At 42.3% G+C, this 60,948-nt stretch overlaps 1 protein-coding gene across 1 annotated transcript; it reads left to right on the plus strand.

The window, feature by feature from the left end:
* The first annotated feature begins 30,093 nt into the window (after window positions 1-30,093).
* Window positions 30,094-60,510, plus strand: aatkb (apoptosis-associated tyrosine kinase b). The gene is made up of 13 exons (XM_085361652.1): window positions 30,094-30,349; window positions 33,351-33,492; window positions 44,202-44,281; window positions 46,357-46,475; window positions 47,754-47,841; window positions 48,786-48,919; window positions 50,684-50,768; window positions 51,093-51,214; window positions 51,722-51,871; window positions 53,704-57,232; window positions 57,341-57,464; window positions 57,596-57,802; window positions 58,326-60,510. The coding sequence occupies exons 2-13, from the start codon at window positions 33,390-33,392 to the stop codon at window positions 58,352-58,354; spliced, it is 4,770 nt and encodes a 1,589-aa protein (XP_085217778.1). The 5' UTR covers window positions 30,094-30,349; window positions 33,351-33,389; the 3' UTR covers window positions 58,355-60,510.
* The last annotated feature ends 438 nt before the right edge of the window (window positions 60,511-60,948 follow it).

The raw sequence follows: 60,948 nt of genomic DNA on the forward strand, positions 1-60,948 counted from the left end.
TGAGCAACAAAAAAGCCTGCTTTACTCCACGTGTGAGACCTGCTCTAGAACATGGAGGACTTATTTATGTCATTTAGTTCTTCCTGAAGGGTCCACTTTGACACATGGTAGGTCTGCATGGCAGTTGACCTGTGAGGTCAGCGCCACTCACCACCCACACAGCTTTTTAAACCACCATCTGCATCAGTAGCTGTTAGACTGCAGATACTCCATCAAACCATCTCCATGGAAACACATCTTCCTGGCTCAGCACTGCCATTCATCACAGGTTAATTCAGCGTTTTCAGAGCCCTTTTTACCAATCAGCATCTGAGAAAGAATAAAAACTCTCTCTCTCTCTTTTCTCTCTATCTATAAATCTGTATCTGCTTGCTCTCTCACTCACATTTGCTCCTGAGTAGTTTGCACGTGAGCCGACAGCCGCCACACGTGAAGGCGTCGCACTTGGAGGAGTTTGGCTGTTCATGTTATGATAAGGAGTGACAATGAGGAGTGAAGGATGCTAATTTACATATACATTCATTACACATTCAGAAAGCATCCAAGCGGTGGCAGTAAGCTTGTCTGTACACATATAGAGTATTATTTTCAATGTGAATAGAGACTAAAAGAAAAAGAGCATCTGTGTAGTTGCTGCGTGGGTGGATGTGTTAGCGTTCGCATTTTGTGTGACAGCATTTGCTCCAATTCATGGTGTTTTGGCCGTTGCCCCTTCCTCTTCTCAGTCACAGATGAGCTCATCCAATATTTATAACATCAGCGACTTCAGTGTGGATCAGTATTCCCTGATCACAGCCACGCATGGCCGAGTCTGGAGCCAGCAGGCCCTGAGATACACGGCACACCTTTGATTTCATTTTCCTCTTTCACTTTACCCCAGTAGTGGTACGATAAGCTGAAAACAATGCAAAGGAATAAAGAGAAGAAAATGGCAGGTAGAGGAGAGGAAAAAGAAGCGGTTCAGAGAAATGTAAGTAATGAGTGAGGACCGAGTGAGCCATGAATTGGAAAGTGCCTGCATCAGCTACAGATGAGTCATTCCTCAGCAAAAACTGAAGTCTGAGTCTGTTGTCTAGTCTATGTTGAGTTACTATAGAATGAATGGGAGGCTATTTCAATAAATCAATAGGTAACTATAATAAATTTATTCATTTCTGTATTTCATAGTGAAATCATAGTGAAACTTTGTACTTTTGAATGTGATAATATCAAATGCAGCTATAAAAAAGTAACGACCCAGCTCATTTCTTCCCATTCACGGCTCATTAAATAACATCAGGATGTCAGAGGCACTGTTGTCACTGCCCAGACACACTGGGTTACAGCAATAACGAGACGGGTTCCTGACACACAAGGTTAATGTTGTGAGGCCTGATTTATTTGTTCATTTTACTCAGATTCAGTCTTTTCAAAAGACAACAAATTATTTTTCAGCACCTCGACCTACGTCGAGAAGAAAGGCAGAAGGTAAAAGTAAGAAATGATTAAATGTAGTGTTGTATAAACACAATGAGTGAAAAAGAACACATTTCATCCCATAATAAGGACTGATCAAGACAAACATATGTCTTTATCTGACATGAAAGGTTTTTATACCCTGGGATGAGAACACGTTGAATGATCGAGTTGTTTTGAGGCCCCTGCAGGATTTAAATTGAATACTATAAAGTGACATGAATAAAAAGCTTACAATGTGTGTGAAATATGGTTGAAGTGCCATGCAGTTTATACTCAAACCATTAATACCACAAAATGACTGCAATGAAGTTCCAACAAACCACCGAGAGACAAAAATATTCAAAAACAAATCCAAAATGAACAAAAGAAATTTCAAGAGACCACAGAGGCACAATTAAAGGGATGCAAAGGCACCAGAGCCATTGTTGATTAAGGATGTGTGGTTACTAGTTTGTGCTGCTCAGCCCTCAGTGGTGGTTTAGATCAGGAACAAGTTACATGAAGAAAGTCAACTCTGTCTCACAGATATTTATGAACTACCCCTCACCTAATTATTTATTCATAGTTTCGCTCCGTCTCCAAGTAACTCATCATTATCTGCTGTACTTGATTCTGTGTTATTCATGCACTTCTCCTTGGTGATGTGATAATTGGGAACTTTTTATTCTGATCTGCCCCTCAGTAACTCGTCAGTTTTTTTTTTTTTTTTGCAGCATGTAATGATATCTCAAGTAAAAGGAATAAAGTAACCACTGCCTGGCATGTGACAGAACTCGTCCTGATGAGAGACCTGCACGTACGCTATATTATTCACATGCTCTTCACATGTGTCACGGCGGGGTGCGCCGATGTGTGTGGAAACAGGACCCAAAAGCAGATGATGACGAGGAATTGTAATGATTAACAGAAAGGTGAACCTTTAATGCGATGACGGCAGGGAAATGAACCAAGAGACCAAAAACAAACAGGCAAAAACACTAAGAAACAAAATACTAAATGGTACTGAGACCAAAACCTAAACTATGACTGTGGTGGAAAAATAATAAACAAAGACCATGACTAAGACTAATAATACATAACAAACGAAAACTAGAACTATGACTGAGGTGAGGTAAACAGGCTAAGACCATGACTAAAACTGTGACCCTGGTGAGATAAACAGACGAACTGACAATGGCATGAAGAAAACAAAAGGCTTAAATACAGACATGAGGTGATCAGGGGAAGTGGCGACACATGAGGAAACAGCTGACTGACATGAATCTAATGACAGGACCAGGAGGAGTGAAACTAAATACAATGACCAAAGAACACATGACACTGTCAGAATAAAACAGGAAACACTAAAACTAGACATGACAATACAAACTTAACATACCAAATATGTGATGAATAATGCAAGAACTCAAACAGAAAACCCAGGAGCAATAACTGCCTAAACTAAAGGCAAATAGGAAATAACACAAAACTAACAACATCTCAAAAAATAAGAACAATACAAAGAAAACTCAAAGTGCTGGGTCTCCGACCCAGCCTGTGACAACATGGATATGAACTTGAACAACATCCCATTGTTAATCCACAGGGTTTGGCCAACATCCACATGTGATGTTGGACAATTCTTTGTGGCTATAATAGCTTCATCTCCTCTGCTTTCCGTGAGGGTTAGGACTGTTTATGGGATTTTTTGACCATTCTTCCAGAAGCACATTTGTAAAGTCAGACACTGATGTTGGATGAGAAGTTCTGGTGCACAGTATCCGCTCTAATTCATCCGTTCTATCAGATGGAGAACAAGACTTTAACACCAAACCTGCTCATCCATGGCTCATCTTTATGGACCTTGCTCTGCATAGTGGTGCAGTCATGTTGGGAAAAGAAGAGGTCGGCTCCAAACTGTTCCCACAAAGTTGGGAGCATTAAGTTGTCCAAAATGCAGCATTAAGAGTTCCTTACACTGGAACTAAGAGGACGAGACTAACTCCTGAAAACAACTCCACATCGTAATCCCCCCCTTCACTTGGATGCAGCTGGTTGCCATGGAAACCCATTCAATGAACATCTTTATGCACAACTCTTGAGGTAATCTGAAGGCTACATGAAGTTTGGAAATCTGTAGCGACTGATTCTGCAGAAAGTTGGCGATGCATGCTCACTATGCACCTCACTGTCCACTTCCACTTTGCTATAATCTCAATAACAGTTGACTGAGGAATATTTAGTAGTGAGGAGAGTGAACTATTCTTTTACAAACGTTTGTAGAAGCGGTCTGCATACATGGGCACTTGATTGTATATACATGTGGACATGGAAGTGATTGAAACACCTGAATTCAGTGGTTTGGGTAGGTGCCATATGTGTGTCTATTCACACATGCACTCACAAGGATGGACAGAGATAGCGGACTTACCTAAAGCCTTATCATACAAGTTCAGCTGGTCCTTGTTTCATGTAACTGAGTTATATAAAGCTTCCTCTGCTCTCATAAAATTCCATACCTGTTCTTATTCTAGTTCCAAACAGGAAGTTCTAATTCTGGTCCCATCTCTTTGTAAAAGCACTTTAAGAGATAAGATAAGATAGAACTTTATTAATCCCTCGGGTGGGTTCCTCTGGGAAATTCGACTTCCAAAAAGCACAGCAACGACCGAAGTTACAGTTACAGAATTGTTATATATATATATATATATATATATATATATATATATATATACACACACACACACACACACACACACACACACACACACACACACACATATATAAATACAGAGACAAATATAAATAAAATATACAAAGGGGATAAATAGAATAAATAGGAATAAAAAATAAAAATACAAGTGAATTGCACATTTCAAGTATTGAGTCTATTGCACTGTTGACTATTTACAAAAAGTATTGCACAAGGTATTGTACAGTGAGGTGAAGAGGCACTACAGCTTAGTTGTTCCCCCCTCCTTTGTCCTCCTGTTTCCCCTCCCTCTCCCCTCCAGAGAGGAGTTAAACAGTCTGATGGCGTGTGGGACAAAGGAGTTTTTAAGTCTGTTAGTTCTTGTCTTGGGGAGAAGCAACCTGTCACTGAACAGACTCTTCTGATTGTTTATGGCCGTGTGCAGAGGATGCCCAGCATTGTCCATAATGTCCATCAGTTTCTTTAATGTCCTTTTCTCTGCCACTGTCACCAGAGTGTCCAGCTTCATGCCGACCACAGAGCTAGCCTTCCTGATCAGTTTCTCCAGCCTGGATGAGTCCCTCTTTGCTGTGCTGCTCCCCCAGCACACCACAGCATAGAAAAGTACTCCAGCAACCACCGACTGGTAAAACATCCTCAGGAGCTTCCTGCAGATGTTAAAAGACCTCAGCCTCCTGAGGAAGTACAGTCGGCTTTGGGCTTTTTTATACAGGTGCTCTGTGTTGCATGACCAGTCCAGTTTATTGTCCACCCACAGCCCGAGGTACTTGTACTTGTTGACCACCTCCACCTCCTCCCCCTCTATCTGAACCGGCAGTGGACCTTCTCTGGACCTCCCGAAGTCCACAACCAGTTCCTTAGTCTTTGAGGTGTTGAGTTGCAGGTGGTTTGTGTGACTCCATGCGACAAAGTTCCTCACCAGACTTCTGTACTCCTCTTCCTGATCATCCCAGATACACCCCATGATGGCTGTGTCGTCTGCAAACTTCTGAATGTGGCATAATTCAGAGTTGTAGCCGAAGTCAGAGGTGTACAGGGTGAAGAGAAGAGGGGACAGCACAGTTCCCTGTGGTGCTCCTGTGCTGCTGACCACAGTGTCAGACGTGATGTCCTTCAGCCTGACGTACTGTGGTCTGTCGGTGAGGTAGTCGGAGATCCAAGCCACCAGGCAGGGGTCCACCTCCATCCTGTTCAGTTTTTCCTGAAGCATACAGGGCCGGATGGTATTAAAGGCACTGGAAAAGTCAAGAAACAGTATCCTGACCGTGCCTTTTCCCCCATCCAGGTGTGAGTGGGCTCTGTGTAGGAGGTACAGGATGGCATCCTCCACTCCGACACCCGCCTTGTATGCAAACTGTAGTGGGTCCTGGGCATGTTGTACCTGTGGTCGGAGGAAGTTGAGGAAGAGCCGCTCTAGAGTCTTCATAAGATGTGACGTCATAATGTTCCCAGCCATCAACGCACTTCACAAGCTGCAACACACTAAAATGAGGCAGCCTGGTATACTAAAAGCATTTCCATGGCAACCATGCTTGGAAACCTGCGCACAACATGGGGGGGGGGGGGGGGGGGGGCACTTTAGAGCGTGTCCGCTGCCTGTGATCACGCATAATCATGGCAGACGCATATCACAAACCCAGCCTGCATCTGTGAAGAGATGCTCCACAGCCTCTGTGCTCTTTCAAAGTGAGGACACTTGATTAACTAAAAGGTGCTTTAATGCAGATGTCCAAGAGAGAAGGAGAAAAATGCCACCACATTTAAACACTCCTGATGGATCGGAATTTGTAAGTCAGCTTTTTAATGTCTGCAGTAACGAGTGTCATATATTTAACTCTTGGGTTCAAACCGATTGTTCTTTCCTTTTCTAAGAATTGTAGTTTTCCTGACAGGAATTTCCTCATCTCCACTTTGTGTTTTTAGCCATTTGATTTCACTTTTTGTGTGTTTGCTTGTTGGTTTGCTTGTTTGTTTGACTGATTAAAACAAAGGAAATCTATTTAGGAAATCAGAAAGCTTTACAACTCACGAAACTCGTTTGCATCTTATTACATAACCTTATTAGCATTTGGAACCCGTCCATCCATTTTCCTAATAGCTTATTCAGCTTTAGATTTCTGAGGGTGTTGGAGCCTATCCCAGCTGTCATTTGGAGAGTGTCAGGGTACATGTTGCCAGTCCATCACGGGGCGAACACACAGAGAGGCGGTTTAGGATGACCAGTTAACCCAGTGACTCTCAAACTGTGGGGCATACGCCTACTGCAGGTAAACCAGGTTTAAAAAACAAGAAGTGCAATGAAGCTGAATGAAAATGTTTTGAGGGAAAATAACAGTTCACAGTGACCAGCCAGGCTAGCACAAGAAAATAACACACAAAGGCAACGGATGCAGTACAATCTAAACTTGTAAAACCCTAAACTCAAAATTAAAGAAACAAATCAGAAGTGATCAACCTAAACTGAAGTGACATCAGTTCTGTAAATATCACATGTAGTCAAGGCTAAATAGTTTCTATCTATATGGAGGAATTAGCTTCCTGTTGTAAAAGGAAAACATTAAACAGTTAGCGCCATAATAAGTGACAGAAAATGGAAAAATATAATAAAAGAACATGTTGTTATACCGCAAAAGTATTTTTTCCTCATTGAAATAAAAATGCATCCTGCAGCACAAACTGTATCTTCCCCTGCTCTGCTGCTGGGTTTAAATTATTATTATTGCTTTAAAGTTATGAGTCAAATCTTCCAAACGGGCAAAGGGCATTTATAATGAAGTAGCAGCTGTAAAGGGAAGATGACTGTGAAGGAAGTTTGTAACGTACGTCCCATTTAAACATTTAATATAATCCTCTAAAGGAGATACAATTGTGACAGGCAACCCTGTGATGGAGTAGTTCACCGTAGTGTCATCAGGTGGTGCTTCCTTGTGCTGTATTTCCAACAACCACTGGTCTGCAGTATCATACAGTGGCTTCTTTGTGCTTTATTGTTTTTATTTTACTGTCTCAGAGTGGACAGTTACATGGTTATACAAGCTGAAGCACAAATGTATGATAAATATCAATAACGCTTTTTAAACCGCTTAAAAAAGTCACAACACACATCTGGCACACATTAAGCTTCATTTGGCCACTAAAACAAATCCTTGTTACTCTTGTTCGGTCTCCACCAAATCCTAAGATAAAAATATCCTCCACCATGATGCTCACTGTTGCAGCTGTTTGGTGTTGAGTGTGTAGGTCTTGGTTAAGTTTTTCATTTTTATCATTTTAAAAAACTTCTGGTTGCAACATGTCATAAAAACCTAACGGAGCTGAGTGGGCACTGGTGTTATTAAATATTGTCGACATGAATAAGACGTAGGATAAAACTGTAAAATACATTTATATAATAAATTATATGCTGTTTAATACCTGCAGGAATGCACCGCTGTAAACTATGATATTTTTATATCTCACAGTAATATAAAATACCACTTTATAAATTTGAAGTATGTGTGTGTGTTATGTAATAGCCCCCGTGTTGCATCTGAGATGTGATGTCATATCTGAGCACGTGCAACAGCCGAGAGCAAGAAGAGGAGATTCATTCTGCTTCAGTGGCTTCTCATCCACACACAAGAGGAGATGACAGGAGAGAGACAGAGAAGGGAGAGAAACCTGTGAGCGAGTGGGAGACGAAAAAGCAAACAGGGGAGTTTTTGGGAAGTGTAGGAAGGCTCCTGGGAGAGAATAGTGAGGAGGAAGTCGGAAGTCGGAGATTAAAGAAGTAGATGGAGGACCAGAGGAGTAAGTAGGCATAGAGGGATGCCTCAACTCCACAGCCTGTTATGATGGTTTTTATCTTCTCTGCTCCATTAAGTCTCACCAACTGTGATGATTCATCCACATAAGAACCACTAACAGCAGGACATGTTCATGCTCCGCTCACATGCTCACCAGGGTCGCTCAGGTGAACCATCTAATGTTCCAGCACGTTTCCGACATTCCTGCGTACCACGGTTCAATTTACCAGACGTCTTCACTTTTAATGGTGCCTGTGTGTGCATACATAACAGTCATCTACGTGAGGCCTTGTTGTGTTTCCATGCTTCGCTGCACTCGGAGCTCAGCTGCACATGAACTGCACACTCCAAAGACCCATCGTGCCCTTCTTCTGTGCTGCTCTCCAAGCTGCGAGGGCTTGATAAATGTCAGGATTTTACAACGTATCACACCGAATAATCTTCTCAAGTGAACATCTTGACAAATGAACTCACTGAGACTGTGTGCTGAATACTTATAAACAAATTAAATGCAAATCAGGAAAGAGACAGCGGTTTATTTTTTTTACTAAGATTCTCTGCGTCAGTCTTGGAGATCATTCTTCAGCTAATTCTTTTTAATAGTAAAAAATGACTTTAGGGTTAATGTTCACTCTGGATCCATAATTCATCCATTTGCATTATGCTAAATCTAGTCCCTAAACTTGACCTCTCCACTGTGCTTGTGGTTTTGGAGCTTTTTTTTTTTTCTTAGAACATTTTAACTGAATTGTGCATCAGATATGATGAGTGAAGCCCAGTATTTTTTCAGTCTGTTACTTTTCAATAATTAGATAATCGGCTCTGCATTGCACCTGTACGGTTTGTGACTCAGCTAGCATTAGCTGATAATTCACCGCTCCATCCTCTCATCAAATGACGGTCACTTCTAGCTGCAGAAAACAAACCCGGAGGCAGCCGAAAGGATTCCACCGAGGCTTCAAAATGCAGAATCCAGAATCAGAGGGTGCCATAACTCATCCACAGTTTGTGGTAATGGATGGATACTTGTGTGACTACTATGACATTTTTGCAACCCTAGCAACGTTACTGAGGTAGTGACTGACAAACTGCGTTTGGAGGTAACCTTGAGTGTCTCCTCCTGCTGGTGATTTGAAAGAATGCATGTTTTAAGCATTTCTACACTGAGCCTTCAGGTCTGATAGCGTTTGTGTTTACTCGATGGTGTCTTTGACTGTTAGGTTAGGACTATCAGGCCCACAGGTCTAGAGACAGGACGTCGGCGCTCTCCGACAGCCTCTGGTATCAAGGGAAAAATATGTAGCCCTCGGTCAGTTGCCGAGTAGCTGCTGGTTGTTACTGGGTAAAATCAGTCACAAAGAGGGTGTTGCACTAAAAACCTTCATGTGATTGCTTTGGTCGCTAACAGATTACCATGACTTGTCTTCAAAAACCTGCTAACTGACCACTGGGTGGCTCTAAAACCATCCAAGATGGCGATGGTAGAAACACTCATTTTGGGAATTCAGGAATTAGTGGGTGACATCATGATGGCCACGTCTATCTTTACTGTCTATGGGTGAAGTTTTTCTTGGCACCAGTGGTTGGCAGGTGGCTTAGATACGAAAACCACTTAATTAGTTTTCCAGTCATACTCTGATTTAAGTCAAAATAGACCTTTCAGTAATGTTAGAAGTCAAATTTCTCTCCATTTTGTTCCTCACCATGTGCCAGCGCTTTTCTGAAAAGGACATTTTCACGCACTTACTCACACTGCTGCGAGAAATAGCATTTATAACCAGAGACGCTTTTTTGCCCTTCAAAAATCAGCGAGTATTGTCTTTTTCCTGGTGAGGTCGGGCAGCATTATCCACCAGCGTCTGTCTCCTCACTGAAAGCAAAGCTTCCTGTTGAGGGGTAATGCACCGTTAGGCCATGAATGTCAAATGCAGTGATGGCACAGATGTCAAAAACATTTTAACCATTATCTTCAGAGCACATTTCATTAATATTCACATCCATGTGTCACATTATCAGCCGACACAGCCACATTATCTGCCCTTGAGTGTGAGTTTGTTTTTTTTTTACTAACATTCAAATCCTCGCAGCGGGCTGTCTGTTTCTCCTCTCTGTGACAAAGCAAAACCCACAGAGAACAATACAACTGCTGTTTATCCCCACACAGAGTAAAATAACCATGCTCCGGCTGTTTTCAGTGCAAGGCACCCACACATACACGTACAACAATATCCCATCATCCCAAGGGACAGCGATGTGTTATGATGGAGAAAAAAGAGCAGAGAAGACGAAGGCAAACAAAGGAGTGACATTCATGTTTGTCATGATGGGAGGTCAGAGGGAGGGACTGCACTGCTGGTTTTTACACTGCTGTGACCTTTAAAAGATCACAAACACACACAGAGAGCGTACCATGGGGCACACTTTCAGATAAATGCCTCAGCATGTGAGTGTGAGAGCACTTCATTTGAAATGTAAGAAAAGATAATGGAAAGAAAGTCAACGAGTAAGAAATAAATAAAGAAGGAATTGGTAGAAAAGAATGAGGGAAAATAAGACAGAAAAGAATCAAGAGGAGTAAAATGAGACAGAAAGGTCAGGTAGGAGAAAGTGCAGACAAAAGATGGGAAAGAAAGAGGAAAAAGTACCAGACGAAGACAGGAAATCGAAGATATTATGGAAAAAGGGAAAATCTGGTGTTAAAAGGGGAAAAATAGAGAATTTGGTAAAGAAAGAGAAGAAACTGTTGAACAACAGGAAGAGAAAAATGAGGAAAAATGAAGGACAAGGACAGACAAGGAAGAAAGAAGGGAAAGAAAGGAATACACAAAGTCAAGAAAAGGAAAGAAAGGGGAAAACAAGGAAAATAAGAACAAAGAACAAGAGAAACAGGACTTGAAATGGAATAAACAGGAAGAAACGAAAGGCTGGTGAAAATGAAAAAGAAAACAAAACCAAATGAAAGTAAACAAAAGAGAAAAAAAGTGTGAAGGAGAAAGGTGGAGGAAACTATGTACCACTGCTGGACATCCTGCCGATGTTCCCATCCGGCCCTCCAGAGAGCTCTGTGCTGAATAAACCAGACGAGACTGTGGTGTTTCTGGGCAGCGCGTTATCAGGGGAGGGAAACGGGAGCAGAGCCTCAGGTGGAGGCTGTCAGACAGCCGACGACACGTTCAGCATACTGAAGTGTAGTTCTGCCACAGCAGGGCAGGGGAAATCAGGTAGACATCGCATTCATGCACACACTGAAATAAATAAACTCCTGCAGGCAGAAGTGCCGACGCGGGTGATCCGGAGGACTATTCTCCTATTTGTACAGGGTTGCTGAGCAGAGATAATATGGCTGCTCCGGGGAGATGTGTTTTGTGGTTAGCAGCTCCGAATTACAGCTTCTTGTGTAATTAGGTTACAGTACGTGGGCCGCCTGCTTATATGTAGGGAAGGCAGACCCGACTCCCGCGTGATATGAATAGCTAATCCTCCATATCCTATGTGTCCGTACAGTGTAATTGTTCTGTGACTCCACTCGAGGGTCTTAGTTTGAATGACAGTGAAAGGCTTCGGGAGAGGAAATGAAAGTGGGGAGTATTTTTTGAAAGCATCCCATAAATTCTGGAGAGCAGCCTGCATGACTTTGCAAAAAAAAAAAAGAGCATACATTTGGGAATGAGGGCACCCGCTGATGGAGTGTGGCTCTTATCTGTGGAAAGAGGCAGGAAAAAGATTACACTTCCTGAGAAACAGTCGTGATACTGAAGAAGAAGGGGTTAGAGGATGGGTTTTAATCCTGGGAAAGAGGGCTGTGAGTCAGCTGGAGATGGCCACTATCCGTGTGTCTGTGACGTGATGGATCACAGAACCCCCCCACCCCCCACCCCCAGTCCTCTGCAAGAACAGAAAGTGTTGGAGAAAATAGTTTCAGTGGGACTCCATGCATGAATGTGGAGAGCTGAAGAGAAGAACCTGGTGTTTATTCATCATCCACTCATCAAGAACAGTCTTACTTCCAATTCCTCACACGTATGCTTGGCCATATATTACAGCTCTCGCCTGACGAGTCCCCTTCTGATTGGCTGAATCCATGGTGTGGCCCGTTGATGTGCCAGCTGTGTCCGGCCACTGAAAAAAACCCCTGAAAGCCATCATATTCACATCAAAAAGAAACTGCTGAGCAATTCCTGTTTGTTTGGTTTTTTATTTAAACTGATTTCTATTTGTGCATCTTTCCAAATCCTCCTCCATATTATTCCACAAAGTCCCTCCATAGACTGTTGTTCACCCCGGAGTACTTTACATTCAGGTTTTGGTGTCTTGTTCTTGTCTGAGTTTGCATTAATAAATAATACCTTTAACCAATGACGTCTGGTTACATCCTTTTGCACTCCCTTCCACCTAAACAGAAGCGTAACACCAGACCAGAACCCTTGAAGACAGGATTTGTCGTCCTGCACTGTTGTTCATTTTCTTAGCTCTGGAGTTTTCCCTGCTTTTGACAAACTGGCACTGCACTGTACATGGGAATGAGAGGGAGTTGAGTGACAGTGAGAGTTGAAGTGAAAATCGTAACTTCATTAAAGCAGACATGTAGCGAATTTAATGCAACACACTGACTGCTGAACGCTTACAAAAATGTCAAACTTACCAGCAGTGGGGAATTTGCTGGAAGAGCTCATTATTATAGCCAGATGGCGGCGCGTGAACAACGCGAGGCTCAGTGTCTCTCCAGAATCTGCTATTTAGCGGTTTTTTATCTACTTTTAACCGGATTATTCGTCCAGAATTGCTGTGCGTTGGGCTGTGTGATGAGCCCTTTCCTCTACTCCCTCTTCACCCACGACTGCAGACCTGCTGATGGTTCCAACACCATCATTAAGTTTGCAGATGACACCACGGTGATTGGCCTCATCAGTGACAACGATGAGGCCGCCTACAGGGAGGAGGTGGATCGTCTGGCTGAGTGGTGCGACAGAAAACAACCTGCTGCTTAACACCGAGAAGACCAAGGAGCTCATCGTGGACTACAGGAGGAATGCTGACCCACATCCACCCATCCACATTAAGGGGACGGCTGTGGAGCGTGTGAGCAGCTTCAAGTTCCTGGGAGTCCACATCTCCGAGGATCTCACCTGGACGACCAACTGCTCCAAGCTGGTCAAGAAGGCTCACCAGCGCCTCTTCTTCTTGAGGACTCTGAGGAAGAACCACCTGTCCTCAGACATCCTGGTAAATTAAATTACCAACATTAATACAGTTGATTCAGCCAATTCAGAAGGAGCTACATGGTCTCTGCAGTTTGCTGATATCAACTTGTTAATGAGCTAGAAATGCACTGCACTTATTAACAGTGATTTCAATAGGCGGAAATCCAGTGGGCCGGGAGAAGTTGAGTTTAGCTGTGAAAAGTAAGAGTAGGTGGGAGAAACAATAGCACATGAACTTTTTAAAAATCAAAGCAAGGTTTGAGTCCTTCCTGACAAAACGGGTCCTGAGGCTGTGTTACAGTGAGTCACGGCGACAGCTTCCCCTTCTTTGGATAAAGAGTGCCTCAAAATCCTGCAGAGCTTTTCAGAGATGACTTAAAATTTTAGACAGATGATTTTTGGACGGTGGTAGAGTGGCCCCACAGAAAGAAGATTCTAGGCTTGAAACAGCAACTAAACTGACACGTTCTCCCTGTGCCTGCCTACATTTCAGTGGTGATCAATAAGCTGTCGGTCTGGATGTGAGGGTGAATGGTTGTCTGACTCTATGCATTAGCTCTGTAATGGATTCAAAACCTGTCCAGGATGTATCCCACTTGTTTTTCAGTTTGCTCCCAGTGCTAATGTCCAAGTCCTCCTAGAAGCAAATCTTTTTACTTTATTCATTTATACACAACATTAAACAGACTGCATGACAACAATTTACTCCATCCATCCATCCATCCATCCATCCATCTGCTTATACATCTGCTTATTATGGGGGGGTGGGGGGGTGGGGGGGGGGGGGTGGAGCTTGAGTTGTTTGTGTATTGCAAATCATTTAAGCCATTTAAAAATATGAAAAACAATTCAAACATTAGTCAAATAAAAGTTTTTAAAAGTTAAAAACATAAACAGTAAAACAAACAACATCAATAACAATTGGGAATTTTCAGCTGGGATTTGAATATTTGGATGACCTAATTTGGAGGAGGAGGTTGTTCCAAAGTTCCAGAGCTGCAACTGAGAAAGCCGAGGAGCTACAATAGGAACTGCTACAAGCTGCTGATCAACTGACCTGAGCAGGATATACAGCTGTGAACGACAGTATTTTAAAACCCAGCATACACAGGATGTCAAGTTGAAATTCGGATTTCTCACTCTTCATTCAACTGAAACGGCTGTCTGTGTTTTTGTTGAGAGAGTGAAATCTTACTTAGACAAAAGCAGTTATGTTGCGGCTGTTTTTCTTGATTTCAAGCGTGCGTTTGACACTGTGAATCATCTTAAGCTCTTGTCTAGACTGTCAACATTTAACTTTAGTAATCACACCGTTAAATGGATACAGTCTTATCAATCAGATAGAAAACAATGCGTGCAAATAAAGAATAGCAAGTCACCCTATCTTTACTGTGCGCAAGGTGTCCCTCAGGGTTCAATTCTAGGCCCCCTGTTATTTTCACTTTATGTAAATGACTTGCCCAATGTGTGCAAAAATGTGGACACGATTATGTATGCTGATGATACGGTAATTTTTACACAAGCCAAAACTGCTGCTGATGCAGCCCATCGGCTTTCATTGGCATTACATGATTTACAAAAATGGCTGATTGACTCATGCCTGTGCCTTAATGTTAAAAAGACCATATCAATGTTTTTTAGTAAACCTAAAACAACTGCGGCTGCAGTAAAAGTTTGCCTGGGTGCACAAGAACTAATTAATGTTGAGGAATTTGAGTATTTGGGAGTGCTACTAGACTCAAAATTATCCTTTAAAAACACGTTAAAAAAGTAGTGAAAACTGTAAATGTTAATATACAGAACTTTAGACATATCCGCACATCATTAACAGACACAGCAGCGATTACATTCCTGCACTCTATGATACTGGCTCATATTGAATACTGTATTACAAGTTGGTCCTATATGAGCTTTGCTGCTATTGGGCCAATTGAAGTGTGCTACAAAAGAGCATTGAAAATATTAGATAAAAAACCTTTTTCATATCACTGTTGTATATTATATTATTTAAATCTTCCTGTCTAATATACAAAGTTATACATGGTCTGGCGCCTCCACCAATGAGTGATTTTATTAAACAAAAGTTTAGCAGTGTTGCCGGGTCTCGACTGACTCGATCCACTGTTAGAGGTGATTGTGAACTGGCACCTTTTCACAGATGCTCTGTCATATCAGGGAGTGAGCTTCTGGAACAGTCTTCCACTGTCAGTGAGGGAAGTACAAGTCTCCTCATCTTTGAGAGTCACTTAAAAGGGGCAGATGAGGGACACACAAACATGTGATCATGTTTAATAATCATGCTTTATATTGGACGTGAAAAAGAGTTAGTGTAATACAAAAAGGGAAACAACTATTAGTGTAAGACAGCGATTGTTTGGAGACAAATTGCCAGGCAACCTGTGCAAACATCTTGTAATCAGAAAAGGTTTCTCAGAGGCTGAAGGTGCTGCACGCTCAGTCTTTCTTTTTCCCCTCCAAGGTCTCAATGAGGTTGCTGTCCTACTTTGACTCTATAAGTGACGCCATAAGTGAATTTATTCTGTATTCTAGGGGTAAAAGAAAAAAAGCACACTTATTTATATCGATACCATAAAAACAAGTAAAGTCACATGCCTGCTTCCACACACCTGAAACTGTTGTAAAACTCTGCTGTGGTAACAGACCTACTGCCTCATATGTTTCCTACTTCTACTGTTAATTTGCTCTTTTGTTTCTATTGTTTGAGAGCAAATGTGAAGAATGCTTGTCGCCTGCATTGTGTCGAAATGTAAGACGGTTTTAAAGAAGAGAGCGTGAAAGGTTAATTTTCTTTCTGCTGTCAGGGCAAGTTGTTCTGTGTTTTGGCAAGGCATCTGTGAGGATTATGAGGGCATTTGAATAAGTCTGAAAGGGATTTCAGGGGAAGAAGTCACCATGGAAACCATTTGATTTTATTTTTCTGAGCGTGCTCTTGAGTGAGAAATTCCAGCAGCTGTTTGCTAGCATTTGGTCCTGTTTACATTCACGTTGGTGATGAGAAACTAAACCTGCATCACTGTTGTTGTCTTTCTGCCTTTTTCTACATGTCGCTCTGTCAGTATGAAGAATGACCAGAAGCAGAAGTGTGTGCCAGCAGATGTACAGCAGATTGGTTTCGTATTTGTCCCCCAACGCAGATTGTTCATGACCAGATCATCGGCTTCACGCAGTTCACATGTGTTTGCCCCAAATGTTCCTGTTTAACTATCTATAACCCTCCCACCACCCATCTGTTTTGCCTCCTGTCACCATACCTCTCCTCTGTTGTTGTTTTTTCTTTAATAATGACTCTTCCTGGTGCCATCTTGCTCTCGGTAAACATGGATGTACCGAATGATGTCAGCAGGAGTTTTGCAGGGTAGCAGAAGACAGAAGAGGGGTTTCTCTAAGACTTAATTCACTAGCACCAGCATTTTTGATAAAGTGGCCGTGTTGGCTGTAAGAGCAGAAGCTTCGTCTCTGTCACCAGTTTGGCACACAGACACTCATACATTCAGGAGCTTCTACTGACTGTATCCATTCCTTAACTTCTGATCCCCATTCCTGTTGTCTGCAGTGGAGATTGATGTGTTTCTTATGAATTTATTTAGAATTCACAAGACTATTTTAGGTGTGATGTGCATGAAATAAATACAGTATTTTTTATGCAGTAAAGACCCTGAAGGCTGCTTAACCAGACAAAAGTGAAAAGTAATGGTTGCTCGTGCTCCTCAGATTGCTCATAAGATATTAATTAAGGGCTTTTCTGTTTCTGATTACTGCAGACTGTAGGAGATTTAAAACTTATATTAATGAAGCTCATGTGTGTGCAAAATGTGGAATGATTAAAGTGTTTTTATCGATTCTAATAATAATCTAATATCTAAACTTCTATCAATTAATTATATATTTCCATTGTGTATTGTAGGATATGCATAAGAATCATTTGAATCATGAAAACTTAGTGGTGATTTCAATCCATCCAATTCAGTTTTATTTATACGGTGCCAAATCACAGCAACAGTCGCCTCAAGGCAACAAAAAGTCCCTTTTAACATAAAGAAACCTCCTGCAGAGCTCAGGGAGGGGAAGCCATGACCGGTTTAGGTGTTGCAGAGGGAGAAAAATCCATCCATGCATCCATCTCCAGTTTTCTCCCACTCCCATTTTAGACTTAGACTTTAGACTGTTTTTCCCAGAAACATTTTCCAGTTCATCTTAGCGGAGCTTGAGGTACCTCCAGGCCCTATTAGTTATATAATCTCTTCAGGGAGCTCTGGGACTATCCCAAGATCTCCTCCCATGTGGGTGTGGCTGGAAATCTTCCAAAGGTGAGATACGAAGCACCCAGTTTACATTCTTGTACCACCACAGCTGGTGACTTGAATTGAAGAAGGAGCTGCTTTACTCCAAGATTTCTCCAGATACGTGAGTGTTTTATCTTTAAGGATGGGTCCAGCGAAGAAACTCATTCTTTGGGACTCTACACAGTGGTCAGTAGCATAGAATGAGTTTCTTGGAAGCAAGTGTCTGTGCTTTCTGGTGCTGAGTCTTATTCTGGCGAACCCAAAGTCAGTATAAACAAAAAAAGCCAAACCAAAAAAAATATTTAAAATGTCAGGACCTGTTAGCCTTTACAGGACTTTAAGGCAGATGATGTAGAAACATGGCCAACAAAGCTCATGATAGAAGACAAATGAGGTCACACGGTGGGGAAAACATCAATCCTCAACATTTTTAAGCTGATTTGTTGTCTGTTGTGGTTATTTTACTTCTGTGGGTTGCAAACATCACTCATTTGGCATTTTCTCATGTTTGACTGTCACTGTATTTAGCTGGCAGTCATTACGTGCCAAACAGTCCAGCAATACCTCACTGAACTGATGTTGAGATGTGGTGTGAAAGACAGCAAACCATTTTCTTGAAAAGACATTCAGAAAAAGATTTTATTTCCCTTTATTTCTTTATGAAACTAGTGAAAATACACTCCCCTATTACAGCACCTCTAAAAACTCAGTCCAGCATATTCAAACCCCGAGGAGGCAGCAGAGCTGACCACTGCCCCATCACGCCAGCCAAGCATGTGGGAACAATAAGTTTTGGCTGTAAGGAGTCTCGTATAAGTAAGGTCATCATGCAACTTCCAAGAGACATAGTTTATGAAATGGCACATACATTTTTAATTTATATTGTAAAAAATTATTATCTGGTAATACAGCCCCAGTGGCCTAATGGATAAGGCACTGGCCTCCCTAACCAGGGATTGTGGTTTTGAGTACCATCTGGGCTGGGAAGTTATTTTACAAAATATCCTTAGGGATTAATAAAGTATTCTGAATCTGAACAGTCTGTGTAAGTGATGTTTGGCTATCTGATTGTGAAATATAGCTGTTGTAGGTGTGATCCACATCTACCACACTACAGTGATTTTAGCCTTGTCGGGTTCTTTTAGACCTCGGTATGACATGTGGTCGGTATGAAATGCTGACAGTCACAGAGAGGAAAAGTTATTTTTCAGTTGGCATACAATTTACATCCATGCGTGATGTAACATTTTAATAAAGTTCAGTTGTGTCCAGACTGATGTAGTATGTGTAGAACGGTGACCTTTTGAAGATGCTATCGGCCACATTTGCATATAGCTCAGAAAGCTCCTTGAACCTCGATCTGGTTTCCATGTTCTTATCTTAAACATGGAGTTTGCGCGTGACCTTTCATTTCTTTTCATTGAAGGCTCTGTGACCTCAAGTGATTTTCAGATATTTTGTCCTTTGGAAAGCCTGATGATTACTGATTAAAATGTCAAAAAGACCATCCTGCCCGGCTTTCTGGAATGAATATCTTTATTCCTCATCTCTTTTCACTCTCCCTCTATCAGCCTTAATTGGGATTACAGTGCTAAATCTTTGCTCTGGCCTTTTTCCAGCCCTTCAGGTGATCTCACCTTTCTCTCTGCTGAGCTTTAGATAATTTAGCTTTGTCGTGGACAGTAACAGGCCCGATGATGGGTGAAGGGTGTCAGCATTCCCCAGGATATACTTCCTGCTGATCGCTCTCAGATGGATGTGAGCGGCCAGCTCAGGCTGAGAGCCAGAGCAGAGCTGCAACTATTCTGGCTTTACCTCAGGCAGTGAATAGTGTCCCTGTCAGCGACTGCATAAAGTCGGCTATCAAAGAGGGAGTAGGCTTAAAAGGAGTGACACACTGAGAGCTAAATTAGGTCTAGAAAAAAATGCCTGTAATGTAATAATACAAGTGAAATTGTGTTTGATGAAGAGCTTTTGTTTCATGCTCTTAACACCTGCAGAGTTAATGACATAATGGGGTCACCCCATCCAGGCTGATAGCCATGGTATTATGTTGACGAGGCTCGGAGATGAAACTTGACACAGAGGCTGTCCGCTCCGCTCTGATCGAAATGACTGATCTACCCCTGCTTCACTTTAGTGCATCTGACAAGACGAGTCACACCAGCATGGTGACTCAGAGCTGACGGAGCTGAGTTGCTTGTTGGTTGTGGTGTATGGAAAATACCAGCTTTGCTGTGTGTCAGTAAGAATGAAACCCCCAGGCTGCATCCAAAATGATGTCACCCACTGGTTTCTGTTTTGAAACCTGAAATCTTGTGTTTGGGCTCCTGCCATGTGGATTCATTTATTTATATGTTGAAGACAGTTCGAATAGGAGGCAACATTTGAGAGAATTAATCGTGGTTCACTATGACAGAGAAATTAATTAATGTATTTGGTGATTAAACTCCAGTGATGCAAGATGGCAGAATCAAATCCAAGTGGTGATAGGACCCCTCCGGACGCCTCTGGAGTCTAGATGCTGGAGCTGGTAAAGATGAAGATGGACCTCTAACGCAGCAATGAGGGAGGGGGTGGATTGCATGAAGGACAGTCTTAAAGGAAAAATAATCAAAGAGCTCTAAGAGTTAAAGCGCACAGAGTGGAGCCTGCGGAGGCAAGCAAGAAGATGATTAGACTAGAGTAATGATGTCAGTATTGAGTTTGACAGAGTGGGAAAGTGGAAGTGATGTAAAGAACAGACTAGCAGCCAAACAGCCAGGAAAGCAGGCAGATGAGTGATTACAGACCTTCCTTATTGAACTTACACATAAGCTTCAAGTTATTAGCTAAATCACTCAAAATCCATTTCTTTTGTGTGTTGATTTCATGAAAAACGTAAACGGACTCTGTTTTCGGTTTGCTTTGCACTTCAAGCTTCACTGTTGCTCACTGGTTGGTTAGCAAATATTTGCGGGTAAATTTGTGTTTTCCAGCCAAAGTACTGCTGCTGATCACTGCTAGTGATCAAAGAAATCACGAGGAAGTTTTTGGTGCAACGTTTTTTTGAAACTGATTTCACCTACTGACAGCCAGCAACCTCTCATCAACCAGGGGAATACGTGTTTTTCCCTACATGGTAGCTAACTGGTGTCCTGATGTCAAATTTTTAGTCATAGAATTTTGCTTAAATGCTCTAAAAAGCACAGACAGTGAAGTCCAACAGACACCTGGCACCTACAGCAGCAACACACCTGTCAATCAAGCTAGCGATAGTTAGCAATAGTTATGAAGGATGGAAACCAAAACTATCCTCAGGTCCTTTTTTTTTGCAATGACATTGGCAGTTTTATTTATAAAGCACATTTCATTACACATAAACTCAATGTGCTTACATAAAACTGCATCATGCACATGGAGTAGGTGAGAACTTTTGGACCCTTGAAGGGCTTTTAGTACAAGAGGTCATTTCACCGAGCGCTTTCACTTTCAGCAATATAACTTCTACTTGTTCTTGGCCGCTGTGGCGTTCCTCAAAGAAATAGTTTGACATTTTAGGAAACACCCTTGCTCATTTCCCTGCAAGGCTTTGGATGGAAAGGTTGATATGACTAAATGTAAATATGGCCTACCAGCCATGAAATTATTCTATCATCATATCTCGGTTAGATTATTCTGATGAAAACACAAATGTTAAAAGGACAAATTATGCTTGGTGGACACGTTTTTGGTTGGTGCTTTGTCATCACCATGATGTTGCCAGGCAACCTGTGGTGGCTAAGCTAAGCTAATCACCTGCTGGCTCTGACTTCATTTTTAGCTTGCAGAAATTACAGTAGTTTAATATTCATTTTCAAATCTCAAAAGAATGGCTAATTTATCTCTTTCTCGAAATGTGAAGTCTCTGCTTCAGTGCAACTTTTTGAACTATTGCTAGCATTTGATATTGCAGCAATGCAGAGCTCAGAGGGTTTTGTGGTGCTGGGGTTTTCTGGAAATCAGTCGGTGTCATGGATATAATGCGGGAAACTCATTAAGCTGGAAAAATATCCCGAGTGGGTTTTCACTCAGCTCCGTCTCTGTGAAGGCAGAACAAACACGTGAGGCTGTCAGATAGACTCCGTTTTTTAACACACTGCAGTTTCTGCCTCTGTCTGCTCTCCGTTAGACTTTGAGCTGCTGCTCCTCAGCTCATTTCTGTGTGGAGTACTGATGAGTTTCTCTCGTGGGAGAAGCTGCAGAGTACACAGCTCTTTTCGTCTTTCTCAGATTCTTTCTGCCCTCACCTCGTCTCCTCATGCTCGCACTCGTTTCATCATTTAGTCATCAAGATGTGCTTCAGCGTTCTGCCAAGGGAGGCTAAAAATGGCTACCACCTCTGACTAGCTGAGAGCTATATGGTGCTCAGGCTGCAGGCAGTACTAGTAAAGTGAGAGAAAAAAATGCAACATCCACTAAAATGTGAGTGCACCTTCTTACTTGTTCACTCTATGTTGGAGTGTGCTTTGTGAAGTTCCCTGAGGGGCCTATCCAAGTAAACTAACTGACCTTAAGTACTAAACTTTTGTCCCTCTTGTCTCATTACAGTTAGCAAGAGAATGAATCTTCTCTATGTCATTAGAATTAGTGGTCAATAGCATTGATTTTACACAGCTGGTGAAGAAGAGACAAAAACAAGGCATTTCTTTTATATTCTGGACCGTTACAAAGACAGACTCAAGCATTACCTGTCACATAACATTTACAGGTCTGAACAGCATCGCATGACTGCACCAATATATTATCACTAGCCTTTCTCTCTTTTTCCTCCTGCACTCTCTTCAGATATAGCAGCTTTGCTAACTGCTGTCTAAGCTTTTTTCAGAGTCTACCTTCATTTTTCCACTGGAAAAAGCTTAGACATAAGATGGTAACACTTTCTTCCGTATTTCTACACAATCCCACTATGGCACACTTTAATTTGCATTTTTTTTTAAAATAATGCTTCATAAATTTGCTATATGTAGGTATATGCTATACTCTGGGAATACATTAGTTGCATCAATTACCTTCCCAAACACTCAAGACAATGTTTGACATTCAACCAGCCACACGAGAAGCAGCTCTCTGCTCTGCATTGCTTAAAATAGTGTCAGATGAATTTTTTAAGGAGGTCACCTCCAGCTGCACAGAGCAGATGAGGGCCGCAGGAAGTCAAACACAAGAACAGCTTTAGAGAATACAAATACTTCACTTCCCAAATGTCCCAGGTATGATTTGAATCACCCACTACCCTAAAAATGAATTACCTATGCAAACCTATGATGCTAGCTAGCTTGAGGTGCTTTACCCTGTCCAGGTGAGTTGCTCACCTCTGTTTTTGGTGATGCCTGCTCTGTTCTGTGCTGTGAACAGAGCCAAACGTCCAAATATAAATCGGTGGATCTTTAACAACTGTACAAGTTTAGGTGTCCATTTTCTACAACTGTTTAATGCACATGTGACACTCTTGTGAATACTTGGAGCAGTTGGATGGTGTTGACTTTGTAATGAAGACAGCTTATGTGTGCTTTTTTGGCAAAAATGAAGCAATAATATAGGATAGCACAAATACAAAATTGCACCAGATAACAATGCTTTGTACGTGTAGAAAGAAATGCATAATAGTTTTACATGGGCTCGTAATGAAAATGCACCAGCGGGGTTTAAATGCCATGTATTAATTTTTCTGGCAAATAGGCTGTTTGTAGTCCTCAGATATTAATATACATGGTGTGTGAATTTGTCAGCAAGAGAGTTTTAAATAAACCACGACAGACTTGGGCTGTGCGTCTGTGCTCTGTAATTATCCCCCTGACAATAAAGGTAACTGAATGTAAATCTTCTTGTGTAGTATCGCTAAGCGCTAAATGGATATTGACTAATTTTAGAAAGCTGACTTTTTCACCTCTTCCTCCCACTCGACGGCATCATGCTTCACTGTTAAGGGACCACTGTTTTATTTTTCCAGTTTTATTAAAAAAAATCTGTAAAATTCAAATTCAGAGGCTGACTTCCAAAATCCCCTGAGCTGGCCAGCTAATCCTGTATTTAACTGTTAAATTTGCATGTTCTCTTCCTTCTTTCTGCCGGCCAGCCTCCCAAACAACAGTGCTCCCTCTCTGTCCAATTATACTAAGAGCCCAATACTCACTGAGAGCCAGTTGCACCAGCTTTCAGAGGATCAGCACAAACTGGCAGCAGAAATGACTCTGTGTGCTCTGTTTATTATGTATATATGTGTGTGTGTGGAGCTGGGTGGCACTGGTGTTGGCAGGAACTGGTGTGAGAGATTTACAGCTGAAGGCAATCCTGCCTGGCCGTCCTTCCAATCTGTTTCCCTGGTAACGGTTGCATTTCGGAAGCTGTCGGAAAACGAGGGGGGGAAAATGCTCTACTGCCCAAACTGGGCAAACTGGGAACAAGATTTTATTTATGAGATTGGACAGGATGCACGAAGCCCACATGGAGGATAATTCAAGCCACCGAAGCTTTGCTTTTAGAGAGAGACTGAAGAAAATACCTCACGAGAGAGCAGCACTGGGTTTCTGAGCCAGGATTGGAGTGTGTAAATATTATAAATCAGCTTCATTAATATTGTAACATGATTACATTTGGATCTCATTTTTAATTATACCACCGGGTTGGTTGTCGAGATTTCTAAGACTGAAAAACTGTGAATTTAGGAGAGCGAAGGTGCTTATCATCTTCCTCAATTCCAAAGTGCCTCACAGGGTGCCATCAGTGTGGTGATCTGCTTTTTCAGTCCTTTTTAATTTCTGCTTTGTTGTGCATGCTATGATATTGTGTGTGAAAAGCATTTATTGTAAGGCTGATTGTAGTGTGAACGTGTGTTCACTTTACCAGAGTGAACACATGTATAAAAGCTCCCTGAAACCCATGCTATGATTACCAAACAGGAAAGAAGCTGATGTGGTAGTTAGCATTTTTTACAGGTGTTGTGAGAGGAGAAAAGGAACTACATACAACTATAACATAAGACTAAAAAACAAACTTTAGCTTCCAAGTTGGAAAGATAAAAATTGAAGACTCTCTGTAAAATATCCCACATGGTTGTCCAGTGTTTGACTTAATGTGGGACTGCAGAGGATTTGGATGCCTGGTAGGCCTGTCCCACATCCTGAGACAGTGTCCCACATTTTCATTTGCTCAATTTTGCTAATATTCAAAAGTCAGCGATGCAGGACAGACATTATCTTCTGGCTTTTATCCAGAAAAATGTTCTTTTTTTTTTTAATCTTTATGACTCGCAGAAAGCAAGGAAATCTCTCATCAAGGATGAAGTGCAGGCTCCACTTCTGCTGCACCAACACCAACACTAACAGGGAATGTTTAGAGGGTCCACAAAGTTACGCAGGTTTCAATGAATGTGATGGAAACCACAAAAACATACATCTGTCCTCGACATGCTAAATAATTGGAGTGTGATAATTACGTGTAACATACAAGACTTTGAGATGAGCTTAGCCAATTAGCAGCGTGTCCCAAATAGTCTCAGACAAACACACTCTTTGATTAATTTTGTTGGTGTTTTCTGTCTTTTTTATTGTTACTGCTGCTGCATTTCTAAAACACAGATGACACACAAACACAGAGAAAAGTAACAATGCTCATTCTGCAAAACAGGACATTGATTAAAATACATGTTTATGACAAGCTGGTAAAGGTAGGCCCGAATTTACTGTACCAATGCAGTTTTATTGTTATATAAAATATTACATACATATTACATGCTGATTAGAATCTACAGAATAATTAGTATATTACATAAACAAATAAATGTATAGGAGAGTAAAAATGAAAATATCTGACTGTGAAATGCAAGTACAGTGTTTGAGTACATGTACTTCCTTTGTATAATGAATTTTTGAAGGGCTTGATCTCATTATTTGCTCATTATTTGCGTTACTTTCAGGGCAGCCTGCAGGAGTGTGATGACCTGGGTCTATGACAGGCACTATTTGTTATGAACAGACTGCGTTTCTGGAGAGCTGATTAGGAGCGAATCCATGAAGCTCTGCGTGACATTAGAACTTGTGAATTGTATGACCATGTTTCCAGTTGTTCATGTTGATGTCCCAAAGACTTCCATTTTTTTGGAAATGATCAGGTTGTATTTCCATGATAACTCCATTTAGTCTTAGCAGCAGACTTTGAATAGGACAGAATAGAAAACCATCATAAAAATGCACATCAGGCAGAGGTTGTTGCAGTATGAGCTTGTTTCTAGGGCACTGCAGTAAAGCAAAATAATAACGCTTCAACTCATCCCCCTGAATCTTATTATACAAAAACATCCTTTTTATTTGGTTACAACAAATTAAAGTTAGCCAGTGTCATTTCTTTTTTCAAATCACCATCAAATGTCTGTATCGTATATACAAAATGTAATAAAAAAGCAAATTCCACAACCTTTCATTTCGGCGTTGTACTGTGCAGAGGTGTAATGTGGTTCTGGGTAACTGCTAGAAGACTATAATGTTTCCGAGAATTTAATTTCCATCAAAAACACGACTTTAGGCAATGAATCAAGCATTTGACTTGTAAATGAAAATATGAGATATCATAAGAAAGAAATGCAATGAAAAGGCCTTAATGTCATTGCATGCTTTTGTGCCTTAATAAGATGCTTTAATGTACAATTTGATCACTTGAATCTCATCCCACTGCTAACACTCTCGTTCTGTCACTCTGTGTCCTACAGATGGCGCTCCACTGAGTGAACTGTCCTGGTCATCATCCCTGGCTGTGGTGGCCATCTCGTTCTCGGGTCTCTTCACCTTCGTCTTCCTCATGCTGGCCTGCCTCTGCTGCAAGAAGGGCAAGATTGGCTTCAAGGTGCGCCTCTCCATCTGCTTCCATGTGAAATATGATTACATCTGAGGCATAGAGTCAAAAATTAAAGCATGAGTTGGACTCTTGCATAGAGATGTGCATGCTTGCTTTCCCTGCCCATAAGTGTTACTGCAAATGGCCTAAAAGCAGAACATTCCTCACAGTTTGTTTTTAGATGACCATTATCGGCACATACTGTCTTCACCCACTTATACTCATATTGAAGTGGAAAGAAGGATAAATAGCACACAGAGGTGGTATTGTCCGTGTCTGTGGAGTGGTCGGAGGCCTGCAGCTTTTCAGAACCGTCTTGTGGCTGATGTAGACCCCGTTTCTGAGCAAAACGCTGAAATGGGTCATGGCACCCGAGAAAATAGGACAAGGAACAAGGAAGATGGTGTGTACAAAAATACTTGAATATGTGCCCTTATCTGCAGTTATTCTGTTTTATTGTGAGCTGAGTATCCTTTTGCAGCTGTGCTGTAAACAAGTATATGGTTGTTTACAATCAGGGTTTGAATGAAAACCTGCAGTATGTGCACTCACAGGTCGTAGCAGGTGCCTTCATCTCTGTATTTTTCCTCTGGACAGTCTCACCAGCAAGAAAATAACAAGAAACAGAGGGAGGTTGTTATTTAACTGAAAACTGTAAGATAGACTTAAACATTTAACAGAAAATTAAATAGAAAATAACAAAATCCACAATGGAAACTGTTTGAAACTAAGTTAAACTTTCGGATCTGCCCACTGTCTCCTCCCAGCTGGACATGCCTTAAAACATCTCACCTAACAGCCAACCAGCAGTGCTCTGCCACGACTCATCAGGGAGTTCACTTCCTATTTGAAATGGGGGTGGGGGAGAGGGGATAGTCTACTTGGTCAGCAGCAATGCTTAGTGGTTGGTTCATGCCACATTAAAATCCATGCAATCAGGGCCCAAAGTTAGCCAGCAGAGTACTTGCATTCATCGTCATTCTCACCACCTCTTATGTGTAGTCCATGAGTTTTGACCGAGGCAAGGCTGAAATGGATTGGACATGTGTCGTGGAGGGATAGTGGATAGATTAGACAAAGGATGCTGAAGATGAAGCTACCAGGCAGGAGGAAAAGAGAACACAGAGGAGGTTTGTACAGTAGATGCAGATGAAGGAGGATGTGCAGAGGGTTGGGATGGGGTCAGGTGGAGGCAGATGATGATTCTTGATCATGACTGTTCTGCTAAGTTCTACACATGATCATTTAAAATAATGAACATCAACTCAGAAATACATGTATGAGTAATGCAAATTGTTTCACTTTCTATGACTGCAACTAGTGGCAGAGAACAGCTGTTCTCCCAGAAGTGGAGCAGGCAAGACCCTCCACCTCTTTTGATTGTAAGGGGATTCCACAGGTCACCTGGTGAGAGGCAGCCTGTCTACAAACAGTCAACTGAGTGCAGTCGCTCTCAGACATGATGACATGATTTGCAAATAATGTCATCCAGTTTATAAACACATAGATTGCCAAACATGGAGCGATCAATCTGAGCCAGTCTTTGCCAACAAGGGCAGCTTGTCTGCAGACTCGGCTCAACTAGTTGGCAACTGGTTTTATACTGGTTCCTATATGAAAGCAAGGTTGCCAAGAAAGTATGTAATGTTTTAGTTAACTTGCTGTCCTACAGCACCTACATCACCTACCTGGAGTCCAGTCCGGGTTCTGGCTGGACTCTGAATGTAAGCAGTTAATTTAAATTCCTGTTTGATATAAGTCAGATTTACAATAAATGGAAACAGATTTGCAATTTTTACCGAGCACATTAAACAGACTGGACCCTGTTTTCTCTACTGTGACTGTAGCATTACACTGACATCACCATGATTAGTGAAGACATGGCCTCTTCTCATTGGCTAAAAATTACTTGGTAATCATTTCCTTTCACCTAATAGCATGTTCACAGTCCAGGTTTAGCATGTTAGCTTTAACTAACACTTATGCAAAAAATTCTAAAATATCCTATTTGCACCTTTTTCAAAATGTGGGTGCAAAAGTTTTTGTATATTTTTTTTTTCACAGGAAAACAAATATTTTTAAAAAATAATTAATTTCTTTGCTTTGTTAATACGGCATTCTCTTTGGTCTCCCACAGCAAGCCTCTACTGTGCTCCATATTAATGATTAATTCTTTACTTTATTAATTTATGTTGCATCATTGTGTAAGGAATTAATATAATTCAAGGCGCTTTAGAGGAAATTGCAGAATCATTTATGCTACTGTGAAGCTGTTGAATGAGTGTGATTAGGCCTGCCAGATAACCTTTCCTCACAGAGGCAGGGACATGTAAGATTGTTTTAATAATGAGACATGTTCGCCTTTAGGTCTCTTCTCATCTCCTTTTTTTTCACCACTTCCTCTCACTCTGGATCAGGAATGTCTGATTGCAGCAATGTTTCTAGTCATATTGCATAACATCCTGTTCTTTCTTCAGCACTAAATGCATGATGGGTTGTCAGGCTGTATGTTACAAAAACTGATTCCTAGTGAATATATATGATGTGCCTCATGTCTGGTTTTTGTCTTTGGCTGGTTGGACCACCCACTTCAAAAACCTGTCGAGAGGAGTGGGAAGAGAGGGAAGTGAGAGGGCGCAAGGGCGTGAGGAAGGGCATACCCATGAGCCTGCAGTGCATCCGGCCTCGGGGCCTCATCTGGAATTAGACACAGCTTCTCCCAGAGAAGGAAGGGGGATTTTTGGAGATAGGAAAAAACACTTTGAGGAGGGGGGGCAAGAGCGAAAAGGTCTCTGTGTTTTGCAGACAGTAGCGGGGAGGTGAGAGTCGAATTTAGGAGATTTGGTCTGCTTAAGCTGTTTGTTATCATCTCATCTAATTTAAAAAGGACACATGTTACATAGATAATTTGATTCCTGTCAAAAGAGCTGTATCAGACAAGTATGAAGCAAAATCTAAACTGAGCCACAAAAAGAAGCAATAATAATGTAATAATAATAACAGTAAACCTGCTTCCTAAATATCTTAATTTGCTGTATACCAGTCTATTAAAACAGCAGCAGTGTTTGACTCAAACAGTTTTCATAGTGAAAGTCTCTCAGTTATACAGCTTAAGGTCACTCGACCATGAATAGTTCCTCTGCTCTTCTGTTCTTAATGTACAGCTTCAATACCTCAGCGCCCTTTAATCCCTCGATCTGCTTCACATCCACAGCCAACGTCATCAAACCAGTTAATCTAACAAGCGTTTTTGTTTAGACTGTCGGAGGAAGCCCACAGGCAAGTTTCACACATGGAACATGATCCACAGCAAGGGAATTTTTAGAAAACCTAAATAAGTTATAGAGCTAGTCAACTTAAGTGTAGACTAAGGTCAGTGAGGTCAAAGGTTAAAAGGCAGAGAGAAAAGCAGTGAAAGGAATGTCCTTACAAGCGTTGTGTTAATAAAAAATACATCTGGCTGTTTTTTTTTCTTGGTTTTGTGGAGAAGGGGACTGCCCCGCAGATGTTCTCTGGATTTTAGTAGAGAAAGGAAGAGAGCGAGTGATGTCACACATATAGTATGTGAATACCCCCCATCCCCCCACCTCTACTCCCTCACCCTTCATCCCTCCTCCTCCTCCCACTTGTATTTTTCTCTCTCACACATTTTTCTGGGGGCTCAGTTTCTCCCCTCTCCCCTCATGAGATAACCATAAGTTCAGTCCCACTTGTGAGCTGGGAGATACTGCTCCTCCCTCTTCCTCTGTGTCCCCCCCTTCTGGTTCTCCCTCCATCCCCAGTAATCCCAGGGACACTCAGTGGTCAAGCTGCAAACCTTTGTCTTCCTTCTTCTCTGTGGAGCAACAGTGAAACTCTCAGTGCAGCGTGATGAAGCCTTTTGCTGCAGCCGCTCTTCCTGCCACTGCCATCATCCTGCTGCCCTCAACCAATGGGAGCCGTGAAGTGGGGCGGGGGGGCACTCAGTGTGTATGTAAGGGGAAAAAAGAGGTTGAGATGCTGTAACCCAAATTTGAGGGCATTTGGGATGTCATCTTCACCTGCAGATTTTGGGGAGAGGTAAGCTTGCAGATGATGTTGTAGAGAATTTATTTTTTGTTACTAAGAAGGAAAGTTTAAAGTAAATATTGGAAACAGACATTTTGCAAAGGAAATCCAAAGATGTTGAGAGGTTTTCTTTATCTTAACAACAAATGCATTTGTTGTTAAGATTTTTCCCCTTTTATTAGTTTTGATTTTTTTCATGAGTCAAGCAAAGATGACATTTCTATAAAGCATGATGGAAATCGTGTGCTGCTTTTATCTGTTTCATACGATTGCAGAACCTTTAGGTTTTGGACTCATTACAGGACAAAATTTGTGCACAATAATGAAAAGTACACATTTTTTGCAGCCATAGATTAAACACTTTGACTGCAGAACTCACAGAATGGGATGCTTATGGTGTTGTGTAAATGCTGTTGTATGTGTATGCGTGTGTGTGCGCAAGTCTGCAGTGACAGTGTGTGTGCCAGTGTGTAAAGTGTGGAGAGTGAAACCACATGTTGAATAGGAGGGCGAGCAGGGCCGTGTGAAGATTTGGATCTGAAGAAGGGGGGGTGCACTAATATGTGTGTGTGTGTGTGTGTGTGTGTGTGTGTGTGTGTGTGTGTGTGTGTGTGTGTGCGCACCCACTTTCTTGGGGGACAGACAGGATGAGGCATGAGATGGAGGTGTTTATGTGTGCATGTGTTTGTGTGGGTGTTTCAGAGGGCCGCAGAAGGTCAGTCTTTTCCAGCGATGGGACACCGCTGCTTTCCAGCTCCCATCTGAGAGATTTTATTCTGACATCCGGTGTGTGTGTGTGTGTGTGTGTGTGTGTGTGTGTGTGTGTGTGTGTGTGTGTGTGTGAGACCACCTCCCTCCCCTCCTCGTTCATTGCTTCATCGATGTGTGACTACGTTCAGCAGACGGAGGCTTTCACCAGCTCCTAAATGCATTTTTTAAAATTGAATTAGAAACAAGACCTGTGACCTATTTTATGCAACATTCAAAAGAATATTAACAGCCAAAGTGAGCTAATATTTAAAAAATGTGAATCTGCTCCAGAATTTGATGGCTTTTTCCTTTGACGATGCCACGCCTCTCCACCAAGTTTCATGAAATTCAGCTTTGCAGCTGTTGTGCAAAATTGTTCAGCCCTGGCAGAGAAAGAAGCCCTTTTTTTCTATCTTTGTTGTTAGTTTGTAGTACAGCATTTATTCTTCACATTTCTCAATAGTGGTTTAGAGTGCAAGTTGATTTTTAGTATAGTTAGTATTATAGAGTCTTCACTATGTTCATTCATACAACATTTTTACAAATGTGGGCACAGTTTTTCTTTGTTTTTTCTTTGTTAACAATTTAAAACAAGTTACCTTACTCATCTCTTGTTTTCAGCTTCTTTCAAGTTCAATTTGATCTTTAACCATGTTAAAGGATCTGTCTTGCCAGGGATGTGGGTGTGACACCAACCTCCCTAATCCACTCGCAGATGCATTGATCACTCTGCCTGCTGCTGTTTAGGGCCTGTGAAGCAGAGGGATTGTCTAAATTGGTAGTAAATCACGTTAAAAGACCCCCTTTGTGCCTTAGTGTTTAATAAATATGTTCATTGTCAATTTTGCATGAAAATTTAATTTAAAGAAAACCATTTTTTTGTGGAGTGAAAGTAAGACAGCGAAGCTCTCGTCTCCAGTCTGTCCTCTACATGTTTCCAAAACGCGTAAGTCATCAAGCTTATCTCAGAAGAGGATTGAGATACATGTAATCTTAGAGCTAATAATCTCTGGACATTCCAGACTGGCTTTGTTTACACTGCGACTCTCCAACAGTTTTACAAACAGCTCACAGAAATGCAGAACCGAGCCAGGACAGCTTGTTTCAGTTTATCTCAGCTCTGCTTCAGTGCTTGTGCCAAAATATCATCAACTTTCTACATAACCATACATCAGTGCCACAATAATCAGGGTTAGTGCAAACAAAAACAACAAAAATCTCTGTTTTCTGTTGTTGAGGGTCAGTGATGATAACGGAGGATCGCCCTGGCCCCTCCCCTCTCACAGGCCTACAGCAGCCTGATTGAACTGTATGATGCAATCCAGCATGGAAGAGTTTGTAGTGCAAAGCTACAAAGTTAAAGGTGCGAAAGTCTTGAGCTTTATATTGTTCTTTATATTTTATTATAAAGGAGTTTGTCAGTCAATATTTGGTATGAGCACCTTTATTTTTCAGCCTGAACTCTCTTAGACAAGCTTTCTTGGAAGAAAGGTTTTAACAGGAAGAAACCACCAAGACCGACATTCTTCCTGAAATGGTTAGGCACAAGGAATGGGCTGATAATGACTGAAAAATCAAAGTTTAAATCATGAATCATTAGTGAGGTGATGCTGTTCCATTTCTTGACAGCAGCTGTGTTTGTTCAGATTAAGGTTCAGTCTGCTGCGACGACTACAACGGTAATGTTTCTTGTTGCACTCATGGGCTGTAATAAACCATGAGATATATTTTGACAACACATGGTCTGATGCGTACAGGTGTGAGGTAGTTTCAGTAGGTTCCCATATTATAACTCAGGTTGAATAATGAAGTTGAGAAAAAGTTTAAGTTATAAAGTTGTTGTTTCTTTAATAGATTTAGGAGTCTGCTCATCATTTAATGTGGAAGACTTGTCAGCTCCCACTGACATCATTGTAATATAAATGCACAGGGCCAAAAGCTGCAGTGTTTTCATTGGTATGAAAGAACCCTCCATGCTTTGATTTAACATGCATTAACACACAGCAAGTTTCCATCATGAATATTTTCCTCAAATTACAAAACGGCGGAAGTCTCTGGAGAATTTTCACTTCTAATGTGCGAGTTGCATTTTAAGGAGCTGACTCTCAAATTAAATGCTGTTTAAGTTTGAAGTTGCATAATTATTGAAATTTTACTCTGCACTGTTTTACAGTTTTGAATTTTCTTTTTTTTTCCATGTGGGAGCAGACTCTTCATTAGCTTGACCTTTGACCTTTTGTGCATGTTTCCTGGCGTGTTGCAGGAATTCAAGAATGTGGACGGGGAGGAGTACCATGCAGACATGTCCACCTTGGCCTCGCCGGCCTCCCAGGGTAGTCCTGACGTCTACATCCTGCCGCTCACTGAGGTGTCCCTGCCAGTCGCCAAGCAACCAGCTCGATCAGGTGAGTTCAGCTCAGTTTAGCTGAGCGAGGGCTGGAGCCAATCAGCTGGACCAAACTTTCCCTGCAATTCACCTAATGCAAGGGTATCAAACATAAGACCCGGGGGCCAGAATCGGCCTGGCAAAGACTCCATTCGACTGGATGGGATTGGAAAATTGGAAAATATTTCAGTCTGTTTGGTCAAAGTGGGTTGACCTAGACTGCCATCTTTAAACTACAGCATGTTTAGTGCTCGATAACAGGAGGGAAATTAAGCTAAATAGTTAAAATAACTTCTCTGGATTCAAAAAAGAACAATTTTTATCTTTATTTTACTTTTAGGAAATCTAGCGTTGATTCCATTTCTGAACTGAAATAAAACATGTTAATGTTTGTTTGCATGCTGATTACTCAGCTGTGTTTTTTCTTTACAACATACTCGTGCTATGGCACTCGTTTCCAAGCAATAACTCCAACAAACATTAAGAAGCACAGTGCAGAACAGAAGCCTCTGTTTGTGCATCAGGAGCAGCTGGCTGTTGTGGTTGAAGGTGACTGCAATCAGGACGCTGCTACAACTAATTTCTCTGCTGCTGCTTACTTCATGCCTCAAATCAAAAGGGTGGATGTGGCTTGTGGTGCCATGGCATTACTAATACAAAGAGGAACTTCTTTTCCTACAAATCAAAGCTCCAGCAACACTTGCAGTTTAAAGAACAGTTTTGTTACTTGACCTTTTGGATGTTTTACTTTTAAATTTTGTTTCCACGGGGTGTAACGAGGACTTCCCAATCCACGAGTTTTTAAAGTTAACACTGCACGTTAACTTCCTTTGTTTTCTATGTTTGAATCCAGTTTACAGTGAACTACCTGTACAAATAATGGTTAATTTTTTTAGCAAAATTAAAATTAAGCAGTTTATCATCACTGTTCGGTGTTTTAAAAAATGCCCACAGAGTTGAGCAGATATGATTTGCTATTTAAAACTTTTCCTATAAAGACTTTATTTTCTACTCACACGTGTTCTATTTAAAGTGCTGACTGAATCAAAACAAGCTTGATCAGGTAATAAAACCGGTCATTAACCATGCTCTTCTCCCTGCACATTAGAAGTAGTGCTCATTTCTATACTCAAGCCCCCTCTCACTTTCAACCCGTCTCATGATATTGAATAAAATATATGGAATATTGCTGGGAAAGAAGAATTTGTTTACCCATGAATGTTATATTGTGGGCTCCATATGACCCCATTTATTCTGTGCTCTTTTTTTATACCACCAGCTATAAAAAACAATATATATATATATTCATGTAGCCCCTTCCGCCGGGGTTACTTGCGTAGTAGCATTCCAACAACGCCCTGTTTTCGTCTCTTGCCCACCGATGCCTTCTTGTTCCAGTAGCCCACTTTTCGTCAGGGTGCCCTGGTTCCTCAACACCTGACGCGGACCTTGTTGATCCGGGCGACGTCCGAGCCGGCATGCCTTCATATTTATCTGTCTCGCTCATGTCTGCGGTAGGCTTGCTTAGCATAGGGGGTCTAGCCTTAGGACCCTTACTGGATACAGACGCCCCAGGCAGGAATCGAACTTGCGATCCTCTGTTCCAAAGGCGTGTAGTCTAACCACTACGCTATCCAGCTGCTTCGGAGCACTAGGTGCGGTGACTCCCAAGCTAGGCGAGTGGCTCCAGCAGATCCCGGGAACAACATCGGAGATCTCTGTCCAGAAGAGCGCAGTCCTGGGAACAGCTAAGATACTGCGCAGGACCCTCAAGCTCCCAGGCCTCTGGTAGAGGACCCGAGCTTGAAGGATAAACCGCCCGCAGGGGCGTGCTGGGTGTTTTTATATATATATATATATATATAAAAACACAAAAAAGGTCCCAGTGGAGTGGAGTTCTTCAGCTTTTAGAAATTCCTTTCAGTTCTTCCAGTAAACAAACAGTAACGTCATATTTTCCAAGGAAGCACGAGTACTCCAAACACAGACACGGGCAGGAACTTTGAATTAAACTGGAGCATTTGAGTTCATGGTTTCAGTTCCACCATTTTAAATTATGGTTCCCATTACTGTCAAAAAGGACAATAAAGCAGGCCATGATTTAGGGCGGGCCTACTATTAGTTCAGTCAGATGCACGATGATGACGGCCAAAAAGGCTTCAAAATGGGAGCCAGCAAACCAGCGAGTGACAGCAGGGAGACAGTCTAACTATCATGTATACTCCCTATGGTTAAAAAAAACATACAGGGACCTGTAAAGGTGTAAAAAAAAATCCTTTTTCAGGATTTTCTTCACCGGCTCTGCACTGGACAAAAAGGAGGTCAACAGGGAGGTCAAGATAAATAAAAACCATAAAAACTGCTAAACTGGAGTATAAAAACACACTTGAAAAAAAAATTCACCACAGGGGACCTCCACTCAGCCTGGCAGGGCCTCAAAACCATGGCCTCTGTGAATACTGTGGTCACCAGAGATGGGCAGTAACGCGTTACTTGTAACGCGTTACTGTAATCTGATTACTTTTTTCAAGTAACGAGTAAAGTAAGGGATTACTATTGCAAAATCGGTAATTAGATTACCGTTACTTTCCCGTAGGAACGCTGCGTTACTGCGTTACTAAAACCGTGATTTTTTTGCGAGAATGTCTCATGACAGTGACGTAAGCGAGTGCGACGTTCGTGACAACAGCTGTGTGCAGATCAACAGTGGATCATATATCGAGTGCAGAGAGAGTATGAGCGTGCAGCGTTTAAAGCGTGGAAGTACTGACCTTACTTTGAGTTTGATTCCATAAAAAGTGACAAAAACATTAGTGTCCGCTGTGCGTGGGAAGAAAACTTCTTTTTACAGCGAAAAAACCCCTAAACTTCCAACAAGCACCGAGTAGCTACGACGTAATGTGACATTCACAGAGAAACTCGCGGATTCTTCCACTGACCGCGGCACACCTGCACCAGGGTAAACCTCCGCCTACCCTTGTCCTGCTTTACAGGTGAAAATAGAGCAACAGGACCGCTGAGTCTTTGACTTTATTTATTTTCTGCTGTGTTTTACTTGCATCTATTTGAAAGACTGAGTGTAAACACACAAAATATTTTATTTTATGTGCTGGAATGTGCAGAAAATAGGTTTAAATGTTAAACTAATTTATTCAACTCAGTGAATGTTGCATATAATTAATTTTTGCTTGATGCATAAAGTTAAAAGATTAAAACTGATAAAACAAGTTTTAAAAAGAGACTTTTCCATTTGATTACATTTTGTATGATGGATTATGCAGAAAAAGTAGAATTGGGCTGAAAGATCTATCGCTTTATCACCTATTCAGGTTGTAAATCGTGTTTTTAAAAAGTAACTAAGTAACTAAGTAATTAATTACTTTTGAAAATAAGTAATCAGTAAAGTAACAGGATTACTTTTTTGGGGGAGTAATCAGTAATTAGTTACTGATTACTTTTTTCAAGTAACTTGACCAACACTGGTGGTCACCACCCCCAGAACCATCCAGGTGGAGGGCAGCAACCCCTCCTCCCTCCCTGACGACCTCAACGCTTTCTACACCACGTTTAAGATGGACAACATGTCCCAGCTTGAGGAGTCCAGATCCTCACTCAAACCTGGCAGCTCTGCACTCAGCTTCAGGACTGAGGATGTGGTGAGAGCCCTCAGGAGGACCAGGGAGAGGAGCTCACCCGGCCCTGACAACATTAGCAGTCGAGTTCTGAGGCCCTTTGCAGGGCAACTAGGAAGTGTGTTCCGGACTCTATTTCAACACTCAGCTGACAGTCACACCGTCCCCCAGCTGTGGAAACACTCCAGTCATCCCCATCCCCAAAAGAAACAACCTAAAGTCTCTGAATGATCTTCGTCCTGTGGCCCTCACCTCCCTGGTGATGAAGGCCATGGAGAAGATCATAAAACAGCACATGGTAAGAGCAAATGACCCCTGATGGACCCACTCCAGTTTGCTTACCGTGCACGCAGAGGTGTCGATGATGCAAAAATCTTCATCTTGGACTCCATCCACAAACATCTGGAGCTCCCTGACTCCTCCGCCAGACTTCTTTTTGCTGGTTTCTCATCAGCGTTCAACACTCTGCAGCCTCATATTCCAGCCTTTAAACTTTCCACCCGATTTCACCTGATGAGCAGCTAATCCTGTGGATATTGGACTTTTTGACCAACAGGACTCAGAAAGTTCGGGTCAACAACTCTCTCCGGTCTCCGTTCCACCTCCACTGGCTCCCCCCAGGGCTGTGTGCTCTCCCCCCTTCTCTTCATCCTCTACACCGATGACTGCAGATCCACACAGCCCAACTGTCACCTGGTTAAATATGCTGACGACTCAGTTCTCCTGTCACTGCTGTCAGGCCCCTCACAACACCACGGGTCCACTCTGCAGGAGTTTGTAGAGTGGTGTGACAGCTCCAACTTGAATTGAACGTGAGCAAAACCAAAGAGATGGTGGTGAATTCTCCAGTAGGCAGAGGGATCTGGCTGCTTCAGTCACCACCACCATCCACAGGAAGCCAGTGGAGGTAGTTGAGGAGCACAAATACCTGGGAACCATCTTTGACAACCTCCTGAAATTCTCTGCCAACACAGAGAGATTCTCAGGAGGTGCCACCAACAGCTATACCTCCTTAGGAAACTCAACTCCTTTGGAGTCGGCACACTCATCATGATGACTTTTTACTACGCCTTCCTGGAAAGCATCATGACCTCCATCAGCTGCTGGTTCCACTCCCTCAGCCTTCATACAGGAACAGACTGCAGCACACCGCATCAGTGTGCTCTAAAATCATTGGCCTACCTGTCAGAACTCTGGCAGGTTTTCAGTCAACAGGCCCTTAGACAGGCAGCCAAAATCATCAACGACCCCTCTCACATTCTTCACCCCGCATTTCAATGGCTCCCCTCTGGGCGACGCCTCCGATGCATTTCCTGCAGGACAGAGAGGAGGAGGAGAGCCACCTTTGTCCCCTCAGCCACTCTGCTTTTTAACTCCAGCCGATAAGAACATTTCCCACACCCATAAACATAAACTACTCTACACTCTTCTTATACTACCGACACTTTATTCACTTTTAGTCACTTATAGTTATTTATTCACCTTTCAGTCACTTTGTTGTTTGTTAATTGCCCCTTGGGGATAAATAAAGTCTTCTGATTCTGATTCTGAAAAAGGAGAAGCAGTTAAACAGGGTCCTCCCATTTTCCTTTGCTGTTTTCTCACAGAGTAAATCTCCGAAATCCACGGATCAACTTTAAAGTGATTTGTGCTTTTTCTCTGCTGTTGGAAGGCACGATGTGAAATGAACCAGAGTTTAAAGAATATCCAATCCTAATTTCACTTGTGACAATTTTTAATCATTGGTTAGTCATTTATGCGTGCAGTCATTTACAAACTGATGCAAACCTTTCAGGAGTTTAGTAAAAGTACCAGAACATAACACATTCAAGTGCATATCAAGGGTGTGAGAGTAACATAAGATGGAGAAGACTAGTGTGTCTGGCATTCGTCAACATTTGTCCCTGGAGTGAACACCACCCTTACGCTGGCCTCGGTCAGCTGGATCTCCACCTATCCCACAATCCCTCGCTGCAGGTCCCTACAGAATGAACTCTGTGCTCTTTAGCTTTCACTCTCTCCCACAAACATCTGCCTGTTGTATAATAATGTCCAGGCGACCAGCCTACACTGCTGTTTGTTGGTATGTGAGGCATGCAAGAGCACAAAACCCCAGTGAGAATTCTCCCCTCTCACTCTGATGCTTTCTTTCTCCTTTTTGCTCGTATGTGACAATGGTCCTTGTTGTGTGTTAATGGGCTGATGCTGCCTGATAAACTTATGGCACTGGAGTGTGGTGAGACTTTGTGGATCGAGCCCACGCAAACGCGGGTCTGCAACAAAGCACAAATACACCGAAATGTAAATGTTTGCTCGGTTTCACGTCTGAATGTAGTCGAATAAAAAAATAAAATCCTGAAGGGTAATTTTATTTTAATAAGGAAGAATTCTGTTTCTTATTCTTTATGATGCCTACACAATATACCTTTAATGATAGATGGATGCAACCCGGGTCTGAAAAGTCAGGTCAATTTTTACTTACAGAAAAAAATAGATGGACATAGTAGCGTAGTGTCACCTGTGGTTTTGTTCCACTTCACTGCCTCCGCTCAGCTACACAAAGTGGTCACACACGTAAACTTAGGCCTTGCTGGCATGCCAGGGGATAGGTTCTGAAAGCTGTTTACCCACAGCACGGTTGATATGGGGGAGGAAAGGGTCTGCAGACAAAACTGTGTTTTACTACCAGGCTGTAAACCTGCTTTTTAATGCTGTAATGCGTTTTATCACAGGAGTCCATGGAGAGTGACTCAAACAGCCACTGAAGGAGCTGCAGTTTTTGGCACTTCTTTGTTGGCAGACTTTTTCAGCCCCCAGAGGTTATCGCTTGGACTGTATAGAAACCTGCAGGAAAGGACTTCAGCAAACACTTTCCTCAAGAGTTTTTATGTTAATCACTCATTTCAAGGCTTTCTGAGTTCAACAAGATGTGCTTTTTGTAAATTGTGGTCCCCGTTAGCCGTGTGATTGACAAGTTGTTATGGTCTGATCATGCAGTGTCGCTCTTTTGTCAGGTAGATCCTGGTCACATCTGGTTTCAAAGACGTTCCTGATCACAGTTTCCAACATCTTTTATATACAGTCTATGATCTAGACAGGCAGATTTGGTTTCATGGCATCAAAAGCAAAACTTTGGCAATTAAAACCAAATTCATTTGTATACAACGTTGTGCGCGTTAGAAAACACTCTCTTACTTATTTCCTATGATTTTGGAACCTGATCCTTTAAAGCAGGCGTTTTTTCTTCTGTAAATAATAGGAGCCATATGGTTTGTATTGTAGTGGCAGTCAGGGATTCATTACTGCACCTTGAGGACTGCCTCACCCAGTGACATCATTTGGGGTATTTGTTTTTAAGGGAAATGAGGTAAAGAAAATGATCCGTCTCGCTCCATTTCATGTTTCTCACGTTTCTCATAATTTTAGTTTTCAGTTATTTGCTGCCATTTCATCAAGAACAGGTCTCATTTTACTCTAACGTTTCTACTTCAACTTCAAACTTATCTGTATATCTTCCTACAAACGCAGTTTAGAAAGCTTTTTCATGAGGATAAAATATTAAAACTATAAAAGAAAGAAAGAAAGAGAGAAGAAGAACATTTAATTACAAAAACAAATAAAAAGCATGAAAAAACTACAAAGGAAGAGCAGTGACTGCCACAAAATGACTGAGGAAGCGAATGAAGGGGCTCCAAGAATGAAAGCTCCTGACGTTACTTTCAACACCGTGCTGGTGTGAGTCTCAGATTTCTAATGTCTGATAATTCCTGAGGGCTGAAGCAGGAGGATTTCAGCCAATATTCCCATCTCTTCTGTCATCCTGCAGCGCTGTGGGGCTGTGCTTGGACTGTGTGAATAAGTGGAGTTCCTAATGAGACACCGGTATTGCGAGAGCTTGGCTCAGACCAGAGCCCAGTTTCAAGGACCCGCCCTGATGCAGCTGTTGTGCATTGCAGGCTGCACTGTAACGACTAATGGAGCTCACACCCACTCATATTACACATGAGAACAACTACACACACACATAAAAACACAATGAGGAATTGAAGCAAAAAAAGGGAGATGTTCTACTCATTTCCCGCTTCTTTCATCACTGGCCTCGGCACAGTTACATGATTCACAGCTCAAAATGATCCTTATTTATCTCATATAGAACAGTCTCGCTGCTCTGTCGTCTGTAGCCAAACAAAAAGGATGGTTAAACGTCATAATTGGCTTTAAATGATTATCCAAGGACAGCACTACAGCTCAGCACCTGCAGAGAGTGAGCCATGATGCACTGGACTGTTAGGGGATAATGGGAATTCCATTTGGCCATGATTGATTTTGCCAACGTGCATCTCGCTAAAGGCTTCCCGGCTGCTGGGGTTTTTGAGCCTGATGCATTCTTATCAACATGCTCAGCATCTTAGTAAGGGCCGGTCAGTGCTGTCAAATGAAATTAACTTATAAATAGGATCTCAGAACTTAGCTCAGTAATGTGGGTTTTTTTCATTTCAAGCACTCTGTGAGCATATTTTTCTGTTCTTATTCTGAGCAATTGTGTTTGGACACAGGACCAAACACAATCGAGCTTACATTGACATGCATAGGGCTACCTTTGTGAGAGTTTTGGATCAATTGACTGATTAAAATGTCATGAAATTTACAACTTTTAGGCTTAGGGTTACGATTAGAATTAGGTTAGGGTTAGAAACGTAGTCGTGATGGTTAAATTAAGGGCTGAAAGGCCTGGGAATAAATGAATTCATAAAGAGTGCATGGATGCATGAACAGAGAGATCTAGTATTAGTAGAATAATACAAAGACAACCAAACATATGCTGCTACAGCTTCTTTTGCATTGTTGTGAGTAAACATTTACATGTTAAGGAAAAATTCAATCTATTATTTCACATCCACCCTCATACAGTATATATACTCCTACATATATATATATATATACAGATACCCCACTATACCTTACAAATGTCATTGCAGCGTGCACACAAACCAAACATGGTGCCAGAGACAATGTGAAAGTTAACAAATGCTTAATATAGTCTTTAAGAGTTTCTTTTCTCTCATTGTTCCGTCAGAATTATGAATATTTGTGGTAAACATGAGGGTGTAGGTGGAACTCATTGCATGCCACAGTTATCACCAAAGCTCAGTTTATTCTTATGTCATGGAGCTCACAGATAATGGCTCCAGTGTTGCTGACTGGTCCTAACTGGTGCCATGCTGCCCTAAGCAAAAAGACAATAGTGGCTATTCTGTTATGGCCCAGCAAGAGTGTAAGTGGGTGTAAGGAATGACCAGTCAGGGGAAGGGGACAGGGGTGCCCAATATGGCCTCCACACAGTGACTGGACTGTGTCGCAGTCTGGAGGGGGGAAGATAGCACCACAAAGATCTGTCTGTCTGCCTCTACGCCCAGAATCCAAGTTCCATCGTGGGAGACACAGAGTGAAAGAAAGAGATAGATGGTGAGGGGAGAGAGGAGGGGATGCTACCCTCAGTCTGTTTCATTCGGTGGAGCTGGGACAGGATGGGGCGGTTGGGCATGTTCAGCAAGCAGGAAGGACGCGGGTCATCGGGGGATGCTGAGAGCGATGCACCGGTGAGCTGGAGGACCGCCACACAGACCGGTGACAGAGACGGCTCGGTAGAGAATAACACTTAGGGGCAGAGTTTGCTTTGTCTGGGCAACAATGGGCAGCATCCACTGGCATGTGCGGATGTTTAGCTTTAGAGGCGGTTAACAGCAATCGACTGAACAGAGGATGGACCCTTCAGTGGCTACTTAACAACCTGGATCTGGTGCGTTGCGTCATATCATTTCTTCATGTTGTACATATTAGTCTTTTGGTATATGTTTCAGGTTTAAGTCCAGTCATTATAATAGAAAGTAGTAAAACCAGGAAATCTTTTATTATTAAAGAATAATCCATTTCATCTGTATTATGATGAAACAGGCAGAGAGAATAAAAAAGATCAAGAAATGTGATCGTGGTAAGATAAAAGATCTCTTTTTGTTCTTTGGGAAATTGTCCCAGGCTCAGAGGAGCTCTCGCATAGATGTTTTAGAGAGGTTAATAAACTTATGATGAACTAATAAAACAATAAAATGCATTAAAGTGGGGTAAACTATTAAAAAAAGAAAAAACAGGAACCCCAGCAAATGCAGATGTTTTTTTGAACTTGCAGATGTTAAGAAATGTTTAAATTAAGAACATTTTATTCAGTGCTTCCAGGTGTAAGACGTCTTTCAGAAGCTTTTAAATACTACTTTAATTAAATATTAATCTTTTTTAAGTTGAAAACCTTTTTAAAAAGGCATTCAAGTGTAAGACGTGCACTCTTCTTCTATTTATAATTGTTTAATGAACACTTAAACTTTTTTCGGCATTTGGTTTCCCTCCATTTTCATATAGTCGATAAGCACTCCTTCTGTCCGAGCCCCGTTTGAGTGGTGAAATCCATCAGTGCCATCATGATTTTGTTGCGTGATAATGGAACATTAAATGTTTACATTGCATTACATTCTAATGATAATGTACTTTTGATCCAATATATCGTATGTACTGTCCAGTGAAGAAGAACCGATTGTATTTTTGGAAATGATTTGTGTTTAGTGGATTTTACTTTACTTGACCCATCTGACTGACAAATACATATAACATTAAGATTATTAGTTTTAGTATGTTTAGTGTGTCAAAATTATGTAAACTGCACACATGGAATATGCATGTGCAGTTGAAATGGGGGAGTTGAAACTTTAATGTGTGTACAAATAATTTATGCCACTTACAGGTGGATTCATTTTACATATCAGTGACAATCTTGTTTTTTTAGTTAAAGAAATTAAATGTTACCACTGACACCAACTTTCCACAAGGACAGCTGCAATTCATCACTTGTACTTTCATTTTTTCTCAATGAGCGCGGTTTAAATAGTTTAAATCATTGACGATAACGCAAAGAAATTTGTAGAAAATGGACAAAAACATGCAAAATGTTTAGTGCTGTGAGTGACCATGACTTCAGTTCAAAGGCTTTTGATTGACACTCACCAATCTCTGTTACATCTTTTCTCTTTTTCTCTGTCTTATTCAGTCCAACTCCTGAAATCAACAGATCTCAGCCGCCACAGTCTTCTCTACCTGAAAGAGATTGGGAATGGCTGGTTTGGGAAGGTGAGCCCACTTCAGAAACCTCAATCTTCATAAAAACCTGCTGGTAATTTCAAATCTGTCGCTCCCTGCCGGGTAGATGAAACGCAGCATCGTTGAGACTCACATCATGGCTGTTAGTCTTTGCTGTGATCCCGGCTCCTGCTCGGAGCGGGAGTCGGTTAAAAATGTCCGACACGCTGCGTTACCTGAAATGTCTGAGTGTGTAATGCCAGCCCGATCCTCTCGCCTTTGATGTCAGCTTGTTCCCAAAGTGATAGACTTAGGCCTTGAGAACAAATTTTACGCTGCTAAATTTTCAAAGTAATAGCCCTCCTTGCAGCCTAAACCTTCTGGTGTGTTAACATGTTTTTACCAGAATCAGAATCAGAATCAGAATCAGAATGGGTTTATTGCCAGATGTTGAGGTTTACAACATTAGGAATTTGCTGCGGTGCTTCAGTGCAAACAATAAGAGTTAAAGTGCTATGTAGAAAGAAAGATATGTGCATGAGATATACATGAGATATATACATGAGAATAAGAATTAAGAGTGCTACGTAGAAGGATATATACATGAGTGCAGGTGGTGATCAGTGCCAGACATGAAATGATGCAGTGACACAGCGTAGGGTCATGTGTGAGTGGCGGGGGCAGTCATGTGGTTATTGTTCATGTGTCCAACAGCAGAGGGGAAGAAACTGTTCTTGTGGCGAGAGGTTCTGGTGCGAATGGACCAGAGCCTCCTGCCTGAGGGGAGCAGGTCAAACAGACTGTGTCCAGGGTGAGAAGGGTCAGCTGAGATCCGGGCTGCACGCCGCAGTGTCCTGGAGGTGTACAGGTCCTGCAGAGATGGGAGTCTGCAGCCAATCACCTTCTCAGCAGAGCGCACAACACGCTGCAGTCTCTGTTTGTCCCTGATAGTGGCTCCAGCGTACCACACGGTGATGGAGGAGGTGAGGATGGACTCGATGATTGCAGTGTAGAACTGCAGCATCGTCCGTGTTGGCAGGTTGAATTTCTTCAGCTGCCTCAGGAAGTACATCCTCTGCTGGGCTTTCTTGATGACGGAGGTGATGGTGGGCTCCCACTTCAGGTCCTGGGTGATGGTGGTACCCAGGAAGCGGAATGAGTCCACAGAGGTGATGGGGGTGTCAGTCAGGATGATGGGGGGGAGTGGGGCTGTGTGCTTCCTGAAGTCCACAATAATCTCCACTGTCTTCTGGGCATTCAGCACCAGGTTGTTGTGGCTGCACCAGGTCACCAGACGTTCAACCTCCCTCCTGTAGGCAGACTCATCCCCGTCAGAGATGAGCCCAATGACGGTGGTGTCATCTGCGAACTTGATTAGCTTGACAGACTGGTGGGTGGAGGTGCAGCAGTTGGTGTACAGGGAGAAGAGCAGAGGAGAAAGAACACAGCCCTGAGGGGAGCCGGTGCTGATGGTCCGGGAGTCCGAGACATTCTTCCCCAGCCTCACGTGCTGCTTCCTGTCCGTCAGGAAGTCAGTGATCCACCGGCAGATGGGATCAGGCACATTCATCTGGGAAAGCTTGCCTCGGAGATGGTCTGGAAGGATGGTGTTGAAGGCAGAGCTGAAGTCCACAAACAGGATCCTGGCGTAGGTTCCTGGGGAGTCCAGATGCTGCAGGATGAAGTGTAGGGCCATGTTGATGGCGTCGTCTACAGACCTGTTGGCTCTATATGCAAACTGCAGGGGGTCCAGGAGGGGGGCTGTGAGGGTCTTGAGATGGGAGAGAACTAGGCGCTCAAATGACTTCAACCAGATAACATGTTGTTGTCATTCTCTCTCGTTTCCCCCTTCTGCTTCTTTGTCTGCTTCTCCTCCTTTTCTTATTCATACTGTTCACTCATGAATATTCATCCACCCTCCTCATCCTTGTGCACCGTCACTGGGTATGTCCATCTGTGTGTGCGTATTATCTGCACTGCTGAACTCCCGCATGCCTGCTTCATCTCGTTTTGTCTGTCTTTGTGTAATGGTACTCCCATTGCATGTTTAATGTGTTTGCTTATGTGAACGTGGCCATCCTGTCTGTGTGCCTTCCCCTGTATGCATTTGTCTCTACTTGTTTCAGGTTCTTCTGGGGGAGGTGAACGCAGGCCTGAACACCACCCAAGTGGTGGTCAAGGAACTCAAAGCCAGTGCCAGCGTACAGGACCAGATGCACTTCCTGGAAGAAGCACAGCCTTACCGGTACACCTTCACCTCCCTCACATGTGTCTGTAGTTTATTCTTACATGGACAATTTAAGCAGTACATGTAAAATCTACAGTCTAAAAGTACTGATTGAAAGGGCAGAAGTAGTGCTTACATATGTCCAGTCTACATTTTAATAAAGTCTCCTTAACTGAAGCTGGATCAGGTAAACCTGAGCCACCCCTGAGCCCTGAGCATCTCTCATGTCTTTGTCATTTTTGTGTCCTCTGTCCTGACGTTTTAGTCCATTTTTGTTTGTCGTTTGCTCCTGGTTTCTCTCAATTCTCTTTCTTGTCACCCTTCCGGGTGTTTGAGGCAGACATCTGCAAATGTTTTATGTTCAAAACTTGAGATAAACTTATAAAATACTGACGGGTCAGCTTCCCAGGATCTATGAAACTTGCTTTTACTTGCTTTTCTGTAACTTTTATGTATAGCATCATGCTTTTGTTTTCCAATCACAATCAGTCAAATATTTTAGTTAAAACTAAGGATGCATGTCTTTAAATATACTTAATAAATACTGTAATATATAATTATTCATCCTAATAATTAATCCTTTATTTATCCCTGCAGAGGGATTCAGGCATTATCTGGGCAAATTATACTTTATACTTCCTTGGGAATACAAATGCAATGTAAAGCCAATACAATAACTCTGTCATAAACTCTTCTTTTAAAAATTTTATACTTTTTCCATTTTTGTTGGAAAAAAAAATCAGACTGAGGTCACGGTGTTTATATTCTAACGTGTTGCTGTTATTTTGCCCCTTTGTCGTTAACATAGGTTAAAATCTTCTCAGCGGCAATAACAGTAACACATACAAGCTTGTAAAAGTATAATAATGACAGACCTCTCGGTGGATTGCATTAAAGTTGTTAAAGGTGATCGGTGCATAGAGAGTATCATAAGAATAATAAGTTAGAATAAATGTATGCCTGGTACATGTGCAAGAATAAAATGCAGATCAAGGTTAAAATCGAATCAGAGTAAAAGAAAAAACACTTTAAATGTACTTTAAGGTTAAATGGAAAAAATAAAAGCAGAGTATGAAGAATGAAAAATAAATGATATTACCACAAAACAGTACTTGTTAAATTAAGATGGATGGTGTCTCAGCGTGGTTGTCTAATATTTTCTTGAATACTCAAATATATCAACCATATCTCAATACCAAAAGTATTTATACCCATGTAATACTAAAACATATACTCGTGTTTAAAGGTGATACATAATATGTGCATGCTGAGATCCTGTTCTCTTCTGCTCTCCAGTGCCCTCCAGCATCCTGCTCTGCTGCAGTGTCTGGCCCAGTGCACTGAGATCACTCCCTACCTGCTGGTGCTGGAGTTTTGTCCACTGGTGAGTATTCAAAGCCATGAGACAGGTGCACAGAGACACTCTTTAAATCATTGTATGAAAAAAATATATACAATACCAAATCTCAACTGGGGATTTTATTTTGACGATCCCAGTTTAATTTAAAGGGTTTAATATTTTAATAAAATCACCGTGTTTAACATTAGTTTATTAATGTCCTTGACAACTTTTTTGACTGTTGACTTTAATCCAAATTCTGTAGTACTTCAACTGATTGAAAGCATTTTAGTAATTTGTCATTGTAGAATGTTATATTAACTGTCTAATAAAATCCTTCTTGGCAGCTGCTGTAAGTATTTGGCAGACAAGCTTAAAGTGAGTCAATTTACACTTGTGCCACTCCAACCACTTCCCAGAATCCTTCACCGTGATTGGTTTAGTAGATTACACACAGATATTTATAGTGAATAATAGTAAAACCAAGAGCCTCCTGCCACTTCTCATCTTTTATTTTTATTCCCACTGTAGGTTAAGTGCAGGTGGGTAGTTCCTCTTATAAGGCGAGGTCGAGTGTGGAAATGTTAGCAAAAGCTAAACCAAAAACATCCCATTCAGATCTAACATAGAGGAAACTTTGCAATTATTAGCATCAAACTTGTTATTTATTATGTAGACTCCAAACAGTCTAAAGCTTTAAGACAAACTAGAATGAAGACTGCCAAGAAGATGATATTTAGTCCAAAGAGAAGCTTAATTCACTCAGATGGCCGGATTTCTCGGCTCATCCCTAAAATCTCTAATTATCCATTTCCATAAAGAAAAGTGAAGACAACAAATTTGCTAGTTCGTCTGGTCTTCTCCTGTGCAATGTTCCGGTTTCTGACACCAATCAAAGTTTACATGACTGGACAAAGACGACGCAGTAAAATAGTAAGACTGCCCTCCAGTGGTCATACAGATGTTTTATAGCTCTCTTTCATGTGCAGGGGGATGTGAAGGGTTACCTCAGAAGCTGCAGAACCTCTGAAACCATGAGCCCAGAGCCCCTGATTCTTCAAAGGATGGCCTGTGACATTTCCTCAGGCCTCCTGCACCTGCACAAACACAACTTCACGCACAGGTAAAGAGTCGTTTCAGACTTAAGCCTGACAAATCCGACTGCTGTCACTGATGCTGTTCAGTCAAGCAGGCAGTCTCTGTTTACCTCTGTTTACCCTATAAATAACACAATTATTCTATATCATCAGTCCTCTTTTAGCTGAAGCAGTTAGTTTTTTGTATGCCTCAGTTCTGCCCCAGCACAGGCCCCGACTCACCTTCAGTCTGATCTTAACCAGAGACTTTCAAAATGCAGACCAAAAGGTGTGACTCTCGTAAATGCCTGTATTTTTTAAATATTTTAAAACGGTCCAGACTGCTATGACTTTATTTCCAAATCGTCAACGTATTGTGTTAGAAAGACATCGGCTAGGACTAGCTCTCGTACATATTTCTAAAACGAATTTTTACCAGAAGGTGGTCAAAGTTATTAATTTGTATTTACCCTGGTGGCCTGGAAAAGAGAACTTCTTTGGGAAATGCAGAAGTTAGAAGAGCAGTCGCACATGTTCAAAAACATTTCTACCCGTTGGTGAAATGCTGCCAAAAAGTTTTGAAAGCTTGCAGAGAATATTTGCACAAAGTGACCCGACTACCACTCTTTTGGTGTCCAACAGATACTCAGGTTTTTGCCCTGATAACGATCATTAATTTAAGAGTCACCATCTGACTCATCTGGTTTCTTGGATAGTAGAATTAAAGGACGCCTTTGATTTTAGCCATAAGGTTATCGTCTCTGTGATCTACAGCAGTGAGCCTGTATATCATAACTTACTGTTCTTCAATACTGATAACAGATTTCAGTCATTGCTGTTCAGTGAGAACACCGGATGGCTTTACTAACAGACAAGATGCAGTCATCTAATGCGGTTTATTTGTAGAGTATTACTGCTGAAGCCTCCAAACTACCTCACACGTGTCCATTCATTTAAATCGGTTAACGTTCAGTGAATGCTTAACCCAAGCTTGATCTGCTTTCAGTTGAATGAATCAAAAGCCCTCCTCAAACATGTCCTTCAAACTTCTTGAAAATCCAGCTTTATTAACCGTTTTTCATATTTGTGTGTGTGTGTGTGTGTTATTTTTCTGTCTGCTGTGCTCTATTCAAAAAGATTTTTTTTTTTTATTTCAATGAGATTTTTCTACTAAGTATTACAGATATCTCGCTCTGAATTTGAGATTAGCCTTTTGCCTCTCGGTCGCTTCCTGAAACAATATCCTGGTGCTGCCTGAGTGCTCCCTAAAGACTCCAGCATCAGTGATTTTGTTGCAGGCGGTGATCCCTCCTCTCCAGGACTCCAGTTTTTGTATTTTTTCCAATAATTTATTGTTATTTTATCTAGTTTTCATTTCACTTCATACTCAAAAAAAGAAAAAGTTGTATTCCTACAACAGTACACCTGGTTTTATCATCAAAACATACTTAAAGTATTCAAGTCATGACTTTAAATCATGGTGGATAAGTTTACCTATAATAGTATAGATTCATATTTCAAATGCAAAATAAGAAGTACCTGAAACTTTAAATGACATAAACAATACAAGTAATTACTCTTGTCCTGTTGGGCACTTACGGCAAGGCATTTCCTGTATATTTTATTTCATTTTAGTAAAATTTACTTAATTTGTTTTGTTTATTTTTAGCCTACTGTGAAAACACAGGACTAAATGCTGTTGTTTGCAGGACTTCTAAGCATTTTTGTACATTGATAAAAATGTTCTAGTCTTGTTGTTTTGTGTTTGCTAATGTTAGAGAGACATAACAGCTGTTTACCCCCCTCTCCAGTGACCTGGCTTTAAGAAACTGCTTGTTGACGGCTGATGTCTCAGTGAAGATCGGAGATTATGGTCTGGCCCACACAAAGTACAAGGTACACAACCAGTGTGTTAAATGTGAAAAAGATCAGCAAACAACAAACTGGTCCTGTTGCTCTTTGTAAAGTTTGAAAATATATTCTGTATTCATCACTAGCAGGCAACAAAAAAGCAAGCTCGTTATATAAATAGTCAGTTCCCAAATGGTTCTAAGTTTACATTAATCACAGTCGAGTGAATTTCTGCAGGGTTATAAGAACGTTCTTTTCACTTTTTAGCATTATATCAGAAAAGGCTAAATTGTCCAGCAGGTCATTTAGTTTGAATTTGTTTTTTGTCATATTTCTGCAACTTAACAATTTACCTGACCCTCGTTTCAGGACGATTACTATGTGACATCAGACCAGATGTACGTGCCCCTGCGCTGGATCGCTCCAGAGCTGGTGGACGAGGTGCACGGAAACCTGCTGGTGGCAGACCAGACCAAACACAGCAACATCTGGTATCTGATCAATACAAATGATCTTTTGTATTTTGTGAGGACGATTGCTGACATCATGTATAGCCCTTAACCATCATTTTAAATACTGTACCAAGTTACCTAAAACAATCCTTAAGTTAGCTCCAAACTTACTGAGGATGTCACCAGCGTGTCGTCACTCCCAGAAGTCTAAAACAAAATGATTATATTGCATTCTGTTGAATAAGATTTAAATTTTGAAGTTTTAGGCCAAATATATATTATGATAATATTATTGTAATTCTCTATTACTTTTTGAACAGTTTGTAAGACGTGAAATCGCCAGCCCTAACTCCATGGATATAAGTTATAAAGAATGAAACACACAGGAGCTTTTATAATATTAATACACTAACAAACGCTTATATAGTTGTAAGTTTTTAACAGTAGATAAAAGGATGGACGTTACTGCAGGATTATAAGAAATGTATACATGAAATGTACATGAAGTCACTAATAAGATATATTTAATCTTGTCCTGTGTCTCAGGTCTCTTGGGGTGACTATGTGGGAGCTGTTCGAGCTGGGAAACCAGCCCTACAGACACTATTCTGACAGACAAGTGCTGACCTACGCTGTTAGGGAGCAGCGGCTGCGACTGCCCAAACCGCTGCTCAAAGTACCCCTCGCTGAACGCTGGTGAGTCACACATAAATGCAGCAAAAATGGTAAATGGCCTGTATTTGTATAGCACTTTTCTAGTCCCTAAGGACCTCAAAGCGCTTTGCACAACCTGTCATTCACACACTGGTGATGGCAGCTACATTGTAGCCACAGCCACCCTGGGGCACACTGACAGAGGCGAGGCTGCCGGACACTGGCGCCACCGGGCCCTCTGACCACCACCAGTAGGCAACGGGTGAAGTGTCTTGCCCAAGGACACAACGACCGAGACTGTCCAAGCCGGGGCTCGAACCGGCAACCTTCCGATTACAAGGCGAACTCCCAACTCTTGAGCCACGATCGCCCCACAAAACACAACACATAAAGCAACACAATTAAATTCCTTTCAGGAGGAGGTTTAATGAACTTCCAATTGTTATTCTTTTGTTGTTGCACTATTCTTGGACTCTGTTGCTGTAGCCTTGTATGATTCACAGTTCACAATGAACATCGCAGTAACTTTTTACTTCCATACTGGGCTTTGGTGCAGCTCCATGCCTCAGTTATGGCACGTGTATATATTGTTACGTTTCGGTGTGTCAGTGTTTTGTTTTTGCGTGACTGTCATGTGTTTCCTGTTTTACTTTGAAGGTCTGTTGTTATCTTAGTGTGTTCAGTTTACATTTTCCCTGTCTCGTCAGTTCTAATTTGCCCCAGCTGTGTTTCCCTCCTGTGGTCCATTCCCTAATTGCTCCTTCTATGTATTTAAGCCTTGTGTTTCAGTATGTCATGGTCGCGATCTTCCCCCCCCGTTGTAAATAGTTTGACGTCTTGTGTTTGGTGATGTAAATAAATGTGGTATCTTGCTTTAAATCTCGTTTTGGGGATTATTTTTGTGGAAGCTCGCATTAGTTTTTTCTCGTGTGTTTTCCTTATTTTTTATTTTTCTGCGTTGCACCCCGGTTGCCTAGGCCGGGGTGTAACATATGGGGGCTCGTCCGGGATATGAACCCGGGACCTCTCGCACTAAAAATGCACTTTTGACTTTTGACAAAATATCCCCGAAGTCTCATCTGTACAAAACCCCCAATTTAGAAGTTTCCTGAGTATTTCCAGTGGAAATTTTCTGGTGACACCAGCACGAGAAAATCTTTGAGCTGTATTTAAATGTAAGCTTCAGTTGCCATTCCTCAATAAATTTCACTTTACTTTTAAAAAAAAAAAAAAAAAAAAAAAAAGGGGGACCGCTCCAGCCTTCGTCGTCTGCTGGAGGGTCCGTGGGACCGCCCCAGCCTTTGTCGTCGCTGGAGGGTCCGTGGGACCGCTCCAGCCTTCATCCGCCTTCGCTGGAGGGTCGGTGGGACCGCTCCAGCCTTCCTCCGCCTTCGCTGGAGGGTCCGTGGGACCGCTCCAGCCTTCGTCGTCTGCTGGAGGGTCGGTGGGACCACTCCAGCCTTCATCAGCCTTCGTCCGTCTTCGCTGGAGGGTCCGTTGGAGGGACCGCTTCAGCCTTCGTCCGCCTTCGCTGGAGGGTCCGAGGCACCGCTCCAGCCTTCATCCGCCTTTGCTGGAGGGTCCGGGGCACCGCTCCAGCCTTCGTCTGCCTTCGCTGGGGGGTCCGGGGGACCGCTCCAGCCTTCGTCGTCTGCTGGAGGGTCCGTTACACCCCGGCCTAGGCAACCGGGGTGCAACGCTATTGATTTTTTGGTTTGGATTATGTTGCATATTAGATTTTGCAATATTATTTTCTGATTTTACGTATTTGAGTTTTTTATATATTTAATTACTTCATTATCACCCACCTACTTTCATTTAATTTTAATTAAACTTTTCTTTCTTTCTTTGTGCCTTGTGTTTTGGGTCTACAGGTATGAGGTGATGCAGTTCTGCTGGCTGCAGCCTGATCAGAGGCCAACCGCAGAGGAAGTTCACTTGCTGCTCAGCTACCTATGTGCCAAGGGGGCCAGCGAGGCCGAAGAGGACTTTGAGAGACGCTGGAACTCCCTGCGTCCCAATACTGGATTCAACAGTCAGCGTGGTGCCTCAGCGATGTCACGGGACCACCCCTCATCAACCACCTCATCTTTCCCACTCTTAGAACCATTTTCTACTGGTGATGGCTACCACTCAGAGTCTGGAGATGACATACTAACAGTCACTGAAACCAGCCACGGCCTGAACTTTGAGTACAAGTGGGAGCAAGCCAGGGCAGACCAGTCATACAGAGCCCCAGACACGTCTAGTACCTTAGGTCAGGTAAACCATCATTGTCAGGAAGCATTTTACCCACCTGGAGGCATTGTGGGAGGCTGTCCCATGGAAAGCCTGAGCCATGGAGTTTCTCCTTCCTACTATCAACCTAAACATCTACACGCTCCAGGTGTACTTCCTGTCCTCAGTGCCCATAGCCCCTCAGTAAACAGTGAATACTACATTCGCATTGAGGAACCAGTAGACTGTAACATTGATCCAGACTACACCATGGTCTCATACAGCCCAGACTACCAGGGCAGCAGTGGGAGCTTCCTGACTGGGAGCGCAGACTCGGGTGAGTGCATGGCCTGCCCATCACAGGCTAAAACTATGGGTCCTTATTGGTCAGCTGACATCCATAAATCTGACATGTATGACTCTAATGACTCAAGTCCCGCCATCTCCCTGACAATGGAACCCCTTTTAGGTCAAGTGTCAGATAACAGCCCCCTACGACCCTGGGAGTCTAGTCACTATGTGTCCTATAAAGATCGAGATGGGGGCTATTATTTTGACCACTCACCACCTTTGGGAATAGATCACTATCTGATCGGAGGTGAGCTCTCCAGAGAGCATCATCAGGAAAGCTGGGGCTCAAGAAGCCTGCGTCAGGCTTTGGGGGAGTTGGAGAACCCACTAGTGATATCCCATTCTATAAACAGTCCATCTCAGCAGGCTTACAGAGACACATACCTGGACACAAGTCAGACGTCCATTATAGGAAAGAATGTCACTGGAGGTTATTATGACATGATGGGTTCCCTGAGGAAGACTATGCCCAGCCACACAAGACACAACAGTAACTCTGTCAGTATAAACATGGAGACTCAGGGGGCTCTCTTCATCGGACACAGAGACAGTGACTCAGAAGAGGAAGATGAGGACATATTTGTTGAGAGACACACGTGCAATACTTGGCCTTCGAAGCACCGCCACAGCAGTGCCGGTCACCAGAGACGGGCAAGCCATAGTTGCCGACAGGACACCTACGCCGATTTCCATTATACAATGCCGAGTACAGACATCGAGGACTCCTGGCCAGAAGGACACAGCCTGGCCTTTCACTCTCTACCCAAACCCATCGATTATCTTGAGCCACACCAGGTCAAAGATAATAGTGCCTGCCTTAGTTTGAGTAAACATCATGCTATGGTGCCCTCGGAAAACTGCAATGCCTACATTTACATGTGCCATGAAGGTGAGACTCAGGTGCCAACATCTGGAGAGTGCTGCCACTCGCACTTTGTTGACCCACTCACTGGCTTGCTTGTTCGAAACACAAGCTTTTGTCAGCTCTACAGTCACACTAACTACAGAGATAAAGTCATTGACATGCCAAGCAATGAAGAGATGATCAATTTATCACCAGCTCCAGGAGGTCCCATCGTGGCCAAATCTGTGGACTGTGGAGAACAGTATGTCGATCTTACAACTGATGATGTCCAAGCTAAAGAGAAGAGGGAGGACGTTATTAAGGAAATCATACAGAAACTGCCAGAGCCTAGAAAAGAAGAGGTGACTCTAACAATGACAAAAGCCACTCAAGCCACTCCACCTCCTGATGATAACACGCATGTGATGGTGGCGGTGACAGATCCACAGTCAGAGATGAGTCACACCAGTGACAGTGGTGTCGACCGTGAAGATTCCAATGTAAGCCTTGCTGACATACTCGACTGCAGTGACGATGACGAAGAGGAAGACATCACAGACGATATAACTGATGTTACTTCAGGCATCTTCGCTGATGAGTCCAGTGAGCTGAATGCTTCTCCCGCCTTCAAGTTGCTACAAAAGCAGGTAGGAACACCCGATTCCATGGATTCCATGGATCTGCCGTCTGCAGCTGGGTCTTGTGAAGGCTCCAGCCCTGCGTCATCCCACCCTTCCAGCTCACCTAAAGCTATGGACAGCGGCTATGACACCGAAAATAATGAGAGCCCCGAGTTTGTTCCCAAAGAACCTCATGAACCTCGTGAACAACCTTTAGGAAAACCTCCTCTTGATGCCAGCCTGGAGGAGGAAGAAGTCCTGGAGGAAGAGGGAATTGAACCTAAAGTGGTGCCCACAGAGGGTGAGTCATCGATGGGTGAAGATTTGGCACTAGAAGCATCACAGGCAGATGACCAAATTCTGTTACCCTTGAGCGATAAGACGCCATACAGAGACTCTGCCTACTTTTCAGACTATGAGAATGAAAAGCAGACTCGGCATGAGGGAGAGGAACTCCAGATGGGGAAAACAGATGAGCAAAACATTGCAAAAGAACCAAACATGCAGGAAAAGAAAGCTGCAAAAAGGAAAAATGATAGAGAGGAAGAACTAAAGGATGTTGTAGTGAACAAGGACATAAAACTTGAAACGAAACAAACAGTAACAGACACAACAGAATTCTCTCCTGCACCAGAGATTGAGGAGTACTTGACAGAGGACTGTTGCGAAGATGAGACTTTAGGACTTCCTCCAGAGCCTTCTGATACTGAGGGAGGACTGGATGAATGGCCATCACAGGAAGAGAGCTCATCCTTGGGAGACTGGGCAGCTGAGGTGGTGGGGGCCATGGAAGAAGCTCTTGGTGCCCTGAATGGAGATTGTGCCACCAACGTAAATTTAGATAAGGAGGAAGCAGATGACATAAAAGACTCTGCTCAAACTTCAGAAACTTCAGAGGAGGCAGCAACCGAGATGGTTCAGAACCGGCCATCAGGCATATCCAGTGAAATGAAACACACCTTACCCAAAGATGAGGTAGCTTTGCAACAAACCTCAAACACCAGACGATTTTCCTCTTCCTCCCCTCCACCTCCATCCACCCCACCGCCTCCGCTCCGTGCAACAGAGGGCAGAGCATCTCCAGCCGACGGGGAGGAGGCCGACGAGGAGGACGGCGATACCGATGACAGCGACGAGTCGGACGAGGAGCTGCAAAGCTACAATATGCAGGAACAGAGCGGAGGGGAAGAGAGTGAGGAAGAGTGCCACCCAGTGCCTATTGTGGTGAGCGACAACAGCGAGGCCCATAAACTGCGAAGCCTGCTCAAGATGCCAGCATTGCTCACTGAGGAGAACCTGGAGGAGGAGCTCGAACACAAGAAGAAAACAGTGTCTTTTTTTGACGATGTTACCGTGTATCTGTTTGACCAGGTGAGTGTCAAAGAGGGAAGATTAGCCTTAATATTGGCTCTATTAATGGCACATCAATAATGTTTATTCTGGTCCACTCACTGACTCTTTTAATATCACAACTGCTAGGAAAGCCCAACTAAAGAGCTCGCCGAGCATGGCTTTCCTTTAGGAGCAGAAGGTTCTCGAACCAAACCCCAAGAAAGGGTTAATGCCTCAGATGACTCTTCAGACGGGAACATTTCGGAGGAGAGTATGTATTATTCTTTTACTTTCAAATGTGCAAATGTGAATATGATTACACACAATGTATTAGCACACTGAAGACTTTCTCATGTTAAGATATCAAACTATTACTTCCTCCCCTTTGCTGTTTTCACTCAGGTGCGGGTTTTGAGTGGGAAGATGACTTCCCCCTACTCCCACTGCCAACATCCTCAGCCGCATCTGAATCCCCTCCACCCCGTTCCATCACCACAACCCCAGACACTAAACCAGCCGTGCAGTATTCCCGCTTTACCGTCTCTCCCTCCAGCGTTTCCCGGTTCTCCATCACTCACATCTCAGACTCTGATATGGAATCTGCAGGAGGTAGGTCACTTCTGCAAACTCACGAGAAACTCATATTTTTAACAATGGATATACATATCTAATTTTGCCTCTGTAAACTATCACAGCGAATTTTAAAATCAATCATCATGTGGACTTTCAGCTTTATTTCAATAGGTTTTATGAAAACGTTGCAGTAAACGTGTTGATATGAAGGTTTTACACTCTGTATTTTTTCTTCCCAGAGATGTCAGATGGAAACTGGCTAGTAGCTGCATCTTATGAGATCACAGTTTTTGTGCATGATCACTGACAAATAAAGAATAAAACTAAAATGCATCTTTCTGCTGTGTTAGACTTAAACCCAGTCTGGGAACCTGGCCCATTAAAGATGCAATTGTTGGCTGCAGCATATTGCCAAAAGCTGAATTGCCATAATAATGAGAAAATACACTCTTGCCAAATGTCTTTGATATGTGCCAATGTTTTGGGGATAAAGATGCCCAGTGGCCTGTAAAAATGGGTGATGTACATTAATCCTTTCTGTCTCATTGTGTTTCTGCAGGAAGCAGTGAAGATGGAGACAAAGAATAAGAAGCTGTGGATATTTACTGCCTCTTTGTGACAACAACTCGGTCTACTAGCATGACTACTGATTTCATTTTTAACGTCAGGTTTTAGAAACACAAGACAGTGCCTCTCACCGCCTGTGGACACTTTTGAAAGGTCCGTCTCACCACCATGTAGGTCTGGCCTAAGCTGTTTAGAATACTGAAAAGAGAATTGTTAATATATAATATTTCAAGAATATTAATATATACGGTATGTATGATGAGTTTAAGGAACCAGGGGGAACTTGTATGTTGAATCTACATATTTTTTTGGGATTAAAGAAACAATGTGGAAGGACAGACCTTTGAAAAGCGTTACATTTGCCACATCTTTCACTTTCTAATTCGTCATGGGGAGCATTCATAAGAGTGTGGAGCCACCTGGACTTTAAAGAAAGAGGACTGTTAAACTGTTGCTGAGTAAAAGACACAATGTCAACTTTCTGACTTTTCAACAAAGGATCAGCACTTTGAACAAGACTGTACAGCTCCGCAGACTTTATACTTTTTAGGAAATGGTTTTACCTGTATTAATAATGAATATCAAAAAGAATCTTTAAAGTATCGCAAGTAATATAATGTCAGTATTTGGGATCATTCAGAGACGTGCTCGTGTGAAAGATGGAAGTGCAGGGGATCCTAATGGCTGTCTGCTTACAGGATGTTTTCTGTTTTTTGAGGAAACAGCTGAGCAACCTTGACAACCTAATAATTATTTGTGACTTTTTTCATTGTCACATCAGGACCGCGACTGTACTGTTTTACACAAACATCACTCAATTTACCAAACTGGGCGCCAGCACCACAATCGCAGCCAACTCCTCTTTACTGTAAGCATCAGACACAACATTGTGACTATAATGGGAAGAAGTACAGAGGTCATTTCAGGCTGAAGTCTTATGAAAGTTTCTTATAATATAGCAATGCATGGTTTCACATTTACAAGAATTTACGGCTAAGAAACAAAAGGAAAGTGTTTTTATTTTTAAGGCAGGTACACAGGTCATTAAAACTGACATCGACTGAACCTAACAGTGATGTAAGCCAGTAGGGGTGGGCAATATAATGTAATATTTTATCATGATGTGCGTGTACTGGATCTTCAGCTCAAAAATATAGACAAAATGTCTGTTTTGGTTAACCAGCAGATGCCTGACAAATCAAGGCACTTCATCACATTGATGCAAAGATACTGTTAATCCAACATTGCTAGAGAGCAATAATACTCACTGACATGCGAGAAGATGTAGTGCAGCCTACGGAGGTACTGAAGGCATATATCCCTTTTCCACCGACACAGTGTTGGTTCACAGTATTAATAAAAGTAATTGTTTAGTAACAGAAAACTGCTGGGCCTGCTGGTGTCAGTGGTCATGGGAGGGGAATGTACCAAAAACCACAGTTCCTATCATGGCCACTTGAGGCTGGAGTCAGTTCCCATAAACTCCCATGTATAAAAAATTCAGCTTTACAGCCTTAATAAGCACGAGTCCAGCTTGGCACAAAAATGGTTTGGGCCTCTAAAGATAGATTTTTGGTATTGTTGCATTTTTTGTTTTGCTTTTATTAACTCAAGGTCACTGCATGACCTTCACCCCTCAACTGAGTGTAAAACAGCTGGGATGAGTGTCAGCACCTCTAAGTGTGAGTTATGGTTCATTCTCTAATTATCAGGAAGTGGAGGATGAGATGGATTCGTTAAACATCAGCAGTGATGTGGGTGTTGTACTGGGCTGTTGTGGTGAAGAGAGAAGTTTTTTTATTTAAGAGTCTATGTTCCAACCCTCATCCTTGGTCATGTATCAAGGTAATGACCGGAAGATTAAAGTAGGGAATACAAGTGGACACGTTTCCTCTGCAGGGTATCTTTGTTCAGCTTTAAAGATGTGGTTGAGGTCATTTGGATATCCGGTTAGGGGATCGCCTGGGAACTTCTTTCAGGCACACTCAACTGAGAGGTGACACCAGGCTAGACCCAGAATCCAATGGACAGATCTCACCTGACCTGGGAAGGTCTCAGGATTCCCCAGTCCAAACTGAAAGTGATGCTGTGGAGAAGGACAACTTGAATACCTTTGCTTGCTGCCACCATTACAAAACTTTAAATAAGTGGACATGGATGGATGGATGGATGGATGGATGGATAAATACAGTGGGGCAAAAAAGTATTTAGTCAGCCACCGATTGTGCAAGTTCCCCCACCTAAAATGATGACAGAGGTCAGTAATTTGCACCAGAGGTACACTTCAACTGTGAGAGACAGAATGTGAAAAAAAAATCCATGAATCCACATGGTAGGATTTGTAAAGAATTTATTCGTAAATCAGGGTGGAAAATAAGTATTTGGTCAATAATAAAAATACAACTCAATACTTTGTAACATAACCTTTGTTGGCAATAACAGAGGTCAAACGTTTACTATAGGTCTTTACCAGGTTTGCACACACAGTAGCTGGTATTTTGGCCCATTCCTCCATGCAGATCTTCTCGAGAGCAGTGATGTTTTGGGGCTGTCGCCGAGCAACACGGACTTTCAACTCCCGCCACAGATTTTCTATGGGGTTGAGGTCTGGAGAC

The sequence above is a fragment of the Diplotaxodon limnothrissa genome, linkage group LG8, assembly GCF_057381915.1.
Source record: "Diplotaxodon limnothrissa isolate DT_005_m linkage group LG8, D_limnothrissa_male_GT1.1, whole genome shotgun sequence".
Taxonomy (NCBI): domain Eukaryota; kingdom Metazoa; phylum Chordata; class Actinopteri; order Cichliformes; family Cichlidae; genus Diplotaxodon; species Diplotaxodon limnothrissa.

Bases quoted from the DNA above. Each gene is read 5' to 3' on its own strand.
- aatkb (XM_085361652.1), top strand. From the start codon at position 33,390: ATGTCCACCTTGGCCTCGCCGGCCTCCCAGGGTAGTCCTGACGTCTAC. The intron at 44,282-46,356 runs GTGAGCCCACTT...TACTTGTTTCAG, and splicing joins GGAATGGCTGGTTTGGGAAG to GTTCTTCTGGGGGAGGTGAA. The intron at 50,769-51,092 runs GTACACAACCAG...CCCTCGTTTCAG, and splicing joins TGGCCCACACAAAGTACAAG to GACGATTACTATGTGACATC.